General features: G+C 48.8%; 4 protein-coding genes, 1 long non-coding RNA gene and 1 pseudogene across 10 annotated transcripts; 5 read left to right on the forward strand and 1 right to left on the reverse strand.

The window, feature by feature from the left end:
* Positions 1-9,543: 9,543 nt before the first annotated feature.
* On the reverse strand, positions 9,544-11,223 carry LOC136470636 (uncharacterized). The gene is made up of 2 exons (XM_066468409.1): positions 10,420-11,223; positions 9,544-9,738 (listed from the first exon to the last, which is right to left on the reverse strand). The coding sequence occupies exons 1-2, from the start codon at positions 11,221-11,223 to the stop codon at positions 9,544-9,546; spliced, it is 999 nt and encodes a 332-aa protein (XP_066324506.1).
* Positions 11,224-15,272: 4,049 nt separating this feature from the next.
* Positions 15,273-20,378, forward strand: LOC136474951 (uncharacterized). Its single transcript, XR_010763057.1, has 3 exons — positions 15,273-15,570; positions 19,399-19,484; positions 20,042-20,378. It is a non-coding gene; the product is annotated as an uncharacterized lncRNA (long non-coding RNA).
* A 2,665-nt stretch (positions 20,379-23,043) lies between these two features.
* Positions 23,044-27,141, forward strand: LOC136474952 (probable fucosyltransferase 8). Its single transcript, XM_066472514.1, has 2 exons — positions 23,044-23,452; positions 25,398-27,141. The coding sequence occupies exons 1-2, from the start codon at positions 23,173-23,175 to the stop codon at positions 26,894-26,896; spliced, it is 1,779 nt and encodes a 592-aa protein (XP_066328611.1). The 5' UTR covers positions 23,044-23,172; the 3' UTR covers positions 26,897-27,141.
* Positions 27,142-27,487: 346 nt separating this feature from the next.
* On the forward strand, positions 27,488-31,033 carry LOC136474953 (probable fucosyltransferase 8; annotated as a pseudogene).
* Positions 31,034-33,495: 2,462 nt separating this feature from the next.
* On the forward strand, positions 33,496-49,936 carry LOC136478154 (galactoside 2-alpha-L-fucosyltransferase-like). Of its 6 annotated transcripts, XM_066476500.1 has the most exons (5): positions 33,926-34,061; positions 36,849-37,122; positions 37,414-37,596; positions 37,709-37,796; positions 48,285-49,936. In XM_066476500.1, exon 5 carries the CDS (start codon positions 48,299-48,301, stop codon positions 49,799-49,801), a length of 1,503 nt encoding a protein of 500 aa, XP_066332597.1. In that variant the 5' UTR covers positions 33,926-34,061; positions 36,849-37,122; positions 37,414-37,596; positions 37,709-37,796; positions 48,285-48,298; the 3' UTR covers positions 49,802-49,936. The 6 variants fall into 6 exon arrangements, with proteins under 6 accessions (XP_066332594.1, XP_066332596.1, XP_066332597.1 ...); XM_066476499.1 differs by lacking the exon at positions 36,849-37,122 and having other exon boundaries at positions 33,922-34,061; XM_066476497.1 differs by lacking the exons at positions 36,849-37,122; positions 37,414-37,596; positions 37,709-37,796 and having other exon boundaries at positions 33,496-34,061.
* Positions 49,937-51,561: 1,625 nt separating this feature from the next.
* Positions 51,562-53,697, forward strand: LOC136470637 (fucosyltransferase 2-like). Its single transcript, XM_066468410.1, has 2 exons — positions 51,562-51,859; positions 52,217-53,697. Exons 1-2 carry the CDS (start codon positions 51,562-51,564, stop codon positions 53,695-53,697), a joined length of 1,779 nt encoding a protein of 592 aa, XP_066324507.1.
* The last annotated feature ends 17,163 nt before the right edge of the window (positions 53,698-70,860 follow it).

A 70,860-nucleotide genomic window follows, 5' to 3' on the forward strand; every position in this document is an offset into this window, starting at 1 on the left:
CTATGAACAATTCGTAAAATAACTGCTTGCAATCTGTCTACCAGTATCTTGGTTATTATTTTGAGCGAAATGTTCATGAGTGATATGGGCCGAAAGTCATTAACCGTTTCTGGGCTGTCTTTCTTGGGTACCAATGTGATGTAAGAGGTGTTGATAGACTCTAAATTGATCCTTGCAGCATAGAAGTCTGCACATAGCGAATAGAAATCGCTCTTAACTAGCTGCCAACATTTTTTCAGGAAAAGCCCGTTGAAACCATCCGGTCCCGGCGCCTTGTCATTGGGCATATGCTTGATCACCATGTCAATCTCCTCATGACAAATTGGCATAGTGAGCACATTCAGGCCGTCAATCTGCGTGATCAGACTTGTTAGATCGAAAAGCATGACCGGTTCAGATGTTGTCCCCATGCGGATTCTGAATGCAGTCCACAAGAGCCCTGCCTTTCCTGCATGATCCTGAATCCAAACTCCTTGATCGTTCATAATCTGGGAGATGGCATTCCTTCTGTAAGAGATGGTTGCCATACCATGGAAAAACTTGGTGCATTCATCTCCTAGTTTTATTCTGTTGACTGTGTACCGATTCCTCCAATAGAGATTTTTGTAGTGAAGCCAGGTTTGGAGTTGCTTTTTGACGGCATTTCTAAGATTGATTTCTGGATTAAATAGGCCTCTTCTATCCTCCAGGCCATCCAGAAAACCTATGACACTATTGCAGTTACTAATTAAGAGTCGAAGGTTGGATATATCCTTGCTCCAATGCTTCAATCTTGCTCTGAGTGCTTTGAATTTTGAGGAAATATTCCTTGCTACATCATTTTGTCTAGGGGTGCTCATCCAACAATCCATCACTGTTTCTTGGAAGTAATTCTGCTGTACCCAGAAATTTTCAAACCGAAACAAGCTCGCTTTGGGTATACTTGTGCTGACAATCACCTTGCAGGGTATGTGGTCTGAGGTGATCTTAGCTAGGGGGAGGACTTCTGTATTGGGGAAGTCAATGGTCCAATTTGCCGAAGTAAAGAACCAATCTAGTTGTTCTAGAAGCGGATCAGACTGCATATTACTCCATGTGAAGGCACGCCCCTTCAGTGGCAACTCAACTAGACCCAGGTGACCAATAGCATCATTGAAGATGAGAGTGTCAGCAAGATTACCTCCTGGTCTATTGCGATTATTGAGAGATCTGTAAAAATTGAAATCACCCAAAAAAATCTAGTTGTCGGAGTCATTGATATAATGATCACGGAACCAATTGATAAAATCAGAGCGTGCAGGTTCATCACAAGGCCCATAGACTGTGGTTAGCTTCCATGTCTCTCTATTATGCACTGAAGTGAAACCCACAGTGATGCCAAAACTTTGTTTATCAAGAACCGTTCCTGAAAGCACATTGCTGTTCCATAGGACAAGAATGCCTCCCGAGGCTCCCACCGATGGGATGAAATCAAAACAATCAAAACGCCGCGGAGCAAATTTTTTGATATACAAAATATCAAAAACCTCACGTTTCGTTTCTTGCAGACATATAACAGAGCTTGCGCTTTCCTCAATCTTATTCCGAACTGCATCCCACTTTTCTGACGCGTTAATTCCCCGAATGTTCCAACATAATATCTGCCAATTTCGTGTATTCATTGCATAACAAGTGGGTTGGATAAAACCACCTAATTATGACTAGCATAATCAGGTACAAAAGAATGAAGATGGATGCATAACAGAAAAGGTTCAAAGGCCAGAAAGCATTTGAGCATAAGCTCAACAGCCAGAGAACATAAGTGTTCAGGAGCATGATCATCCCCCAGTACCACGATAGAAAAGAATTTGTAGGAAAAACGACATTGTCATATGAAAGGGAAAGATAAAAAGACCATTTAACAGGATGATAGATATAGCAAAAGCATGTAGGCCTCTCCAGCACTACAAGAAGGCTAGTTGGCGTGATCTTCATTGGGAACTTGGCCTATTGGCGCTTGCAGCAGCGCGTCTTCAGTGAGCTCGCCAGGAGCCACACCACAGTCGATACCCCAACCTTGCAGCACAAAAATGTCAACAGGAGCAACCTCTCCTGTTGATTCGTTAATCTGGACCACGGCTATTTTGCGTTTCTTCGATGGATTGGCAGATAGTCTGACAGGGCAGAATCCATCCAATTTAGCAGTGCGTCTGGAACTGCGTCTCACAGTACTCTGAACCAAAGGTGTGGAAGCACTACTTTCAGATATAGTAGTTGGGAGAGCGAGGGTCTTCTTCTCATTAGCTGCCTTGCTCTTTTGGCCCTGAGTGAGTGATGGGCTGGGCCTGATTTGCTCTGATTGAAATTCAAACTGAGGTGGGGGGCCCAAAAGGATCACAGGACCAGAGGGAACAATAGTTGCTCTAGCATTTGCTTCACGTCTGCTCTTAACTACTGCAGGCCAGAGCTGGAGAGCTAGCACATCGAAAACTGGCTTCCATGGGACGATCTCCATACCAGTAACAGCAGCAGGGGCTGGTTGGAGGAGGGCAGATTGCATTGCATTTCTATCAATGATAATGGGAGCAGATGAAGTTGAACCTCGGACAAAAACGTCATCTGGTAAATCCTTCCTCTTGAATATCAAAGCATTGGCACAACATTGTTGGGCAGCTGCAAAGCGGGCACGTTCTTCCAACGGCGCAGACGTGGCATCATTGGATGAAGAGCTACTTTCGTCAACAACACCTTCAAACAACTGATCCTGGTTAAGGGAATGCGAAGAGTCCGGGGAGCCAGTGCAGGAATCAAGGATATCAGAAGCCTTGCATATTGGGATCTTTGGAGTCCACACCAATCTGTGCTTGACTCGAGTCACATGGCTGTGTGGTAAAGTGCGATCATCATCCATAATTAGTTTTGGCTGCCACATAAAAATAGGAATTGAACTTGTGGAGCACATTTTCCGTGTGTGACCAAATTTTGAACACTTCCAGCATCGGATTTTCCCAGGGCATTTGGCGTTGAGGTGACCCAGACTGAAACAGCTAGAGCAGCGAGGCCCAGTAACAAGAGATTTAGAGTTTGAAATATGGGCCGAAGATTTCGCCCTGGCCGTAGCATTAGCGTCGGGAATTTCTCCAGGCCTCTGCATGCTGGGCGACCGTTGCATCTCGGATTTTAGAACACGATCCTGCTTGGCTCCAGGCTGAAAAGCATGAATGTGATCCATTCCATACTTAAGATCGGTGTTTCCAAAAACAAGATTGCCAGGAGAGGTGACAGCAAGAACAGAGAAAGCACCGAAGGATATCTTCTCCTTCACAGGGGAGGATTTGACGGGGGAGTGATGAACTAAGTTCTTGGCAAAAGAGACCTTCTTGTGAGATTTAGCAGCGTCCTTTTTGGAACTCTTAGAAAGAACTTTAGTCCACTCTTTTTCCTGTTCGATTTCCCAAGCACGTTTCTCACGCTCCCAGTGAGGAGTGCCATTGTTCCATAAATGAAAATAGCAATCAAAACTGGAACTAATAACACGACGGAGTTTGTAGATATGAAAGCCAACTTGTTTTGAAAACATCGAGAAACGAAAGTGGTTGTTACTCAAGAACTTGACGTGGAAATCCAAAGCCCGACCACCCAAACAAGATTGGAGTGCAAGGGAGACTGATTCTTCCATCAGACGAAAGAGGAAGCGCCGGAACGTGACGAGCAGAAAGAAAGAGCCATCAGGGATTGGGGATGGATGATGTACCGGCGATCTGAAGAGACGACGAACTTCATCTTGGAATTCCAGACCACGATCAAAGTCAAGCCGCTTGACCAGATCGGATGAGGAACCCATGGCCGGAGGAGCGTCAGGGGATCACCAGCAGGCACCATTGCCAGGAGACGAGGAGGTGGTGGTGGGGCGGCGAAGGGTGGGTGGGAGGGGTGGTCGCCGGGAGACTCTCATGGTTATGCTCAAGGTTTGATAAAATGGTTCTGCTTCTGTTTTTTGCTGCTGCGTTGATCTCCCTCCTTCTTGGTCTAGCAAATCATCGAATAGGTTGCATGCACGATCTGCAGGAGTCACTTCCGGCACCAAAACAGATCACCAGGGGGCAGGGGCCATGGCAGCGCGCTGGATGACCGCCGGCCAGTCCGGTCGAGTCGGGCTGCTGGTAGCTGGGTGCAGGAACCGCAGCCAGCAGCGTGCTGGTGGTGGGCGGCGGCGGCGAGGCGAGCGGCTGGGTGGAGCTGACGACTTTTGACTGAATTGTTGTAAGAGAAAAACTTATACCGCACCTGTCCATGTTGTTGGTGACCTTACATAAATTGGAATTGTTCACTGATTACGTACATTGCCTGTAAGCAGTATATATGTATTTATCTATTATGGAGTTTCAATGTAGAATGGTGGATTATTATGTACCTGTCGACATCATGTTTGGAGGCTTCATGGTCTAGTTCGCTACCAGGTGCTGGAGTCTGTAACACGAAAATTTTGTTGAGTGGACTACAGGTAAATAAGCTAGAATGGTGTTGCTAAATAAGCTGTAAAATCTGCTTACAGATTGTGCAGCGGCCTCAATTAGAAGTAGATCGGCCGAATGCTCTGGACTCTCAATGATTGGTGTTGGGCTTGTTGTGTGAGGTGGGTGATACGGAGATGTTGCCATGATATGCAGCGAAGGCCGCTTCGGTGGCCTGTCTAAAACTGCTTTGACTTGGTACTGCCTTTTTTTCATACTTTTGCACGATTCGTCGGTAAGATCAACTGATAACACATATGTCTTGTTAAGTATATTGCTCATTGCCTGAGGCAATCCTTCTTTTATATGCAATGGGTTCACCAATGCCTGGCAGTCTTTTTGAATTATTTTGCTTGCTTCATCATCATATGCAAAGAACCGTGCTTCATCTGTGTCATCTTTTGCAACAAATGATAATAGGTACCTGCACAAGTTATAAATAATGAAAGGTGTAGATACGTTGGAAAATATTCAGTTCATGTACGGATTGTAAATGGTATAAAACTACTAAAAAGTTACCTAGGAACTGTGGTTGTGCCTTCACACTTTGGGCATCTGTAGGTACCATCTAGCTGTTGATCAGCTCTTTTTTTGCATGGCTTGCAAGACATGTACCACCAGTTAGTAGTGTTTGTAATAGACACAATCGTTACTGCAACTTTATATGGTCCTGTTTCCTGCACCGCAGCAAGTAATTCAGAAGTTTTTACACTATAACCGGTCCTGGTTTGCTAACAAATTTGGAAAAAAAATTGATATGGCATTGGTGAAAGAGCTATAAAATCCGTCTGGAACATCTGTAATAAGATGCTGCTTAGGAGGATGAGTTTACAGGTTTCTGTTGTTTACCATGTCATCAAAGGGATCAATGTGGTTCAGGTCAGCTATAGTTTTTTCTGGTAGCTGAATGTCTTGGACCGAAACTTCAACTGCCTCTTCTTCTGGTGCAGGTTGTTCGATGTAGACTGGTGTATCCTTGAACCTGATGATAGAAAGCATATTAGCACAAACGTTCAGGCATCTTTGTCTGTCTGTGTCTTCTTTTTTTTGTTTGGGTTGACCTCCATGTGGCTATACCTGGAGTGATAAGCACGGGCGTCTGGAATGGTAGGGTTGAAATAGTAAGCGCAAGCTGAGCTTCCAGTTAGGCATGTTTGATCTGCAGTAGTAAGGAATAAAATGGCTTGTAGCGCATGTATCTTAAAGCTATGTTAGTCTCCAATGCATATGTAAATATATTCAGAAATGTTGAGACCAATCTGGAAAAGAAGGCTCTACCATTGTTTTTGAAATCTTCACGCGGTATGCAACCAACGACAAGGCAAACAATAAGATTACCAGCTATAGCATCGTATATGCTGTCGATACTGAAATTTGTGGCATGTTCACCCCATAGGGTAATCTTCATAACATTTTCACTGCATAAAAGTAGATTGTCAGGCAGTAGGACAGAAGCACTGTTATTTAAGTTATTGTCCGGGCAAGTGATACATACCCTAAATCCTTAATGTAGATTTCTCTGAGTGTTTTAGCCTTTTCCATGTTCTTAGGAACAAATGTGTGAGCTGCCTCATACTTAATGAGATATCCAAGGACATCTAGTAAAAAGATCGATGCAACTTTGTTAGTTAGCAGATTTATATAGCACGTCGAAGGTAAATCTATCTAGAAATGCTATTTGACAAAATAGCTCACCTGTCAGGTTGAAGACGACTCGCGCTGGTCTAATGGCTCGTAATGGAGTGATTCTATAAATGTACTCTGGAATTGAGTGTGGAGGATTCCGAACAAGCTCAACTATTGTGTAGTCTGTAATGTCTATCATGAGGTTCTTGTCAACTGCTCTGTAGCTTTTTTTAGCATTCTAGACGACAAATTTCTTAACAACATAAACTTTGCCAACATTGAAAAGATAGGCTTTGCCATCTATGAGGTCATCTGAAATTTTAGCATATATAGCATTTCCCTGTTATTGTAGGTATTAAGCTGATTAGATTGCATGTCAATGTGTAGGAAGAACTGTTTCTGCTGATTGTAAATATGCGATGCTTATGGTTAACACAAAGATAGTATTACTATTTTTTAAAGAACTGGTACCAGTACCTTTGCGTCCGCCACAACCATCCCAACGTACTGAGGTGGACCCTATCCATTGTTTTCATAGTGAATCCACTTCCTTATGACTCGAACAACAATGCCATGCGAGTGGCGTCCTTTTTCTAGTTTGTCAAGAAAGGCTGGTTCCTGCATGATGGACCTGGCACACACAGAGCAGCAATTTATAAAGTTATTTATGCGTACATATAGTTTGAGGAGAACCCAAATACATCGAGGTACAGTGGCGAAAGATGTAGAACCAGTTATGCAAATCATGAGCACCAAAAGTAACAATTTCATTGCCTGGCGTTTACATAGAGAGGTACATTTGCGCTGTCTACTATACACTAATGCATATGGTCAGTGCTGAGTAAGCCAAAGCACATAGGCATGGTTTTTGAAACAGAACACATATATGTACACTGGTCTATAACCTCATTTGTGTACTACATGAGATTATACCAGCAAATATTAGTAGGACCAAACGTGGGGTTATTGATGAGATGTAGCCATGAAGGCCATTTTAGCTACGAAGTAACTATAGAATGACCCTGCATTTAGCGGCTAAGCTAGATGTTGGAGAACTTCTTTGTATACAATGTTTCTTGTCTCATTGGAGGGATTGCCATCATCATCTTCTATGTAGATTCTGAGACCTTGTTTTGTCGTTACTCGCGAAACAGCTACATAGAGTTGACCATGTGTGAAGACCGGTTTTTGGAGGTAGATGCCAACAGTTGATAATGTTTGTCCCTGACTTTTATTGATTGTCATGGCATAGCAAACTCTTATAGGATATTGGCGTCGTTGCAGAACAAATGGCCACTTGTTACTTTTGAGAGACAGAGTTATGCGTGGAATTGCAAATGTTTGATTTGCATGGCGCCCACTCATAATTTTTGCCTCAATTGTCCATTCTCCTATAGAGGTTACAGTCAGCCTTGTACAATTGCAAAGGCCTGCTCTTTGATTGAGATTACGCAACAGCATTATAGGAACTCCTCGTTTGAGTACAATTCGATGCTGCGGGAAGTTATTACCATTAATTGAGTTAAGGAACTCAATAGGATATAGAAGATCATATGCCTCATGTTGAGCAGTGGCCTTGGCGATAGTATCCGAACTGAGATATTCCTTTTCTCTGCCCTGAACTAAGGGAACCATGTACTCATTTATTGTATGTGTGAGTTCATTTGTTGGAGCTAGTATGGCCCTTTACGAAAGGTACAGAGGGTCTCTGTACCTGGTCTCAAAGTTAGGATATACCGACTGCATAATGGCTGCAAGTTCATCCTCACCAGGCACTATGAGCAATTCTTTAGGTATTGTAATCCAGCTTGTTTCATCTTCTCCATCCTTTGAAAAGGAGGGTGCTTTACCTTCACCAATATCTAATATCCATCTACTGAACACAGCGACCTCCTGTTATTGGTGAGCATCATTCGGCGAACATACTAATCGCATGTTCTGATTTAAGCTGAGCACCTCTACATGAGCCCACAAGCGTGAGGTGATTATAGCAGCACTGATGACATCTTGTTTTGTACCTCCTTCAACCACAGGTAAGATCTGCCTGAGGTCCCCTCCCAGCACGACAACCTTACCACCAAATGGAATATCTACAGCCTCAGGGTTTTTTACTTTTTCTATGTCGCGTAATGTGTGGTCTAATGCTTCAAAACATTTTCTATTAGCCATAAGGGCTTCGTCCCAAATAATAAGGCTTGTAAGTTCAATAAGCTTTGAAAGCACGGTGCCCCTGCTAACATCACAGATCATATCATCCTCCACTTCGCAAGGTATTTTGAATCTTGAATGAGCAGTCCGTCCCCCTGGTAAGAGCAGCGCCGCTACCCCGGAAGATGCCACAATAAGAACAATCTTTTTGTGTCCTTTGAGATAGCCTACTATTCGATTCCATAAATATGTTTTACCAGTTCCCCCATATCCTGATACAAAAAAACCTGGGCTCGTTCTGTTGCACTCTGTGGACTATTTTATAGAAGGCATTTCTTTGATCTTCATTAAGGAAAGCAGTTGGATTGTTCATGTCAATCAATGGATCAGCAGGATATGATAGCTCTTCTTCGACAAGGCGATTGTTTTGAATAGGATATTCAGCATGTGTCTTTGGAGGTAAGTTGAAATCAGCTATGTTCCTGCCACTCTGAGAAAAAAGAGTGGAAAGTTCATCCAGAAGGTAATCCCTAGCTACTGAATCAGGCAACACATAGTTAGGATCACCAATCATATCTCTGTACTGGTAGACGATATCGTCGGCTAGATGGTGCCAAATTTTCTCGAAGAAAGAGTTTTCATCACCAACTTCGCAGAACAGCATCATTGTGACAAATAGGCTACGAAGCTGCGGTGAAGTAGCCTAAGCTGCTGCCTCATCGAAAGCGTTGTACCATTCTTGATCATCACCAAGAAGGCCACGGGACTTGCACGCCTCTTTGAATGTACGATGATATGTTCGGTTGTGGAATTTGAGATGTTCATAGCTTGTTGCACCCTTAACTGTTAGCAGCAACATGCGAAGATAGTACCGATCTCCAGCTAATGGGTGTACATAGTGAAGATGGCCTATCTTACCATGCTGGTTTTTCCGCTTTGTCCACCTTCTATCTCTTTGATCCCATATCCATTTCGAAGGAAACTCAGGATAGGTCAATGCTCTAGCTTCAGGAAAAAGCTCGTTGTAGACAAACCACTGAGTTAACATTGTTCTTTTTAAAAACTCGGTAGATACTAACCTATCCATCTTTGCTCTAGCACTAAAAGTTATGAAATTCTCGTTTGGAAGATGCACAGGCATTCTTTCTACTGCTGGATAGTGTCTATGAATATCATATCCAAACATTCTCCAACATGCATCCTGCTCACAGATATATCTACAATCAAGATATTCTTTTATCTCATTTATAGTTTTTGTTTCACCATCATACGGCGCCTGCTGGCCTCTCTTGACTCTCTATAGATAAGCCTTGCTACAATCAGCTCCTTTGGTTACATACTTGAAGAGGTACTTGATGAATGTAGTTTTATTGCACCACTCAACATTGATGTGTGCCTGATATTTTTTAAGGAGGAAGATGTTATATGGAACAACCCATCTGTTATCCATTTGGAGGCCTCCTTTGCAAACAAAGAGATTGTTCTCAGGTCTCTTGTACACAGCAAAGCCAATAGAATTAACTGTAGTTGCAGGCTGGTATGGTTTGGGAAAATGCTTGGAACACCTATTGTTCTTCATGCATGGACACCTAGGATTGGTTTGACTGCAGGGTCCATGTATCATGTGCTCTGCAACAAGAGCATAGCCTAGCGGATCATTTCTTGGATCAGGCACTTCTGCAGACACATATTTGTCTATCATTGCAGAAGTTGGATCAGATGTATCTCTTGAAGTCCAAAGGATTATGTGTGCATGTGGAAGTCCGCATTTCTAGAACTCTACAGTGTGGAGCACTACATTTTAATAGGAAATATTTAGGATGTGGAAGAGATAGTAGACAAATGGACATAGATAGAAAGGATGGTTTTGATGTCTGTAGATGACTATACCTGCGTTGCAAGGTCCAAAGGGTTTACCACATCTAATATCATGCAGAAGTTCTTCTAACTTGATGTTGAACACTCTGACAATTATATCATTCCTATCACCTAGTCTCTGTCTAGGCTCAAAGATAGCCTCAGAAATCTCTAACCATTTAGGATTACATGTAAATGTAACGAAGAAATCAGGGGGACCGTATTCTCGGCAGATAGATATACCATCATGATAATTTTGTATCATATAACGTCTACCGCCTGTATATGATGCCGGTAACACGGTCATTTTACCAACCTCACTTCCTTCTTGGGAACCTCTGCTAATAGCATCACAGATTCCTTGAATACTTTCCATCCTGATATCAGCCTGATGATCCACTATATATTTCAGTCTGTTTTCATCGACGCAGGCCCGGGCATCAACCTTGGCCTGAGTTGACAATGGGCCATAACATAAATAAGGATTGGGCTCATTTCTTCGATAGTGGAACATGTAGCAGTAGTAATCTTGCATGGTTAGCTTTACATGAGCATTCTGTGCTGATTGAGTGGCACCAGTGTATAAAACACCAGTCTGCCAACCATGTTCAGCATATGGAAACAACAGAGGATACTGAAGCGCCATGAAAGCAGGATGCAAAGCAGAGATTTGATCTAGATCTCCTGTCTGTTTCTGCACAATAATGTCCCGCTCAAATTCTTGACAGCTAAAATCACCAACCACAAGCATGGCCAATTGATCTGTAGTTGGTAAACTGTACTGAGACGGATCTCCTTTTTTTGGACCAACAATGTGAATGACAAAATCTTCAGCCTCATTGCCTGCTAATCTGTCCCTGGCCATTCTAAATTGCTTTGCAAACAAATTATGTTCATCCAACATATCAACCAAAGATTGTACAATAGTAGGATCTAGATCTGATGCTATTGTGTCTTCATGTTCTAATGAGGCAATTCTGTTCTCAACCTCGGCTGATGTATCATACACATATAGCTGAATAAATTTTGGAGGGCGACCATGTGGAGGTATCAAAGAGCCGATGCGGTGATGAATCTGTCCACAAATTTTAAAAACCGGAGGACCCCTGCCATCATTCATGGTTCGATCTATATTGGCTCCCATAGAGGTGAATGCAAAAAGACAATTGTAGCGTCTTATATTCTTCATAAACTTGTTAGAGACCGATCCTCCATCAAATCTTGCCAAAGACACTAAGGGTTTAGGCCTAGGAAGGAACGGAGGAATAATAATTCTGCCTCCTTTACAGCACTTGTTGTAAATAAGTGATCCAGAAGAGGTGCGTGCTTCTTTACCAACACTTTCAGCATTCCAGAAAATGGCTTTGCAGTTAGAACACTGCTGTGCAGGTGGTCCATGGTATGATCTCCCAGGATAAGAAACTGGTTTATGCATATGTAAGAGAGAGTTAAACATGGACGAGTTAGGTACCCGTAGGTAGGCCTGGTGATGATGGAAAAGATAGATGCAGCATACGAAGGTACGGCCTTTACCTTTAAGAGCCTCTACGAAATCATCATCGAACTGAGCACACTCTAAGCTAGCACTATATGCTGAGGCTGCACCTATACACAGGGTATAGGATTGAACGATATTGTAGGCCAGAGTCATGAAAACATCATTTGTTGTAAAACCTGCTGTAGTACCTCCCCAAACAAGACGATGCTGCTTTAGGAGCCTCCTCCTCTTCTGTCTACACTGCGTTGGATCAGGACTTTGAATGGGACATGACAAGTTATTTCCTGGTCGAAGGACAGAATAGATAAGAAGATTCATACAATATTCTTGCCTCATATGGGACTATACATAGTAGGCTACATACGTGGTTCTATACGGTGGGACCTCGCTGCGGCAGCAGCAGAGGCGCCTATATCCACCGAAGCATCCACTGAGTAATATAGGCAGCCACTGTTAGATAGCATAATACAGCAAAATAGTGAGGCCACTGAATATAGCAGCGGTCACTGAAAACATAGATATGTAAGCAAAATAGAGCACAGTTTACATACGTGGTTGCTGAGCAGGCATACCAGTCTGGTATTCCATAGACGATGAAGGTTGTGCGTCTTACCAGGGACATAAAACAATGAAACCATTTTTTTTTTGGAAAAAAATATTTGGAAAAAATAGTATGTGGTGTTTATGGGCCTCTAACATACATTGGATAACCCAGAATAACAGCGCACAAACAATCCGATAGTAGCAGAGAACTGCTATAACACATTCTTTGGTGCACCTTTTGTTTGCGTTGTACCTGATTCTATAACAGTTTAATGTACCGAGTACGATACGCATGAGTCTGTTAACATGCACTAGATAATCCAGAAAAACAGTACACAAACAAGCTGATAGTACCAAAGATCTGGCTTAATGGATTCCTTGACGTGCATTTTGTTGCTGTTCTAGCTAGTTCTATAAGAGCGTAATGTAGCGAATACGATCGGCATGAGTAATGGAGAAGGCAAAACATTAATATATGAAACAGGCAAGTTCAGGCACAGGCACAAATATAGATGTATAGGCAGTTCGTGTTCATGCAGTAAGAGCGGTCGAAGCACGATAGGAGCCAAAACGACTATATAAAGAGGAAAACTGGAAGCGGGATGTACAGTGTGGAAGAAACCCAAAACAATTACATGAAGATGAGAAGTACAATATGGATGTATAAACAGTCCGATGCTGAATGAGGTGTAACTGAAGTCACCTCATTTAACATTCTTATAATTAATGGTGCGATGCGTACAATGAAAGCAGAAAAGAATACATAGGAATTGTAACCCTACAAACATGCCGACACTCAATCACGCGACAGCACGATAAGTTCATCTAACACCTGCTGCGCGAACGCTATAACAGCCGACAACGGTCTAACATCGTGGCTGGGCGCTGCCACGACCAATCTAGCAAGCTGAGCTCCTCTATTTGCAATGCAGAATAAATGACGAGCTAGATCCCTATATAATTGAAGCCCATGAACACTATAATCAAGAATAACAAATCCATATATCCCCTGTAGAACTATAAGAGCCTGCAATGCTGCTACTTCGTAGGCCACGGCAGGATCCACAGCAGGCTCAGCCCAGAAAAAGAGTGTTGTTGAGGGTCCCTGGACCATACCGGTGGTCAATTCAACCTCTATACCGTATATATCTTTCCCATCCTGTACCATCTCATGTATATAGGATACATAAGGTAGGCAGCACCGGCAAGCAACTTCTTGCAACATAGCTACGTAGGACAAATTGATAAAAAACATATCTAACACACCGAGCGAAATTAGCAGTCCAAATCTGGGCACACTTTTTTGGTTGCTGCCTCTGTCTGCCAGGCACAAATATGTAGGGCCGTTTAAAAACAGAAGATAATTTGAAAATCAGTTTGCAAGACCCTTTTTTTGGCAAATAAAAGACAACAACCGATCTTCAAACAGTTCCGACAACCGTACGCGTCCTTTGAACGATTTTGCAAACGGGCCAGAAGAGCAAAGGAATATCAGTTTCATAACATAGCACAAACAATGAGAAAACAAAGAAACATATACACTGAACAAAGCATGTAATACCTGGAAGCTAAGATAGTCCAATAAGAGCGTATCTCAGCTAGGCAGATATCCAATTGAGCACCAGGAACAACAACGACAGCAATGTTCGGCCAACGACACCTTTGAACAACAATGATGCGAACCTGCGTCAAAGAGTTTTGAGACCAAGCCATCAGAACCAGGCAAATCAACAGATCCATCTATAAGCAAACATAGCAGAACAGATATACACAAGCCGCATTAGGCTAGAGGGGATCGAGTGCGACAGAGGCGAGAACGTACGCACGAAATTAGGCAAGCTCAGCGAAGCAGGCGAGGTAGGAGCAAACAGCGGCGTTGTCCCTGAGCGCGTCCACCTTTCCCCCCTTTCCAACCCCTCTCCCCCCTGCTTCCCCCTCCCGTCGAAAACCCCCCCCCCCCCCCCCCCCGAATCTGCCAGACGCGGCGCACCCGGAGGAAGAACGCGAGCAGGAAGACCGGCGCAGATAGGAGGTGCGAAGCGAAATCTTAGGAAGAACAAAGACGAAGAAGAAGACCTCCGCCGGAGCAGACAGGAGGCGCGACGGCAAACCCTAGGAAGAACAAAGAGGAAGACGAAGAGCTCCGACGAGGACGGCGACAACAGAGGAGCGGGCCGTGGAGGAAGAAGTAGGAGAAAAAGAGCGAGGAAAGCGGTCGGGCCGAGAAGGACGAGGACCGACCCTGCAGCTCGAAGACAGCCGAAAACTCAGGGGAAGAAACCCGATCGAGGAGAAACCGATGCGCTTCACAATGGAGCTCAAGGACATCAGAAGCTAATGGATTCTTAGGAACCCGTGGTAAGAAGCTGGAAACGAAGAGGTAAAGCAAAAACCAAAGCTGATTAACAAAATCATGAGCCTTGAGACCGCGATCGCACGGTCGAAAACATTTTCACCGACGTGGACGGTGGTTCCTTCGGGAAACCACCGCGGGCTTGTTTAGGTAAATAAGAGTTTTATTTAGAGTATTAAGGATCTGATAAATCTATTTAGATTAGGATTCATATTCTATATTGCTTTAGACGCGAACTATATTAACAGGGACGTGTTATATATATATAAGTCCGGCCACAGGAAACTCCCCGTTACTTCGTAGCTAGAGGGAGACGGAAAAAATGAACGAAAGAAAAACGGAATTTCTATTCATTAGTCGGCTGTTTTATTCTTCCTCGTCGGTCGGAATTTTTTTCTGGGCTGGTTTGTTTCTGTGGGTTCTTGTTCAGCCCGTTTATTGATTTCGTCAAGACGAAGCTTTTATGTTTTCTCTATCGGGTCTAAGGCCCGTTTAGTTTCTAAGCCAAAAACCAAAAATTTTCAAGATTTTTTGTCACATCAAATCTTACGACACATGTATGAAGTACTAAATATAGACGAATAAAAAACTAATTATATAGTTAGCCGAGAAATCGTGAGACGAATCTTTTAAGCCTAAATAATTCATAGAATAATTTTTGCTAAATAAAAACGAAAATACTATAGTAGCCAAAGCCAAAAATTTTCGGAACTCAACGGGCCTGAATGCACGCTCGATTATCCGATACGCAGTTATCTTTTCGAACTCCGCGCCTAACCTTTCCTCTCTCTCTCTTCCTCTGAAATATCCTCCGCACTCCTCCCCCCCTTGCGCTTCCTGTTCATCTTCCAGAAGCCGGGGGAGGCGCTGCTTTGGCGGCAGCCGCAGGAGTGCCTAGTTTAGCGCTTCTCCCCTATCCCCTGAATCGAGTTTTGGTTTTCATTTTCACCGTTTGTGTTTTGGTCTCTGTCGATTCATCGCTTCCCCTAAACCGTCCGGTGGAAGATCTCGTTCGCCTGGTCCATCCCGGCTGGTGGGGAGAGCTCGTTCGTGCTTCTGTTTTCTCTGCGCAGGTACTCTTCCCCTACCCGAATCCTATCTGCTTGTAGTTTGCTTCCGTTCGTTTCTGAATCCCTCCCCTGAAATATGCAAAAAAAACTGATTCTCAGATCCCTAATCTGTGTGCTATGATCTAAGTTAGCTTGGATCTGTAGTGTTTTTAGTGTTCACGGTGGTTTGGATTTTGTTTCGGTATTCTAGTTTCAGTTTTAGTTACTGAACCCATCCAGTTTTTGTTACTGAATCCATCCTGATTCAGTTGTTCAGGTTATTGAGTTTCAGTTGTTGCTTGTGCGCTCGGCATCTGCGCTGCTATCCGATCCATTGCATTGCATTGCATGGATCCTGTTTATTTTTAATTTTCGTGAACGAGCTTGCTGTGACTGTACGTGTGTGAGAGGAAGAATAAATAAACAAGGAGAGGAGATCATCGGTCATCAGCTTCAGTACGAGTGGTGTGCTTTGTGTCTGTGTGTGTGTGAGATTAGCTACCTATGCATTATATTGACAAATAATTATTGTTGCTATACTGCTGCTAAATATTGAGAACCATGATGAGTATTGCTTTTATCATTCATTTCATTGGAATATTGGATCAAATTTTGTGCTTATGGCTTATATAGTAGCATTTAGCAATACAAGGGGATATCCCTTGGTGTATGCTTTTCGCGGACGATGTAGTGCTAGTTGATGAAAGCCGGACAGGAGTGAATCAGAAACAGTAGTGCTAGTTGATGAAAGCCGGACAGGAGTGAATCAGAAACTGGAGTTATGGCGGGAGACTTAGGAGTCCAAAGGTTTTAGACTCAATAGAACTAAAACTGAGTATATGAGATGTGACTTCGGCACTACTACTCGGGAGGAGGAAGATATTAGTTTGGAAGGTCAAGTAGTGCCTAGGAAGGATACATTTCGATATTTAGGATCAATGCTACAGAGAAACAGGGATATTGATGAAGATGATATTGATGAAGATGTTAGCCATAGAATCAAAGCAGGGTGGATGAAGTGGCGCCAAGCATCTGGTGTCCTATGTGACAAAAGGGTACCACAGAAGCTAAAAGGCAAGTTTTATAGAACGGCGATTAGACCTGCTATGTTGTATGGTGCAGAATGTTGGCCTATGAAAAGACGACATGTTCAACAGATAAGTGTCGCGGAAATGCGTATGTTGCGTTGGATTTGAGGTCATACAAGAAGGGATCGAGTTCGGAACGATGATATACGTGATAGATTGGGGGTAGCACAAATTGAAGAAAAGCTTGTCCAACACCGGTTGAGATGGTTTGGACATGTCCAACGGAGACCTCCAGAGGCACCGGTGCGTAGTGGAATCCTAAGCCAGGACAGTAACGTGAAGAGAGGCAGAGGAAGACCGAAGTTGATTTGGGTAGAGGCAATAAAAGGAGACTTGAAAGGATGGAATATACCCAAAGACTTAGCCTTAGATAGGAGTGCTTGGAAAACAGCTATTCACGTGCCTGAACCTTGATTGCTTCTGCTGGGTTTCAACTCTAGCCTACCCTAACTTGTTTGGGACCTAAAGGCTTTGTTGTTGTTGTTGTTGTTGTTGGCAACTGATACTACTATTTCGTATGTTATCTATTTTTGGAGGCGCCACTGCATCATATATATTTTATTCAGCAGCAGTTTGACTCTGTTCTTTTTTATTTTGTCCCTAGTCCACAGTGGCATGTTGCCTCTCTCTGTCTAGTTTCATTGCGAGAAATTAGCCATGTTTTGCTCCCACAAGCAGAAATTTTGTTTAGGTTGTGTACATAAGTACATTAGGATGACAGTGGTTCGGTGAGTTAGAGAAAATTCATAGTAGTATCTGACTGAGCCGAGTGTGGTTTCATTCCCTGTGCAATGTAACTTTCATGATACAACAATCTACATTTATAATTCATTGCATGCTTGCCTGTTGTGCTTTGTTTTTTATGGTTGTTAGTTCCTTCTATTATTTTCCTTTTAGCTTCAGTTTCATGCATGCTCGGCCCATTAGCGGATGGGTAGCTGTAGCTCAGTTGCAGATCCATGTCTCACTGGTTTGTACCTGAGCCTTACCCACAATGTGGGTTCGAAGCAGCCTCTCCGCAGATTTTGTAGGGGAAAGGCTTGTCTCGGTTTATCCCTTCCCCAGACCCCACTCATGTGGGAGCCTCCGGCACTGGGTCTGCCCTTTTTTTTAATTTTTTTTTTTCAGTTTTAGTTTAGGTTTCAGGGTACCTAGTGATGGCATCCATTGTCAAAGGATTAGAACATTTCCTTTAGCCTGTGTGCTTGCTTGCCGTTTTTATTTTTCTCGATGGATCTAGCAACGGCATCCCATACCCCATGTGCTCAGGCTTTTTTCACCTCGTCTCAGGAGAAATGGTCTGATTAGATCTGTGTGCACACGTTCCTTGCTACCCTTGTTTGGTGACATGCTTATCGCCGTACTAAATCTACTTGCATGCTAGGTGGCATAGTGTAGATGTTTTAGTTCAGGTTTCAGGGTACCTAGACTTTAGTTTCAGTTTAGTTATCGCTTCAGTTTTTAGTTTACTTTTGTTTTATTTTAGTTTAGCATTTCATTGTTTGTTCAGGTTTCAGAGTATGTAGAATTTTGGTTCAGGTTATATATTCAGTATAAGTTCCTGTATTTTCTCTCAATCTTCAGTTTCCATGAAAATTTTTTAGTTATAATGTATCAGTTTTAAATTTTCTTTGGAACTCAGTTTTTAGTGGTTCAGTGATTTACAGAAAATTCGTAGTAGTAGCAACTCTTTTGGTTCAGTCTTGTAGAATCTATGTTCAAGTTTTGGTTAAGATCAGTGTAGCCTATTTTCATTCAAAGTTCAGTTTTCAGTCTTACTTTAGAGTAGAATTTACTTTTGTGCAGAGTCTGTCAGCTTTTCTTCACTGGCTTTGTGTAGCTAATGCAGACTCTGATCGAATAGATAAGCACTATCACTCACATTAACACATTTCAGGAATGTCTTGTTCTGAAAATCTCAGTTCTAGAACCACAAAAGGTGAGCTAGATTTTCTTTTTTTAGTAGTGAATAGTGATGGACAATTGTTTCCTGGAGAGTTCAACAAAAGCCACTTGAAGTTTGACTTCCTGTTCCTGATAAGTGATAGCAACCAGTCGGATAGAACATATCAAGATAACTGAAATTTCAGGGCTCATATTGTGCAACCTAATGCAAAACTTTATTTGGTTTTGCTTGCATACAAGTATAAAGATCTGGAGTTTTTTTTCTGTTTGAGTTTTGACACTATATGGCTTTCCAAAAGCTTAACTGGTCCCAGAACTATTTTTTCATTAATTTGCAAATAGAGTTGCACTACAATTTTGCAAATGTCTATCTGGATGAAAAAGTATGGCTTGTCGAACTGCAGTTTTGGTTTTCCCTCTGTCCATAACTGAATTCTTTTGACATAGATAGCTTTGTTCAGGTTGACCATGACTCTTTTTTTTTGACATTGAGTCTGTTCTGCTGTGTTGCAACAACTCAATGTTAACTTTTGTTGTATTGGCCTTTCCCTTTGAGAAAATTGATCACAGTTTTTTTTCTAATGGGAAAATTACGGACTTCCGGCCTTTGATTTGAGAAAGGGAGAATGTGAGAAGCATGAGAGATCAGATTGCCTGCATCTCATTTCACAAATTCTCATTTAAGTTTTGGTTTAGTTTTGTAGAATGTAGGTTCAGTAATATTTTACATACGCCAGCTGTAGCTTGCTGCTACTTTCTGGAAGATAGTCGGGCTGCAATTTCCTTTCTGAAGTTTCCTATTCTGCTTCCCTCTCTTTTCAGTTATGCAGCTTGTTTCCTGTCTCCATCTGTTATGCAGGTACCCCAGATAGCAGTAGCAGCAAGCTAGCAACCAGCAGCATATAACAAGTGTTGGTCATCAGCTTTGCTTTGGAAAACTAGGAGGTCTTAATTCTTTTTGCAAACTCCTCAACTTTTAATTTATGATTGCTGGGATGTTCTTCTTTAATTATCAGTAGTGCTATGGTAAAATTCACCAAGTTGCTGTTTATTTTGTTTTACTCAGTGTCTATGGTAACATAAGATTTTGTCTAACGATAGTTTTGTATAGATCATCTGCCCATAGGCTGCCATGGTATTAGTAACTTGGTTGTAATAACTACACTTTCCTTCCCATTAGTTCACTATCAGTAGTAATAGGAGTAGAGGACATGGGGTGATTTGTGGTGATTCTGTGAGGTAGTTTTTATACATTCCAGGATTCTCTGCTTCATACATATGAGTGATATCTCAACTGAACTTTCACTATTTGGATAGCGGCCAGTACTTCTTTCGAATAGAATTCTATAGCGTGTTGTGAAAACTGTAAATAACTTACACTGATTGGAGAGTTAGCCATATTTTCTCTAGGCCTAGCATGAGACCATCTTCTTCTACGGTAACATAAAAAAAAATCAGTGTCTGTATTCTCCTAATAAAGTCTAATATATCAATTTCTGCAGGTACTGACACAGAAAAGCTTGGCCTTATCCAAGTGGCAAGCCTTATAGAGTCATCGGCAAAGAAGGGGACTACAGAGCTCAATCTCCAGGATAAGCTGGTGGACCAAGTTGAGTGGCTCCCTGTCTCGCTTGGAAAACTACTGGATGTCACTGAGCTTGATCTATCTAAGAATAGGATCATGGCACTCCCATCAACAATTGGTAGCCTTAGATACTTGACAAAGCTTCGATTCACATGTTGTGCCACCGACCTGTGTTCGTACGTACCGGCTACATGTGCATGTGTCCTGTTCCGACTAGTTGAAAACAATCGACAGAAACACCAACCCGTTTTCGTACGTACCGGCTACATGTGTACGTGTCCTACTCCGACTGGTTGAAAACAATCGACTGAAACACAAACAAAAATCAGTCGATTGTTGAGTAGTCACTTAAAAAAATGGCTCTTTATTATTAGGGATAGATACGAGAAGCATAACCTCTGTTCGTTCCTCTTCTTCGGAAGAAACTTGGGGAAAATACGATGGAAACAAGTCGACCATCATACACAGGTGCAGGTACGGCCCAATACAGCAGTGGGCCACCACAGAAGTGCCCCGCACGATCCCATCATCTCATGTTTATATTGGGCTTTTTATACACGGGCTTGGGCCTGCGAGCACGCGCCGCGACGCCGGGTGGTCATGGCGCCCCCGCCGCCACAGAGGTTCTTGGTCCTGGCCCCCTTGCCGCGCGGCAAGGGTTCCGGCGTTCCGCCTCCTCCCATGCACTGATGCACCCGTGGTTGACGGTTCCGTCTTCCGTGCTTCCAGCGGTCCGGCCAAGTTTCTGCCATGTTCGAACCAGTAACCACCGACACCGACGCGCGCGGCGAAAGGGCTATCCATCCCTTCACCTGTTCTCTCTGTCCTACACACAGTGGAAGTTGCCAGGCGCCAAGCGGCAAGCCATGTGGCAGTCGGCACCTTGGGCAGCGACATGATGCGGTCCTGTCACGCTCCCTGTAGCCAGACAGTAAAATTGGTGGGGGTCAAAGTCGTTGGTCTCAGTGTCTCACAGATAGCTCCACTTCCAGGTCCAGGCGTCCAGGCGGCGTTGCAATGCGTTCTTGCAATTATGCTCGCTCACCGACGAGACAGACACGATGATGAAACCACGCGGCAGCAGCATCTGATGGTGCGTGATCGCGTACAAGCTGAACTAATTATGCGTAGCTGCGCTTATGTTGACGGACATCGGCCCTTCCGTCTTTTTCAGTTTATTTTATTTTTATTTTTCTCTCACAAAAAATTAGGCAGAACAATATATTTTTATTCAATGAAACGAACGGGGCCATTCTTCGTTAGTGTACTCTGCAAGTTTGGAAAATAGCGATGCAGCGCTGACCAGTGCACATGGTTCCTTGGATTCGTCGGGAAAAATCCTTCAGCGGCAAGCGGTAAGTGTACTGCCTCGAAACAAGCAGAGTGAATCTAGCAATGTTGTCAGTTTGTCACATGGACTCATGGACACATGGCAGATTGATCACATAGCTTCAGCTTCTGGAGACAGTCTCCGCACTTCTGTACTGCATTTGTGATTGTGCAATGGCCGTCTGATGGACACCTCACGCTGAGTGAAAATGACACAACTAAGCCGCGAAGCATAGTGCAGCCCCAGCTCACAGCTGCCCCGTACCTACACAACAAGTCGCCTATGTGGCTATGTGCAGCCTGAGACCCTGAGTCCCTGATGGTGATGGCGACGGACGAGTTTTATGACGTTGAAGTATTCAAGAAGTATATATACACACGAATACGGTCACTTTGTCAAGAATGGCTGAAAGGAAGTATACATACGTACTGCACCACTAGAATAGGGTTGATTCTGTCATTTTCGCAGCTCGTTAGCGTTGAAGGATTCAGATGTCCACTCCACCTACCCACCACCATTGAACTAAGCTCCAATAATAGAGTCGATGCTAGCTGATCTGCGATTTAGGAGCCCATGAAAACGAAGTAAACCTCTATGGAAGAATCAAATCACATGTCCTTGCGAAGCCGTCCTGTCCCGATGAACCCAATCTCACAAAAACTAGTGACGAGATAGAAGTGCAGGACGTCACGAACTACCAAAACCATGTGGGGGACTGGGGGTAGCGGAGGAAGAAACCCCCAGCGCGCGCATGGCAGCATGGCCTTGATCGGAGTTCGGAGAACGGAGATGGAGCTAACAATTCCTGCAAAGGAGAAAGGACAGTGCGGGCAATTTGACAGTTGTGACTTGTGACCCTGCAACCTGCAGAAGCGTACAGCATAGCATGTGTACACATGCCCTTCCTTCAGAGTTCAGAGTCCCAAATGCGGCATCGTGCTGCACATTTCCTGCTTTCTACAAAGTCAGGGAGTGTCCGTTCCAAAAAAAAAATGAATAAGAAGAAAGATCCAAATACCATACCTTTTTTTGACAAGAATTTCAGTACGGATAGTTCGATTACCGCCCATGTTTGTAAGCAGGGATGACTCAGATGTGTTACTTCAGAATAAAATACAGAGTCAAAAGATGAACATTGGAGGACGAGAATATTAGTACTTAGAAAGTTACAGTTAGGCTAGAAAGAGCAAACACTTTTCTATGGAACCGGCGGAAGCAATAAAAATTTGTTCCTCGATCGTTCCCATCACAGTGACCCACAAACTAACTAATTCAACGATAAGCAAACCTAACACTCCCGCGCGAGTACACACAGCAGTTAAGTACTCGCAAATGCGAATTAGCGAATAGAATAAGTGGTGTGCGTTGCAGAATCCAACGAGTTACGGAATAGTGCTCCCGATGTATGATCGTTGATCGGGCACACGTCGGCGTCACGCCCGGGGGGCCTACCAGCGTCCTGTTCGTTTGGATTTGTTTAACTTATAATTCATAGCTGTCGACTAGTTTGATATGAGAGAAAAATATTATTGTCATGACTTATAAGTACGACCCAGCAAACAGGCTGTAGGTTGACCTGCTCCAAGCCTCCAACTCCAAGCCTCCAAGGAGGAGGAGAGAAGCCGGCACAAGCAAGCCGTCAACACACGGATCAAAACGAGAGTTTTTAGTTAACAAGAGGCAGCAGTCGGAGCAGGCCACGGAGTTGGGAGAGGGAGATGGACGTGAAGCGGTCGCGGAGCCCTCGGGCTCCGGCCGAGGACGACAAGAAGCGTGCCGGCGGGTGGCGCGGCTCCGGCGTCCGCCCGGAGATGGTGCTCGTCGGCTTCCTCCTCACGCTGCCCCTCCTCTTCCTCGTCTTCGGCGGCCGCTGGGGCAGCAGCTCCTTCCCTTCGTCGTCCTCGTCGTCGTCTGCTACCTCCTCTCCGCCGGTCGTCTCCAAGCCCGTCGCCCGCCACGTGGACGCCGGCGACCGCGGCGCGACACCTCAGGGCCAAAGTAAGCTTCTTGCGTCCTGTCCTCTGCACTCCGTTTTGGCCTGTGAATTTCGGGGATCACGTCGCACGTTGGCTCGTTGACCGGAGGCCGTGCGTGGGAACTGGGAATTCTCGCGTTTCCCGCCCCCGATTCTCAGACGGGGTTGGCCGTTGGCCTATGAACGGGGAGACGCTGTCGTATGCAATTCTCCCCGCCTTTCTGTTCGTCAATGGCCAAGCGCGAATTGGCGTTTTGTCAGGAGGTAGCTCAGCGTCCGATTCTAGAAGACGTCATCGTTGATTCGTTCGTGGTACTTTGTATGGTACGCTGGCATTATGGCCAATTGGCCATGGCGGAGCACACCGCGCATTAATCAGATCACATGAATTCTGCGTCCGGAGTTGTGATCGAATCGCTGATCTGCCCACTTCATGAACGAGCAGTTTTTTTGGGGGCCAGGATCGAAAATTCAGATCCGACTTTGCTGCGTGCAGCAACACTGCAACAGAGGCGATCCTGTTTGTTGTGTCAGCGACTCAGCGTGTGGGAGGCGTCGCGATGCCATCACGCCGGTGCATGATGCATCACTGGCTCACTGCCCGGATCTTGTCCTGCCTGGCTGCCTCGCTAGTCGTCACAGTTCCTTCCAAAGGCTTCTGCGCGTGTTCTGCTCTTCTAGATGGGCCCAGGTTTTGCTTGAGTGGTCCCTGGATTTAGGACACCAAACTGTTAAAAAAGTAGCCTTAACCAAGGCCTTATTATGGTAATGTACTGTTTTTTAAAGAAAATACTAAGTACTACTGTATCCAAGTCCAAATAAAGTGTCGCTGCCCACTGTTAGGAAGTGATGAATTGCACTTTATTGCCTGCCGCATTTTGTTGCTACCGTATTTAGTAGAGAATGAGACTTTTTTTTTTGCTACCATATTTAGTTGAGAATGATACATGAGTGCTTGTGTTTCTCTCTTTCTTCTTTTTACTAATCACAAAACAGACGTAGACACAGTACATCCTACCCTTACAGAAACAACTTTGAATGACTCAGCCGACACATCTTAAGGTGGATGAATGGCAAATTTGGTTTGCTTGTCAGCTTTTCTTGCCTAGCCAAGGTGAGCCTTGCCAGCGGAAGCAAGACAAATCCACTCACCCAGGCTAGAAAGGGAAATCCTCACTTGCACAAATAATAAGGCAGGTGAGGAAGGGATCCAAACACATCTCACCTATGGTTTATCGAGGCAAGGTGAACACTAGTTCAGAGTTTCTATAGACATCTTGTTGCTGACAAGCACGTTGCCTACCACTAAAAGATCGATGTTGTTAAATCCTAGAATAAAGAAACGTGATCATTCGTGTAGAATCGAGCTCCATCAACCCATACAGCTGATCTAAAAAGATGCTAGGGGCTTTAGTTTATGCATTCTTAGATTTTGAAGTGAATGGTTTTGGCTTTGTTCTCAAGTCTGATTTCTTGTTGACTATAAGCTCAATGGCCCTGTTTCTGGCCAGAATATGAAGCATCTAGCCCATTGCTTTCAGGAAAAGAAAGATATGTGGGCCTTTCTTATGTGGTTGTGAAGAATGAAACGATTGATCATAAGACAACACCATATATGTAGTCATTCAAATAGAGAAAGTAACATTTAAATTTCCAGAATCCGTGCTGCTGCGTATGCCTTTTTTTTTACCGCATTTTAGTCCATATATATCCACTAGTACTTTTCTGATTACCGTCATAAAGATTATCAAAGTTGGTTGCAAAAATAAAATTATAGAGTTAAAAAAAAGTGATGGCATGTAGCCCCAAAGACCCACTTGTGAGCCTCACATTGGGCCAAAATCTTCAATTTACACATGTTTGCAATAAATTTCCATTTTCCCTTCATTCTTCGACTCATTTTTTTGAAACATCATTCTTCGACTCATCTCTGATAACCCATTCATTCACTTAAATTATTCTCTGCAGAACCTGTTGCTCTGAAAAACGTCTCTGCATCGACGGCAACATCTGTGTCCCAGGATAAGCTTCTGGGCGGATTACTGTCCGCGGCATTCGACGAATCCTCCTGCCAGAGCCGCTACAAATCGAATCTGTACCGGAAGCCATCCCCTTTCCCGCTGTCCCCCTACCTGGCGCAGAAGCTGAGGAAGTACGAGGCGTACCACAAGAAGTGCGGCCTGGGGACGAAGCGCTACCGGCGGGCCGTGAAGCAGCTCAAGGCCGGGCGCAACGCCGACAACTCAGAGTGCAAGTACGTGGTGTGGTTCCCCTGCAATGGCCTGGGCAACCGCATGCTCACCATCGCCTCCACCTTCCTCTACGCGCTGCTCACCGACCGGGTGCTGCTCCTGCACGTCTCGGCGGAGCAGGAGGGCCTCTTCTGCGAGCCGTTCCCGGGCAGCTCGTGGGTGCTCCCGCGCAACTTCCCGCAGAACAACCCGCACAAGCTCCACATCGGCGCGCCGGAGAGCTACGCCAACATGCTCAAGAGCAACGTCGTCCGCAACGACGTCGACCCCGCCAGCGTGCCGGCGTCGTCGCTGCCTGCGTACGTGTACCTCCACGTGGAGCAGTTCCAGCTGAAGCTGTCGGACAACGTCTTCTGCGACGAGGACCAGGTGATGCTCGGCAAGTTCAACTGGATGATCCTCAAGTCCGACAGCTACTTCGCGCCGGCGCTGTTCCTGACGCCGATGTTCGAGGCGGAGCTCGCCAAGATGTTCCCGCAGAAGGAGGCCGTGTTCCATCACCTGGGACGGTACCTCTTCCACCCGACAAACCGTGTCTGGGGGATCATCAGGAGATACTATGAGGCGTATCTTGCCAGAGTGGACGAGAAGATCGGGTTCCAGATCCGGATCTTCCCGGAGAAGCCGATCAAGTTCGAGAACATGTACGACCAGCTGATGCGGTGCGTCAGGGAGCAGCGGCTGCTGCCGGAGCTCGGCACCGCCGAGCTGCCGCCGACGAACGCGACGGCCGACGCCGGGAACGGCAACGGGAAGGTGAGGGCGGTGCTGATCGCGTCGCTCTACTCGGGGTACTACGAGAAGATCCGCGGCATGTACTACGAGAGCCCCACCAAGAACGGGGAGATCGTGGCGGTGTTCCAGCCGAGCCACGAGGAGCAGCAGCAGTACACGTCGAACGAGCACAACCAGAAGGCGCTGGCCGAGATCTACCTGCTCAGCTACTGCGACAAGATCACGATGAGCGCCTGGTCCACCTTCGGGTACGTCGCGTACAGCTTCGCCGGCGTGAAGCCGTGGATCCTGCTCCGGCCGGACTGGAACAGGGAGACCTCCGACGTCGCGTGCGTCCGGTCCACGTCCGTGGAGCCGTGCCTGCACTCGCCGCCGATCCTCGGGTGCAGGGCCAAGAGGGACGTCGACGTGGCCGCCGTCAAGCCGTACGTCCGGCACTGCGAGGACGTCGGCTTCGGCCTCAAGTTGTTCGATAGCTAACTCTTTGAGTGGACGGACAGCTCGACGATCCAATTCCTCTTTCTAATGCACTGCGTACCTGGCCTGTGGAGTAATTTTAGGCATTTCGAGATTCGTTGTATTCGTTTACCTACCTGTAGTCCTGTACAAGTGCAACTAAAGTTGCAAAAATGGCTTTCAGTACTGTATTAAAATTCGTTCTTCAGAAGACAAATCGCATATATACACTACATAGACGGCTAGAGATGCTTCCTCCTACCTGAATTTCATTGTCATACAGATACTCACTGGAATGCAAACTGATGACGACAATGACATACGGTTATTTATTAATCCCGTTCCGCGGAGGTTCATGCGTTCCATCAGCGACCTGCCCGACCGCTTACTGCGCCCACGGCATACGTATAGGAATTAACGGCAACTCAACGGGGAATGCCAGGTGTCCATGTATACTTGTATACTGCCATGCGTCGTGCGACTCCACCAGTTGGGAGTATCCACGTGCAACGGATCCCCGGCGCGTCACATGCCTCGTCGCGCCGGGACCGGGAGCGGAGGTGACGAAACGCGCGTCACACCGTGAGGCTGGCCAAGCAAGCGCTCCCCTAGTTGTGTCATGTGTGTTGTATATGGACGGTCGGTTAGCTTGCGCAGCTGCGCGGCCGTGCTTAAACCTTGCTGGCGGGCGGATCGCTGCATCGTGCAGACATGACGCGAAGTCGTTGACTGCAGCTTGGCGATCGGCGAGGGCGCGAACGCCGCGGGGAGCGCACAAGGTGGCGATCGGCGGCGGGGAGCTCGGCTTCTGGAGGAATGGAGACGGAAGCTACAAGGCCTGGCGGTGGCGTGGGTGGCGCGCGCCGGGCCGGACGGAGGTGGTCGTCGTCGGGTGCTTGGCCACCTTGACCTTGCTCGTGCTGGTGCTCGGCGTCGGCGGCCGCGGAAGCCTGTCCGCGTTCTCGCCGCCGGAGACTACTGAGTTCGTGCAAAAGCCAGGTAACCAACTAACCATGCTAATCCGATGAGCATGTTCGCTCTTCATGAAGTGCGTGACACTCACGCATATGTCGGAACTCGCACAAATGACATTACGGTAAAGGATCATCATATGGAAGTAATTTCCGACGCAGCATGGTAATCGAACTGTTTGACAAATGAGACAAATCGAATGCAACAAATCCAGTGATCCATCACGATTTCGTGGCTTCTCTTTCGTGTATAACATATAGATACGTATTACATACTCTTGATCACCATCAAGACAACAACCTTCCCTACCCGTCTTATAGGTAGCTACAGTAATTATGAGTCGACATTCTCTTCTCTTTCTGCATGGAGAAGGATATTAGCATCTGCACGTGAAGTGAATTGTGAGATTTATTTCATTTGTATCTAATAATACTAATTTGATTTCTTTTAGACAAAGAAAACTTTATTTAAATTAGAGTTCCTAAAGACAATACACACAACTATTATAAATAAAAAGAAATAAGAAAATAAAGATGGAAGAAGAATATCTAGTATGATTAAAGCAACATAAAATTTCAGATTCAAAATACAACTGAAAACCACCATTCAACATGCTTTCCAGTCACAGAGAAAAGCTTGACGCGATTACTCTGTTCCCTTGTAATGCCCTTGTTCCAAACTGAAAGTCGTTTTAGTTTTTCTAGGTACATGGTAAAAATTGTGTATCTAGAAAAGCCAGGACAGACTTACAATTTGGAATGGAGAGAGTACTATGAAGCGAAATGGTCAAAGCCCATGAAACTCCACTATGCTTCTACAAAAGAAGGTGGTGAATAGTGCATCTAAAGCACCTTACATGCCTTCGAAGTTCAACTATCCTCAGCTAATAAACTGGTAAGAAATAACTATCAAACACAGACTATAACAAATACCATAGACTAGAAGTCCAACATTCCCTTGAGTGGTAATTGGGCGTCTTATTTCAAAAAGCTCCCATCAAATTGGAGCATCTCTTCTCCTTCTGAACAATAAAGTAACAACCCACATTAGACCTTGGGACTAAGCATGTGATCTTCCAAGACGACGCTTCCAGGTAAGAGCACGACGCTATTGACGCTGTTGTCGCCTGTCTTGCATAGAAAAAGTTTTCACCTTTAAAATCTCAACGCCTAGGGTAGTCAATTGATACTTGGTATGACTCCTCTCAAAGTGCTCTTCCGAAGGACCAAGGAAGTGATAATTTCAGTATCCATGCGTCCAAATTTATTTCTAGACCTTCGGGGACGAGTGGAATACGAAATGCTCTCCTTGTTGGCATTGGCAGTATATTGAACTCTCTGATTATAACGCTGCTCTGCTTTTGCACAAAGATGGGTGGACAAATGTTAGCAGTTTGTTTGATAGAGTGAAATAAAATTGATGTGGCATTATTATTTTTAATCGGATTTTTTAATCCATTTTCTAAAGAAAATAATTTTTGAAAAGGAACCGCTGCCGCATGGGAGTACAGCTCACAATCCGTATAAAAGTTAAGATCCTGGCGCCTTTGAATCACCAACGTTGTGCTACATGAGCTGTAATCTTGTACATGCATTTACGGAATGAACACATTTTTGTAGGCTTTTTTAGATCAGCCCATTTCTGTAGCGTAAGCCGTTCAAATAAATAATACTACGATGCAATTATCTTTGGGTGACACTAATCAAACTCATATATTGTATCATTCTCAAAAAAACTCATTTGTACCGTGCAGTTTCCGCAGCGTCACGTGTCCATGCTGATGCAGAGGCTGCAGGATTGAACGCCAAGCCCGCGCCGCCGACTCGGCGCGACCAATACCGCCTCATCGGCGGGCTCCTCTCGCCGGCCTTCGACGAGCAGTCGTGCCGTTCCCGGTACGCGTCGCCTCGCTACCGCCGTCCGTCCCCGTTCCGCCCATCCACCTACCTCCTGCGGTCCGGCCGCAACGCCGCGCGCTCCGAGTGCCAGTACGTCGTCTGGACGCCGTTCAACGGCCTGGGCAACCGCATGCTCTCGCTCGGCTCCACGTTCCTCTACGCGCTCCTCACCGACCGCGTCCTGCTCGTGCACGCGTCCCAGGAATTCGACGGCCTCTTCTGCGAGCCCTTCCCCGGCAGCTCCTGGACGATCCCCGCCGACTTCCCGATCACCGACTTCGCCGGCATTTTCACTATGTGGCCGCCGACGAGCTACAAGAACATGCGCGAGGCGGGGGCCGTAAGCGGTGACCACCGCAACGTCTCCGCCGAGACGCTGCCCGCGTACGTGTTTCTGGACCTCATCCAGTCGTTCACCGACGTCGCCTTCTGCGAGGCCGACCAGCTCGTGCTCACCAAGTTCAACTGGATGGTGATCAAGTCCGACATGTACTTCGCGGCCATGTTCTTCCTCATGCCGGCCTACGAGCACGAGCTCCAGCGGCTGTTCCCGGAGAAGGAGGCCGTGTTCCACCACCTCGCCCGGTACCTCTTCCACCCGTCCAACGACGTGTGGGGCATCGTGCGCACGTACTACGAGGCCTACCTTGCCAGGGCCGACGAGCGCGTCGGCCTCCAGGTGCGCGTCTTCCCGGAGATGCCCGTGCCATTCGACAACATGTACGGGCAGATTGTCCGGTGCTCGGACCAGGAGGGCTTGCTGCCGAAGGTTGTACAGAAGGACGGCGAGGCGAACTACTCCTCTCCGGGCGTGGCGCCGGAGAGTAGGACGAAGCTCACCTCGGTACTGGTGACGTCGCTCCTCTCCGACTACTACGAGCGCATCCAGGGCGTCTACTACGCGAACCCGACGGAGACCAGGGAGTACGTGGAGGTGCACCAACCGAGCCACGAGAGGGAGCAGCGCACGGAGGCGCGCGGCCACAACCAGAGGGCCCTGGCGGAGATATATCTGCTGAGCTTCTGCGATCGCATCGTGACGAGCGCGGTGTCGACGTTCGGGTACATCGCGCACGGGCTCGCCGGCGTGCGGCCCTGGGTGCTGCTGCGACCATCGTCCCCTGAAACGCATGCTGATCCGGCGTGCGTTCAGTCGAAGACGGTCGAGCCCTGTCTTCAGGCGCTGCCTTGACAAATGTGCGGAGCAGCAGAGGGGACTGACATTGGAGCTCTGGTGCCTTATGCCCAACACTGTGAGGACGAGCACAAAGGTCTCAAGTTGTTCCCTTAAGCCTTAGCGTTTGTTGCAGTCTGTGTAAATAAATGCATACTTCGTGTGTGCGTGGTTTGCTGTCAAAAGAACAAACTTATATCACCACAGATAGATAGGGCGCCTAAAAGGACTTTTTTTTTCTTCTCAAATACGCAAAAGATTTACGTATCATTGTAATTAAGAAGAAGAGTTTAATTGTACAAACTACACGCTTCTGATGAGCGCGCTAGGTGGTCTTACAGCTATAACTGGACATTCTTAGCAGACTATTTCAAACTTCGATATTACATACTAAATGGTATACAACCGAACTACGAGCACCGCAGCAACATACGGAGCTGGGCGTCTCCGCTGCGGGCCTAAAAGGAGTTTTACAAGTGTGTGTGTTCTGCGGATAAAAGGACCCGTTTGGATACAGGTCAACACTTGCTGGCCAAATTCTTGCCGTTGACCATGTGTAAAGAGAGCGTTTAGATTAAAGACACAGTTTGGCAAGCACTGTTTTTACGTTCGTTCACTTTGCTAGACTATCCAGTTCGATGACTTGTACAATGCCTCGGCACTTGTTACTGGCTGGACTGCTAAAATATATGATCATGGACACATAATCCTTACAGCCACCAGATTCGGCCTAATTAAACTCCAAATGAAAAAGTCAGAGCCTCTGAAAGGTTTGCTGCTGTTGTGGGTGCGTGGCCGCGACCATGTTATGGTGTGCCCGGTTAGTGCTGGTGGCCTTGCCCAGCTTTGTATCGGGCTAACAACTAAGATGCCTCCGAGCACCACGTTTCCACCCAAGGGGCAATTGGATCCTCCTCTTGCGCCCTCTCCTTGTGCATTCCTTGCTGGTTCTGTTGTCGAGGAGTGCACATGCTTAGTGATGACAGAAACATCCAAAGGCTTATGGACCCTTCATTTTCGCCTAGCACCGATCGTTCACGCTTAGGACAAGTACATTGATGTGCCTCACCAATCTTATTGGTAATATTTGTATATCTAGGTTTAGACACGAATACCAAGATAAAGCTAAAATGACAAAACTGCCCCTACAATGTTTGCTCGGTGAACATTTAGTCCAGCTGCTGCTCTCCTGCCTCGCCCTGCGTGCTGGCCTGCTGGGCAGCCCCTAGAGACTGGAGATAGGCACGAGACGAGGAGCTTCTGGAGAGCCTCCGGAGAGATCGAGACGAGGAGCTGCCGTTTCCATTTTTTTTTCTTTTTTATGTTGACATGAATTAATTTTTTATTGCCTTGGTCTTAGCTGTTGCTGGTACAATGTGATGTGATAGTTCATAATGACCTTTTATTATGGGAAATTTTTTAAACCGGAAACGTACATTTATTCCCGAGGGAGTAAAGTGCTATTGAAAAGATGGAGATGCCACATGTAAAGGGAGTGATAGAAGATACCTAAAATAAATAACGAACTTGCATCAGATCAATTAAAATCAAATTATTTATAATTTTGCGAATCATCCATGCATCTGTGTGGAGTATCCACACTTTTATAGATATTCAACAAATTTCTGGATTGCCTACATTTTTTAAGACGTTCAAGCAAATTATCTCCAAATTTGCAGATATTCAGCAAATACATACAAAACTCGAATGTAAACTATGCGTAGCTCAAATCAAACTTCCAGAGGAAGACACGTTAGCATGTCTTCGGGGGGTTTCTAGTTGCGCGTAGCGCCTTGTCGATCACTTTGATTGTTGGATTGCACTTGCATCGTGTGTCTGACTAAGTGAACACAAGCTAAGTGGAACCGTATTTTAGAAAAAAAAAATGTTTTAGTGAGGTTGCATGTGCGGATGTAAATAAACTAAGATACTATTTGGTTATCTACATGAGCGAATAAGGTATATCTAGCATGTGAGACTAACGTGTGGGCCAACCACCCTCATCGTATATCCACCGAGCCCGACCGAGAGTGAAGCTCACTGTGACACATCATTTAAAATGCCTATGAGCCATGAAATTAAATACCTATGAAATCCTAGAATGAAACTTTATATTAAGAGCGAGTATTCCATCCGTATTTCATCTTATTATATATGATCTATCAGTTTGAAAAAAAAACAATGTTATGAAACTCCTACTGAGACTTAAAAATTAATCCAAAGTAAATACACATCGATCTTACCTAGCTCTAGTAGCATTTACTACCTTTTGTATTTCCAGAATATAATTATTACACTTTGAACAACTCTTGATGATAGGGATACATATGTGAGTTTTCTAGTATCAATCTTTCCAACAAAATCCAAGTGCAAATTATTTTGACGAGGAGGGAGTACTTCTTCAGAGTTGCTCTTACTTACTACGCTAATATGTATATTGCATTTATTAAAAAAAATTCCAATATACTTCCTAAAAAAAACTTCGAATATACCACGTGAAATAAAGATTTCTTTCCAAGTTTGCCACGTGAACTCGATAGTTGTGTTCCGTGTTCCATACCATCAATCAAACCGTATGACGCCACACACACCCCGAACCATGCAATCGACATGAACCCACGTCTTGGGCTCTTGGGCCGTCGAGGGCCATTTATGTCCAACCATGGAAGTCCTGCAAAACTTCTCCCACGCGGTGGACGGCTGTACTACTTTGACCACTCCGTCTCCGACTAGGAGAGAGCGCAAAGGCGCAAAGCACAAGACCGAGGACCGACGGAGCGAGCCAGCGAGCATACTTTTATATGAGACGCGTACGGGGACGGTCGCTTAGCTCATGGAGTCATGGTGATGGGGAGGCCAAGCAACAGCTACGGGAGCGGGGGCGACGAGGAGCGGCTGCCCCTCCGCGGCGTGCTGGAGACGCAGCAGCGGGCGCCGGGGCCGCCGCCGCCGGCCCACCACGCCGCGGAGCAGCTGAAGGAGGCGAGGCGCGGGGGCAGCAGGCTCTGGCGCGCGTCCGTGCGCGCCGGGCTGCTGCTCTGCCTGCTGACCGTCCCGGTAGTCCTGCTGCTGCTGCGGTGGCAGGCCGACTCCTCGCCGCAGTGGGTCTTCGACTTCGAGGCCCCCGAGGAAGACGACGACCAAGGTACGCTGCGCATCTACTCCCGCCTCCTGTGTGTATATACGATTCATACCATACGTCTTTGTTTCTGCTCTACGCAAGAACTGTGCCAGACGATTAGTCCGTACCAGCTCTCGTCGTCGCCGCCTCGCCGGTTAATGGATGATAATCCATAGCTAAACACCTGAGCCGACTCATGGATGTAAGCAATGGACACGCAGAGGCAGAATTCGCACTCGTGCGACAGCTGTTTGCTTTTGCGATTCCGATTCCGAAGAGACAGCGCCACAGCGTTAGAGAGCGGTAGGAGGCACGATGCTTGGTCGTCTTCACCTGCCAGCTGCCACCGATAGGGAATAGACAGGGAATCAAAGCTGGAATGGATCGAGCTTTGAAGGGAGTAGGCAGGAAATCAAAGCTGGAATGGATCGAGCTTTGAAGCTTTCTTTGGAGAGTCCGTCGTTGGAGGGGTGTTGCGAGGAGATTGGATCGAACCACCTTTGCCGTCTCCGGGCTTATTTTATTCGGGAGTAGCTCGTACCAATCCTGGTGGAGTGGTGGTGTTTGGCAGCACCCATCAGTAGCAGCAGTATATATTACTTTATTATGGGTCGTGAGCTTTTTTTTTTTCAAAAATAATTTATGGCGCATGGTAGTACTAGTTGAAACGGTTTTCAGAGGCGATCTCATGCGCAAATGTATTAGCGACGATGATTAGCCATCGGCCGAGTAAAGTTCAACGCGATGCCCGCAGAAAATCCGAACGGGGACGGCCGGACCGCCCAGGCAGTAGCTTCCATGTACTTTGCCGGCGGCCCAGTGCATCTACGTGAGGTGGGCCCCACGGCATGAAGCTCGTGGTGGATGCCAGATCAAACAAAGCTGACGCTTCCCTCTTTCCTATCGTGGGCAAAAGGACGATAGCCGCGTTCCCGCGTGGAACATTCACGGAAGCGCCATGAAAGGTTATAAGTATTCCCCCCATTTCAAATTAAATCAACTTATAGGGCCTATGGATTGTAGTCCAATATTTCAAATTTAATCAACTTAGGTCCATCCAACTCTTTGGATTATAGAAAAAAGAGTACTCTAGAAAAAACATAGGATCCTCGCTCCTATGAATTGAGTTACTGTAGCATCTTTTGTTCACATAAATTGTTTGCAGAAAAAAACATAGGAAACTTTCCCTTAGTATTCGGTTTCAATGGAAAATCATGGAAAAATATCAACTCAAACCTTATTGTTTCTTGTTCATGTGTTTTACCTATTTATGCATTTTTTCAGTCATGTGTTTCATAAAGGGCCATAGAGTTGTCCTAAATCAAGGTATTTTATGTCTCATCAGCATCAATATTTATGACACTGAATTAGTATCACTAGATACATCATAAAACATATTTTTAATAGTATATCTATTCGATTTCATGATGCTATTACCTTTTTCTATAAAGTTGATCAAATTTAAGATAGTTAGACTTAGGATAATTCTAGGAAATGGAGATAGTAGACTTTATGCGGAGGTGGAAGAGAGAAAAGAAGTAGGTTGTACATTTATAGCTATCCGATGCATGAGCTCTAAAAAAACCTTGAGAGAAGAAAGTATAACATGTATTTGTTAATGTAAACACAATGCTTTTTAAAACAGAAAAGTAACAAATTTTCTAAGTGCTAGAATGATTAGGTTTTGGTCGAAAATTTGAATGATTGAATTCTAAATATTAAGTTTTTCTAAACAGAAGAGTAGTAAATTTCTTTTAGACCCGTTTACCCAGTCTTTAGCTGAGGCCACCCGACAAGTCTCCTTTATTATGAAGGTCCACCCAATTGATAGGCAAAGGGTTGGATTCAAAATTGAGCTGAGGCCTCACGTGTTTTGCGTGCGAAGAAATGTGTTTGGCTAAATTTCGCCATGTCAAAATTAGGGTAACCAATTTGATAGCCCTGATTTGAACTTACCTTGGGCACCTGAGTTCGTTGTTGTGGCCAAAATTGAACAAAGGTGCTAAAGCAGCTAAATCCCACGTTTTCTTTAAATTAAACTGTTTTTTTAATTCTTATACTGTGAAATTTCCATGTTCTAAACGGTCCTAAAATTTAGGTTCAACTAAAAGTTGGACACACATCTCACATGTCACACCCAAGATAGAGGATGATCCCCATTCATAGTGTATATATAGATGTCTATGTTAGGAACATAGTACCTCTGAAACGTAGATCAGGGGATAAACATCTTACTTAGATGGAGAAATTGATTCCTCTACTTCGCCCTGGCGTAGTTACGCCACAACCGCGTGGACGCCGGTGTCGTGGGAGCTCGGCGCGATGGAGTCCAGCGTAGTGGTGGCGATGCAGAGGCGACAGTGACGCGAGGTGCCGCGGTCCAGTGGTGACGACGAAGTCAGTGGGTTTTGCCGTCACTGGCAGTACCCTCTTTAGATCGGGTTAGGTTTTAGCTGTTGGTGGATCACGGCGGCTCAGGTCAATCTCGTAGTTAGAGCCCTAGTCCCCACCTCTCTTTATAGTGTTGTACGACAGGGGTCCACCAACCATGGAGTGGTTGGACGCCCCCGATCAGGACATTGATCCAAGGGCTCAATTGACCGTTGGGCCAATTGGTGAAGATCAAACTAACATTCTCCCCCTTGATCTCACCATCTTTCAATTTCATATCATTTACTTTTGTTCATTTCATTATAGATTAGCGCATAGAGCATGTTTCATCATTACGGTCAATTGTCGATAGATTTAACAACTACAACACACCACTCTGTTCTGAAATAGATACTTAACGTTGGGTCTTCTTTTGTCCAGGAATTATAGGCTTTTCCTTAAACCCATGCCGGCTACATGTTCTCTGAACACGTTGGATGATAAGCCTTTTGTAAGCGGATCCGCGAGTATCTTTTTGGTACTTATATGCTTAAGACTTATGACATGATCCCGGGCTTTATCTTTCACGACATAATACTTTATGTCAATGTATTTGGCAGCATCACTTGATTTATTGTTGTGAACATACTGTACTGCCGGATATCGCAGTATAACTTAAGTGGACTATAGATGTCGTCAACCACGTTCAAACCGGGTATGAACTTCTTTAGCTAGTTTACCTGCCCCATTGCCTCATAACATGCTACAAACTCGATATACATTGTGGATGATGTAGTGATGGTTTGCTTTGAGCTTTTCCATGAAACAGCTCCCCCTGCGAGAGTGAATACATATCCAGACGTGGATTTTCTATCATCTTCCGCATAATTAGAATCTGATCCCACTATATGGAGTGAATTTAATTTTCTATACGTCATCATGAGGCTTTTCGTTCATTGCAAAAAACGCAAGACTTCCTTTACTAATTTCTAGTGTTCTGTTCTAGGATTGCTCTGGAATCTACCAAGTAACCCGGTAACAAATGTCAAGTCAGGGCGTGTACATATTTGAGCATATTGCAAGCTTCCGACAACTGAAGCATATGGAACCGTTTTTATTTGATCGATCTCATATTGATTCCTGGGGCATTAAAAATCTTCATATATGTCGTTCTTGACTATAGGAGCAGGTGAGGGGCTACATTTGTGCATATTGAATTTTTTTGAGATTTTTTCTATGTATACCTTTTGTGATAGTCCTAATACCCTTTTACTTCTATCTCGGTGAATCTCGATCCCTAGAACGAACGAAGCTCCACCAAGATCTTTCATATCAAATTTTGAGGACAAAAACTTCTTTGTCTCCAGCAGTAGACAGACATCACTACTAGTAAGTAAGATATCATTCACATACAGGACAAGGAAGATAAATTTTTCATTCTTAAACTTTGCATAGACACAATTGTCCTCTATATTCTCTTTAAACCTAAAATTCTTTATTGTCTGATCAAACTTCAAGTACCACTGTCTTGAAGCTTGTTTTAATCCATAAATTAATTTCTTTAGGCGGCATCCCATTCGTTCTTTTTCTTTCATGACAAAATCTTTTGGTTGTGCCATGTAAATATTTTCCTACAAGTCTCTGTTGAGAAATACCGTCTTTACATCCATCTGATGTAATTCTAAATCGTAATGTATCACTAATGTCATTATGATTGTAAAGGAATCCTTACATGAGACTGAAAAAAATGTCTCATTGTAATCAATCCCTTCTCTTTGCGTAAAACCTTTTGCCACAAGTCACGCTTTATATCTCTCTATTTTTTTAGAGTCAAGTTTTGTTTTGTACACCCATTTATAGCCTACTGTTTTGTCTCTTTTAGGAATTATTTTCAAATCCCAAATTTTATTGGCATTCATAGATTTCATTTCATCTTCTATGGCCTCAAGCCACTTTGATGAATGATCACTTCTCATGGCTTCTTCAAATAAGGTGAGATCATCCTTTATTTGAAATTCCTCAGTGTTGTATACTTCATATTCAACAGCAATAGCTGATTTTCTAACTCTTTGAGACCTTCTAGGGGCCTCCACATTTGGCACATCTTCTGTTTGAGACTGTTGTTGCTCCCTTTCATGTGTGGCAATAGGTTCTACAGTATCCTAAAGAATATGTTTCTCATCGTCATTCATTGTTGCCACAGGCGGAATAACAACAGGTGCTAGCACTATAGTATTTTGCATTGTCGATGCAGCGACAGTAGGTAGTGAGAAAAATGGCTCATGAAACATCGGAGTGGGCACATACACTTGCTTTTCTTCAAGGTCAATTTTTTGAGCTACCATGCTCCTCCTTATCATTTTATCCTCTAGGAAGACAACGTGTCTTGTTTCCACAAACTTTGTATGTCTGTCTGGACAGTAGAAACGAAAACCTTTTGATTTTTCTAGGTAGCCAATGAAATGACAACTTACTATTTTGGGATCTAGCTTCTCAATGTTTGGGTTAAATACTTTAGCTCCAGCAGGACTCCCTCACACATATAAGTGGTTTAGTGAGGGTACTCTTTCTGTCCACAACTTATACGGTGTTTTGGGTACCGACTTACTTGGTACTCTATTGAGAATATGAATGACGGTTTTTAACGCCTCTATCCACAAGCTTAACGGTAAGGTGGAGTAACTTATCATACTGCGCATTATATCCATCAGGATACGATTACGTCTTTTAGCTACTCCATTCTACTGAGGTTCGCTCGGTGTAGAATACTGGGCTCCTATGTCATTCTTCTGTAAGAACCTTGCAAAAGGTCCAGGAACTTGGCCATATGGGGTATGCCGACCGTAGTACTCCCTCCACGGTCGGATCTGACTATCTTAATTTTTAAATTGTGTTTGTTTTCAACTTCTGCCTTAAATATCTTAAATCTATCCAATGCTTCTGTTCTTTCTTTGATTGGATAAATGTAGCCATAACGGGAGTAATCATCTGTGAATGTTATGAACGAATCATAACCATTCACACTCTTTACATGAAACAAACCACATATATCTGTGTGAATAATCTGTAAAAAATTATGCGCTTTGTTTGACATTTTCTTAATTTTCTTTACATACTTTCCTTTTATGTACTCTCTGCATTGTTCTAAATCTGAGAACTCTAATAGAGGAAGAATATCATTCTTAACTAGTCTTTTTATTTTTCTCATCAAAATATGGCTTAAATGACAGTGCCATAATTTTGACGACGCATCGTGAGCTCTCTTTCATTTTCTATTTACATCCGCAGACAATGATACATTCTCATTGTCGCAAGCAACGTTCTCATCATCGCATACAACATTCACATTGCACACACATAGCTATGAGCCTCTAAGTCCCACTTCTCGAGCTGTATGTTATAGTTGACAACAAAAGTGTCAAATTCCTTTGGCAAGGAAGTAAAAATTAGATGAATCAGGAACTCTTCCTTGAGAGCTAGATCCATTGATTTTAGCTTGGATGCCAAATTGCTCATTCTTAGTATATGCTCTCTTATGCCACCATTTCCAGAGTACCTCTCTGTCATCAGCTGCTTTATCATCTAGGCAGCATGTCTTTGAAGAGCCAGTGAACTGACTTTTTATTTTATCGAGGTACTCGGTGACTGTGTCATACTCTGGGATTGAGCCCACAATTACAGGCTCAATCGTGTTCTTTATCACAGCCAAATATTTTTTATTGGTAGTGACCCACTTCTTATGCTCAAGATCATGGGACATCTTTTAGGATTCAAAATCCCTCTCTAGTTGCTCAAGCGGCATCATCCTCATTTGTCTCCCTCACTGGTGCCACAGGCTTAGTTGGACACGGTGAGGTGACTACCCAGTCCACCTCAGTCAAGATGAAAGTCAGGTCAATCTTTTTCTTTCACTCTGTGTAGTTGTCACCTTTGAGAGTGAGAACCTCTTTGATACAGCCCATCAAGTTGTATTCGCCTGACACCATAATTCATAGAGTGAGAACATAAATAATAACAAAAATTACATGCCTTGATTCCAATGTTGATCAAAATTAAAACATACAATTGTTTATACATTAAATCTACATTACCGTTGGGTAGAAATAGAATTAATGCATAAAATCATTAAAATTATGATATTGTTATTAACAACATTGGTCAGAAAATAACATCATAATCATGTCAAAATCTATTTTCCTCCAATTAAATATCATGTTGGTTCAAAATAATCAGAGAATAAACAATTTCTTTAGCAGTGGAAAATATAAAAATTCATTATCTATTTTTCAGAAGCAATAAACTTTTCTCAAATATTCTCTGAAAATTATCCCGTTGGTTCAAATTTTAACAGAGACATTAAACGAGACAAAATTCGTCGAAATCTACTTCGGAAAATTGTCAAAACTGCTTCTGAAACTGAATAAAAACTTAAAACATTAGCTACTGTTCATTTGGCCCAAACGAGAAAATTCAGCTTGCGGCCTGTCTCGTCAGCGCGTGCGCACTTGCGGCCCAGCGCGCAAAAGCACGGCCCAGCAGCCTGCTTCACTCGGTGCCCGCCCACTCCCCCGCGCCTAGGCCGCAACCTGGGCCTGGGGCGAGAATCTGCTACCCTGCTTGGGCCTAATGCTGGTCTAGACGATCTCGGCCGTTGGTTTCCATCCGACGGTTAGGCGTCAATATCGCGAGATCAAAAACCCCGGGCGCGGCTCATCCCCAAAACCCTAGACTCATTTTCCTCATTTCCTTTCTCTCTCCTCCTCAGCGCCGCAGTTGGAAGAGAGAAGGAGCAGCGCAGCAGTGTCGCTGTCGGTCCTCTTCGGCTCCCTCGCAGCCCCGTTTGCCGGTGAGTGCGTTCACCCGAGGGTGAGCGCGCCACCGTCGAGCGGCGCTTTGGGTGATCCTTTCGCCGACAGTGCAACCTCGAAGACCCAGAGACCCGGCGCGAGCCCAAAGGCTAGCCAATCTAGGGTTGCCTCGTCGGCGATCTTCCCGGAGTGAATCCACTGACGGAGATGGAGAAAGGTCAATTTCCCCACCCCTTCTACTTTTTAACTTCCCCTCTTTCTAGGGTTGGGGTTTCGGTCTTGCTAGCGGCGGCCGTCGGTCTAGCTCCGATGAGCCGCCTCCCATGCCCTTTTCCCTTCTTCTCTTTTGGATCTTCTTTCTTTTCTTCTCGGAGTTGAACCGATTTGGGGTTAGGGTTAGGGTTCGGGTTACCGTTCATCTTCCTCGATAGGTTAGGGTTCGGTTGAACCCTCTGCATTTCTGTTTCTTCCCCCCGATTAGGGTTAGGGTTTCAATCCGAACCAGATCGAACTCTCTGTTACTCTTCGATTTTTTTAATTCTCTACCCCATACTAGATCTACACATTGTTAACCCGGCTCTGGTACCATTGTTAGGAACACAGTACCTCTGAAACATAGATCAGGGGATAAACATCTTACTTAGAGAAACTGATTCCTTTACTTCGCCCTGGCGCAGTTGCGCCGTAGCCGCGTGGACGCCGATGTCGTGGGAGCTCGGCGCGATGGAGTCCAGCGTAGTGGTGGCGATGCAGAGGTGTAGGGTCGAGATGGCGACTAGAGGGGGGTGAATAGTCGTTACTAAAACTTAATCGCGTCGGCTAACAAAAACAAGTACGGAATTAAAACTATCAGTATAGCCAAGACTACACCCCTTTATTTATGTTCTCTAGCACATCGCTAAGATCCTAATTAAGCAACAAAGGTGCCGGGCTAGCTAGAGCTCATCTAACCAATTCTAGGAATAAGGTCACACAAACTTGTGCCACTAGTACTTCAAGCAATGAGGGAGCTCCTACTCATGCTAGTAAGCAAAAGCACAAAGCCAACTAAGCTCACTAGCAATGCTCAATAACAAGGCAACAAATGCCAAATTATAGAGCGCAAATACTTAGCTACATAAACTAAGCAATGTGACTAACAAGGTTACACAAACCAAATTAGCCACGTAAGGGAGCTACTTTTATGCTACACAAGCAAGAAGGTAACTAGTGAGCTACACACGCTAACTAATTACCAGAGCAACTACACAAGCACAATGTATATAAAAGTAATGTCAAGCTTGTGTAAAGGGATTGCACACCAACAAGAAGAACAAGATTAACATGGTGATTTTCTCCCGAGGTTCACGTGCTTGCTAACACGCTACGTCCCCGTTGTGTCGACCGCTCACTTGGTGGTTCGGCGGCTAATTGGCATCACCCGCCAAGCCCGCACGTCGGGCACCGCAAGAACCTACCCCAAAAGTAAGGGGAGCTCAATGACACGCTCAACTAGAGTTGCACTTCGTGGCTCTCGCGGGGCGAGCACAATGCCCCTCATAAAGCTCTTCTCCGGAGCACCGCACAAGCTTCTTGCGGGCTTCAACGGAGACCACCATCAAGCTGTCTAGGAGGTGGCAACCTTCAAGAGTAACAGGCATCATCGGCTTGCAACTCGATCACCTAGTACCACTTGATACAACCTCACGATGCAATCGTACTAGAATCGCTCTTTCACACAATCGGATGATCATTATCAAACATATGTGTGATGAAGGGCTCCTAAGCACTCACAAGCATGGACATAAAGTCTCCCGAGGTGCTCAGCGTCAGCCATGGTCGAGACCCACTTCTATTTATAGCCCCACGGGCTAAACTAGGCGTTACCCCTTCACTGGGCAAAACTCGGGACGACCGGACGCTCCGGTCGTATTGACCGGACGCAGGACCTCAGCGTCCGATCAATGGATGCTCGCCACATGTCGCTTCCGTTCAAACTTAGTCGCTCGATCTCAACGGTCAAGTGATGACCGGACGCAGTTGCTCAAAATGACCGAACGTAGGACCCCAGCGTCCGATCATTTCTAGTAAGGTTCCAGTCGTGACCGGACGCGTCCGGTCGGTCACGATCGGACGCAGCATCAGCGTTCGGTCCTTCTTCAACTTTTCTACGTCGCCTATGTTATCGTACGTCAGCCTGATCGGACGCACCCTGCCAGCGTCCTGTCGAAGACCGACGCCTGCACGCTCTCTGCTGCCACTGACCGGACGCGGGACCCCAGCGTCCGGTCACCACGTGACCAGTGTCTGATCCACTCTGTGAGACCCTATCTTTTCTATATAGGGCGTCAGTGGTACCGTCGGACTATCCGCACTCTACGGGCAGACACTCCGCCGGTGGAGTTTCGAACCCTTGCCTCCATTCCTTCACCGAGTTGATCCACATCAACTCTAACTTCTCCTTTGCAAATATGTCAACACCACCAAGTGTACACTTCCATGTGTACGTGTGTTAGCATTTTCACAATTATTTTTCAAAGGATTAGCCACTCAACTTGCCACGACACTCAATTCTAGCGATAATGCAAAGTTAGATCACTCGAGTGGCACTAGATGATCGATATGCAAACAAGTTTGCCTCTCTTGATAGTACGACCATCTATCCTAAACCCGGTCATAAACTTCTCTACACACCTATGACCGGTGAAATGAAATGCCCTAGGTTATACCTTTGCCTTGCGCATTCCATTCCATCTTCTCCAATGTCGATGCAAAAAGATGCACCAACATGATCAACAATGATATGATCCACTTCATATCATCACGTGATCATATTGGTTCATCGATAGTGACTTCACTTGCTTTTCATCGTTGTCTTCGTCCATCGGCGCCAAGTCTTGCTTAAGCTTCACCGTCACGCGGTCCATCGCTCCAAAGCCTCCGACTTGCCCTTCACGCTTGCAATCGGTCCATCAAGCCAAGTTATGTCTTGATCTTCGCCATCTTGATCACATGACTCAATGTCATGTCTTATTTACAATGAGCTCCTTCATCATCATATGTGTGAGCTTTGCAACATCTCTAAGCCATTTTCACATTTATGGCATATGTTGCTCACACACATGTACCTGTGGACTAATCACCTGTGTACCATAAAAAACACAATTAGTTAACCTAGGTTGTCACTCAATTACCAAAATCACATATAGACCTTTCAAGAGGCGATGGTGACGCGTGGTGCTGCGATCCGATGGTGACGGCGAAGTCAGTGGGTCTTCCCGTCGTTGACAGCACCCTCTTTAGACCGGGTTAGGTTTTAGCTGTTGGTGGGTCACGGCGGCTCAGGTCAACCTCGTAGTTAGAGCCCTGGTCCCCATCTCTCTTTATAGTGCTGTGCGACAGGGGCCCACCAACCATAGAGTGGTTGGACGCCCCGATCAGAACGTTGATCCAAGGGCCTGTGCCAATTGATGGAGATCAAACTAACAGTCTATTGTATCAACAATCGTACTACAAACTCAATCTAAAAAGATCATAGAAAAATATATGAAAAATAACAAATTTAATGTGCATATGTACCAGAAAACAAAACCATAGGAGTATTGTTAGCTAATGTGTATGCACATTAATTTTGTCATCTAGTGCACATGGATTTTATTATTTTTATATAAATTTTTAGAAAATGATTTGCATCTTAACTTTTGATGTAGTGTGATCATAAATAAAATAATACTTGTAAGTATATGTTTTAATAGTGCCTTCACGGTTATTATACAAGTACAATGATTGAGAGATTTGCACTTGCACCAAATATTTACCCTCACACGTAATGAGGGTACCTTCCCCTTCTCATCTTCAATCAGCCCTTGTTTAGTTCTACCCTAACTTTCAAAAAGTTGTTACAGTATCTGTCACATCGAATGTTTGTGGCCCGTGCATGGAGCATTAAATGTAGACGAAAAGAAAAACTAATTGCACAGTTTGGTGGGAAATTGCGAGACGAATGTTTTGAGCCTAATTAGTCCATGTTTGAACACTATTTGCCAAATAAAAACGAACGTGCTACAGTGCCCCAAAATCCAAATTCCTCCAGCTAAACAAGGGCTCAATGGCTTTGGCAGAGAGCCTACCTTCCCTGTCATTGTTGCTGGGCTGCCCGATTTCTGCAACTGGGGGCGGCTAGCCCCGGCAGGGCAAGTGGTCAACGCCTACCGACGCTACGGCCTAGTACGCCGCAGTGCTCACCCCACTAGCCTTGCCTCGCTGTCGCTTGCCACCTTGTCCCCTCGGGAGCTCAGCCACGTACTGAACGCCCCATCTTTTTCCTTGTAATTGACAATACAGCTTTGAATCCTAAATCACCGCCGTTTAGAACTTTGAGTATTCTACAATGTGTGGCATAGTAAAACCTAGATTGATTTGATTTAGGATGATTATAGAAATCGGTTTATTTTGGCATAGAGCGAGCACATTTTGCATTATTATAAATCCCGTCCATCATGCGCCAATCCGCCCAGTCGAGAAAAGGACACCAACCTTGCATCGATTGCATCGTCGTGTTCTTAGTTTCCTCCGCCAAATTAGCTGATCTGCTCGTTCCTGGCCGCTCCAAAGTACTCGTATTAGCCTTGCTAGGCGTGCGTGGTGCGGCTATTTAGTGACCGGGTCACGAGTGCTCCATCAGCTCCACGGAGCCCCCGAAACCGGCTGTAGCATTTATCGATCGCTGCTGCACGCAATGGCCTCGCAACGGTCGCTGGTGCGCGTGCTCGTGCTCTGCCTTCTCTGCGGCGCTTGTGCAGCGGCGAAACCTCTCCGTCAGCATGGACGAACTGCTCAGGTCCAAGCAGGCTCACCTCGACTGCCCTCCCTGGAAGAAGTCAGGTACGGACCACGATGGAACCATCATGCACCTGAAACTACTGTCAGCCTGTTCGCTTGTCGTAAACGATTGTAAATTTTCAGTCAAAACAGTATTTTTCTCTCACACCAAACCAGTCAGCCACAATCCTCGTTTCAACCCAGCCGAACAGTCCCTATATACCCCACCCCAGCGCAAGAATCACAAACGCCTTAAAAGCTTGCAGCACAGTTGCAGCATGTTAGTGCTACTACACATGCTACCCGTCAGGGTCAGGCCAAGCTGGAAACGGCTATTCTAGTCCGGTTATATTATGGAGCTTCAACGGGAGCTCAGCCACAGTCCCATGGCCATGGGGAGGAAGGATGGGCGATGGGCGATGGGCGATGGGCGATGGCCTGACTCGTTTGACTGATTCTGCCTTGCTCTCTTGCTGTCCCCAAAAGACCAAAAACCGACAGCGATGCTCGGTTGCACTTGCACGCACGCGCCTAGGGAAAGCAGAGCCCATGTCCACGGGGATGACGATGAGCAGAGACTGGGCCTTGGTAGGCGGGAAGCAGAGTGCAGACTGCAGAGAGCGGTGGTGGAGGCGAAGAATCCGCCCAAACTCTTTACCCAACGCGCTGGCCGTGCTTGTTCAGCTTTCGCATGCCTCCCATGGGTCTCTTTGAATGTGCAATCCTTACGGTACGTCTGTAGGGAGCAGGAGGATTTACAGACTTTGGAGAATCTACGGTCCTTTTCGGGAGGACTGTTTGTGTCGTGTGATTCTTAATAGATTCTTCAGCATGTTTAACGTTTTTCCTTTTTAATTTATATATATACAACTGTTCTGAATAGCAAGAGTAACTCTTTTTTTAAAAAAAAATAGTGGAACTTTAGGGATACTGTTCTCAAAGAGATAGGAAGGGAATCTATTCATTATGATCTTAATAAACTCATGCTGCCCTAAAAGTTCACCATACTCTCTCCGTTCCAAATTAGGTGATATTTTTTTACTTCTAGACTTCTTGTTTGATCGTTTGTCTTATTCAAACTTTTTGTATAAATATTATTTATTTTGTTATGACTTATTCTATCATTATAGATTACTTTAATAATGACTTATTTATTTTATTATTTATACATAAAAATTGAATAAGACAAACGGTCAAACAAGAAGTTTAAAAGTCAGAAACGGCACTCATCTTGGGACGAAGGGAGTATGTGGTCCTCATCTAATCATAGTTGTCCCTGTATGGAGTGTGAGTCATTTTTTTTAGAATATCACCGGGGGATAAACTATTCCCACCTAAATATCATTACCACATACATTTTAAGTTAAAGTATAATTTTCTTGTCCATAGACAGTAAATAGCATCTTCACACGAATGTTGAAATGATTTAGCTATGCGAAGAACTGTAGCTGTTCAGCTAGAATCAAGTTTACTGCTTTGTTACTCCAGTCAAAGAAAAGGTTCACACTTCGCACGTTGTGTATTCTAAGAAAAAAACTTAAGTAAAAAAAATTAGTTTTGAGAGATTTGTTTGTATCTCAAGGGTGGATGGCATAGAGAAACTGGCACACTTGGTGATACAAACAAGACCATGCGATAGGTGGATGCATATCCAGCCAAAGGTTTTACAGTGTGCAATACTGCTCCCAGCACGAGGGAACAGCAAAGGACTGGGTCCTTCCCTTCTCCTAGTCGGCTAGTCCCTTTCGCAGAAAGGGCAGGTTTATGATGAACGGGCCTGTTCGGCAGGACTGAAAAATAAGCCAAAATAATGTTCCGGCTGATTGTTGTGAGGGAAAAATACCGTTCTGTCTTAAAACACTGTGCAGGTGAATAGTGTTTTTGTGAGTGAGCTGGCCAGCCCAGCTCCAGCTGGCCAGCCAGCCGACTCCAAGTGCAAGGGGGATGCATAATTTCTTTCAACTTGCAAGCAATTTTAATTGCGAAAAGAAGAAACAACCTACCAGCCGTTGAAAACAGTAGGTGTGCACATTTAATCCATGGAAATGGACTGTCCATTGTTGCATGCTTCATGGTTATATTCATTGAATAGCCACTCTTTCTGTTAGTCCTTCCTAGCACCGTGTTTTTCTATATCATATTGACTACTTGTTGTAGTGCTCCACTTCTCCTCTGGCATTGGCAGCACCCATGTGCCAAGACCATGTTCTTCCATGATAGTGAACTACAATGTGCAGTTGACTGACCCAAAACTCTTTATATTCTTCAGATATACAAGATGATATGTCCGATGATCTATCTCCATCGCCACAAATAGCGTACGACCGACTTCTGGGTGGCCTTCTGGTTGAGGGTTTTGATGAGAAATCATGTAGAAGCAGGTATCAGTTTGCACGCTATCACAATTCACCAAGCATACCATCTCCATACCTCATAGAGAGGTTAAGGAAACAAGAAGCTTTGCAGAAAAAGTGTGGTCCAGGCACCAAAGCATACAAGGAAGCCTCAAAGCAGCTGAAGTCCGGTCAAAGCGTCAATGTGACAGATTGCAACTATCTGTTCCTGATTATTCACGCTGGCTTAGGGAACCGGATGCTTGAGATCACTTCAGCATTCCTTTATGCGCTACTTACAAACCGGATTTTGCTCGTGGACCGTTATAAGGAGATTGCAGACCTTTTCTGTGAACCCTTTCCTGAAACATCGTGGTTGGTTCCTTCAGATTTCCCTCTGAACAATGACGAGTTCAGTCAGAGTAGTCCTGAGAGCTATGGCAACTTGCTGCAGAATAAAGTTTTCGGTGAAAATACAGATCGATCTTTGGCTGGTAATAGACCTCCCTATGTGTATCTCCACCTTGATGGCATCTATGGTTTCCATGACAAACTTTTCTTCTGTGAAGACAACCAACAGTTCCTGCAAGGGTTTTCATGGTTGATCATGAGAACAGACATGTACTTTGTGCCATCCCTATTTCTCATTCCAGCTTTCCAAGATGAACTCAGCAGGCTATTTCCTGAGAAAGACACTGTTTTCCATCACTTGGCACGCTATCTTTTTCATCCGACAAATAATGTTTGGTATTCGGTTACAAAATACTTCCGGTCCTACCTGGCCAAAGCTGAAAAAAGAGTGGGAATTCAGATCAGAATATATGAAACCAAAGGTATCTTACAAAGAAATGGTCCGTTCCCACACATTTTGAATCAGATCCTCTCATGTGCTCAAAATGAAAAGCTGCTTCCAGAAGTTAGTATGGCAGAGGGAGCAGCAGCTGAGACTCAGAATAACCAAACAGCAGCTGGGACTCAGAATAACCGAACGATTGCTGTTCTAACGACTTCTTTGAGCTCTTGGTACAGTGATCAGATTCAGAAGAAGTACGATGAGCAACCAGCTGTTGATGGCATAACTGTCAAAGTGTTCCAGCCGAGCAACGAGGAGTACCAGAGGTCAAGGAACAAGAAGCACAACATGAAGGCACTTGCTGAGATCTATCTACTGAGCATGAGCGACGTACTGATCACCAGTGGCTTTTCCACGTTTGGGTACGCTGCTCAGGGGCTCGCCGGCCTGAAGCCATGGATCATGTTTAGGTCGGAGAACCACGTGATACCAGACCCACCGTGCGGCCGTGCCATGTCCATTGAGCCGTGCTTCCATCAAGCTCCCTCCTACGACTGCAAGGCGAAGAAGGACGCTGATTTGGGCAAGGTAGTGCCTTACGTGAGGCACTGCGAGGACGTGAGCTGGGGGCTGAAGATTGTAAATCAAACTCATCTGTAGCCGTAATTTTGTCAGGACTCACGACAGACTTGCTCGCTAACTAGGGCATAATTCTTTTTTTTTTGGCAAAAGAAACCATACAAAATGTATTCTTTCCCTCCTGTATTTGATCCAAGTGTAGATAGTTGATAAACAGATCCATTAATCTGTTCATTCTCTGATTTCAAAAAGAAGAGAAACATGTTTACTGTCTGAAGTCTGATCATCGCTCAATTGCCCAATTTCGTTGGCATGTCGTGGTAACCTTCCGTGAGTCCATGACTAAAACCCTCTTGCAGTTCACTTGTGATTTTTTAGAGTCTATAGCATATGATACAGGACACTCGTAATTCCATCTATTAAGCTAGGAAAATGTGTCGAGAGAACAGAGAAATCAGAAAGATTAAAGGCAACGCACGGAGCCATTGAGGGATGAGACGCAGATGTGTGAGATCTGTTCCCAAATCCCTAATGCAGAGACGCCCTTGAGTGAGTAGTACGGACTACGGAGCAGGAGATGTGTGAGGACGGCGGTGGCGGCCGGAGGCGGGCACGGCGCGCCCGGAAGCAGTGGGCTTACGGAGTTTCGGGTACTCGGGGAGCCCAGCCATGACCACCATATTGGGCCTGAGTACATGAAGGTTGGGCTTTTAAAATGTGGCCCATATCCATATGCCAAGGTCACAAAAGCATGGGCTTCTTTTGAGACTGCAAGCATAGGCTGTGAACGGGAGGCCACTTTGTCCTGGTGTGTTTATCTCCTTGTGTTAGCTTAAGCAAGCAGTTTATAGCAGCCTGGACTATGTTGGGCCCGAGATCTCCTAGCACTGGTGAGTCACCGATCTTCTCGCACACGTACTACGACTAGAGGTAGAAGAGAGAGAAAGAACAAAGTGCACACACACAACACAAGTATCAGTGTTGGCCAGAGCTTTTACAGAAGAGATGGTAAAGCTGAACTCGCTCTCTTCACTGAGTTGCAGTGGAAAGCTATATATACAACTCTACCCATCTAATCCCAGTACACAGATATGCCAGACTGCATACTGCTACAGTGACTAGATGTGACAGCAGGGCTGACTTTGGCGTCTGTCCCTGTTATGGCTACAGTGGTAAGGGAGCCTTTCAGCACCTTCCCCTGCCACGGCTACAGTGCAACAGCAGGCAGCCCTTTCAACGTCTGTCCCTGCCGCGCGAACGAATAGAGCAGCACATTACTTTACACACTATGCACGCTGTGGAGTGTCGGTGAGATCTGTTCAGAGTTAAGAGGTCCGGGGCAAACTTCTCTTCACCCCACACAAAAAAAAATGACCTTGCCCAACAATGCTGTGCTGTAAAAAATGTTTTAAGTTTCAGTTCGTTTACCAAGCTTTCCACAATGGCCAAACTCCATAGGTCAGAAAGGACACCTCGAGATGCCCATCAGCTGGGCTACTCGAACCGGGCAGTACTTAAATAACTACTGGTCATGCTAGTCAACTGGTTAGTTTATGACACTATGACGATCTACGAACAGTGGAGATGCTCTTCTTCAGTAATTAACCCTGTCCCCTGTTGATAGCGGCAGTAGCGCAGTGCAGCACCCAGCTGAAGTGTAGCCTACGATTAGTCGCAAATCCAATGCGTATCGATCGACTAAAAGAAATAGTGCAACTACTGTAGTCTCCCGCTCCAAAATAGCAGTGTCCAATCTAACGCACACCGCGCCATAGTTTTCAACTCCTCCTAGCCTGTGGATTCGCGTTGCATCTCGAGCTAGCAGAGACAGGAGACAGAAAATGCAGCAACGCAAGGCCAAGGTCGTCTGGGGCGGCGTCGAGAGCGCGGCGGCGCAGGAGATCCCGGCGATGGCGATGGCACGCAACGGCAGCTGGCCTGAGGCCGAAGGCGCTCCAGAGCACTCACCAGTGCCGCGGAAGAAGAGGCTGGCCCTGGACGAGAAGCGCTGGAACACGGTGGTCAACGTCATGCTTATCGCCTTCGTCATGGCCGTGCCGCCGGTCATCGTTGTCTACGCTGGGGGCGGCATCGCGCCATCGGTCTGGATCGCGGCCGCCAAGGCCCAGCTGCGGCGAGGTGAGTTCCATACTTCCATGTTGCTGTTTATTTCTCGTGGTAGCTACATATGGATTTGGGTGCTACACACAAGCTTCAGCAGATCACAATGCCAGTGCTTAGAAGCATAGTGCTGAATATTCGCAGCAGTTCTGCATTTTCTGTGACCTGTCCGATTGGGTAATCTGAACTAAAATCTGAGCATCTTACTTTTCTTCGCTGAACTCTCATCTGCAATTCCTTTACATCCTTCTCTGTTGGCAGCGTCTTTCAGCCCTCCCTTTGGTAGGACTTCCAATATCTGCCTATCTGGAAATGTAGGAGTCATCAATCTGAACTATGAAGTCAAACCTGATAAACTCCGTCTGCTCCGTGCAGGTTCCGGCGATGGCTCCTTCCCGTACGCAAGTCCACCTGACAAACTTCTCGGTGGCCTCCTGCCTGATGGACTCGACGAGAGATCATGCCGCAGCAGGTACGAGTCTTCCATGTACAGCCGGAAACCGGCACGGCGACCTTCTCCGCACCTCATAGCAAAGCTGCGGACACACGAAGAGCTGCAGAGACGGTGCGGGCCGAACACCGACGCGTACAGCCGCGCCGTCCAGCAACTGAGGGCCGGCAAGAGCGTCGACTCGCCCGAGTGCAAGTACGTGGTCTCCATCTCGCACCGCGGCCTCGGCAACCGCATCCTGGCCGCCGCGTCGGCGTTCCTCTACGCGGTGCTCACGGACCGCGCCCTCCTCGTGGACCCGAGCAACGAGATGGACGAGCTCTTCTGCGAGCCGTTCCCCGGCACGACGTGGCTGCTCCCTCGGCGGGACTTTCCCCTGGCGAGCTACACCAACTTCAGCATCGACACCGCCGAGAGCTACGGCAACATGCTGAAGAACAAGGTGCTCAGCGCCGACGTGCCGACGACGGCGACGCAGCTGCCGGCGTTCGTATACCTCCACCTCGACCACGACTACGGCGACGAGGACAAGATGTTCTTCTGCGACGACGACCAGCGGCTGCTGTCGAACGTGCAGTGGCTGGTCATGAGGACCGACATGTACACCGTGACGGGGCTGTTCCTGGTCACGGCGTTCCAGGAGGAGCTCGACATGCTGTTCCCGGAGCGCGACGCCGTGTTCCACCACCTGGCGCGGTACCTGTTCCACCCACCCAACCACGTCTGGGGCCTCGTCACGCGGTACTACCGCGCGTACCTCGCGCGGGCGGAGCTCCGGCTCGGCGTCCAGCTGCGCTACTTCGATTCCTGGGCGCAGCAGTCGCCGATCGTCCTCCGGCAAATCACGTCGTGCCTGTGGAGGGAGAAGCTGCTCCCGGAGGTTCTTGACACGGAAGAGCACTCCATGCCGATGCCGGGCGGCGGCGCCAGAACCACAGCCGTTCTGGTCACCTCTCTCCAGTCGTGGTACTACGAGCGTATCAAGGGAATGTACTGGGATCACGCGACGGCGACCGGCGAGGACGTGGGCGTGCACCAGCCGAGCCACGAGGGGCACCAGGAGTACGGCAAGAAGTCCCACGACGAAAGGGCCTGGGCGGAGATGTACCTGCTGAGCCTGTGCGACGTGCTGGTGACCAGCGGCTGGTCCACGTTCGGGTACGTGGCGCAGGGGCTCGGCGGCATGACGCCGTGGGTGTTGCACAGGCCCACGAACGTCACGTCGCCGCCGGACCCGCCGTGCTTCCGGGACATGTCCATGGAACCGTGCTTCCACGCGCCGCACGCCTACGACTGCAAGCTGAAGCGTGGAGCCGATACAGGGAAAATGGTGCCCCACGTCAGGAACTGCGAGGATGTGAGCTGGGGACTGAAACTTGTCGATACAAAGTTGTACAAGGCTTGAAATTTCAGAACAGATTTTGGGTGGACCAGGTGCTGACAAGTGGCAGGATTCTCTGCTGATTGTTTGAGACATGCGCAATCGGGGTTGCGAACTTATCAGTCTCGCTTATCTTATCAGACATGGTGCAGTGTTTTTCTCTCCCAACAAATCAACGAACAATATTTTTCAGCTTAGCTTTTCAACGAAACGAACAGGACCAGGTATTGTTTGGCTCTACATCAATCCACGTCAATCACTTAAATCTCAATCCATATGAATTAAGGTGGATTGAAGTGTAGCTAAACAAGTTCTAAGGTATGGCTTCATCCCAGGTTCTCGAATTGCAACCAAGCTGGAAGAAAAAAAAGGACAATATTAAGATTCATGTGTTGTCTTGTAACATTAATAGAATCTTTACATGATCCTAGGTACCTGCGAAGGGTAAGTGAAACGTACGATCCAAGATATTCTCGAAGGGAAATTCACAGATTACATCATAATGTGAGAGTCCAGGAAGACCAAACTATCACATTATCATTATTCATTTGATACCGCAGTTCATACATCGCAAAATTACAAGTTTACAAGGTAATACAACACTTGGTGACACATTTATGTACAACGCATACTAGCGGAAACACACGCAGAACAGCATCAGAGTAGACGTAGCGCGTTGGCAGGTGAAGGCTCCTCCTTCACGGGCAATCATCAGAGTCGACATAGAATGTCAGCGGGCGTAGACTTCATCTCCTCAACCAACTTGAGCGCAGGAATGAGACCACATATTCCTTCTAATCTCCGTTGTCATTGTCATGGAAGACACCCGAACCTACCAAAAATCTTTCAGTACGATTTGTACTGACCACTGGCTCCCACCCTATGCTTTGCGTTTGCTTTGTGGTAAATAGAATGCAAGAGTAAAAGAAAATGCCTATTTATGGCTGTAGTTTTCCTATGCAAGTTCATCAATATTTTATAATAGTTCATCAAGCTTTAACCCATCTCATCCACAGGTTCACCCATCCCATCACACACATCTCATCACACTCGGCGACAAGGACGACTCCCTCTCATACCTTGCCTCAACGGCCAAAGCCGAAAACCAATACCAAACCCAGGGGAGAAAAAGAAAGGACACCTCTCACTAATCAAGGGAAGCGTAGGTCATAGGAATGTCCATATTCGAGGACTCGGCTATACGTATAGATCGATCAACTCTGCAGAGCTTGTTGTCGGATACCGTGAGAAGGGGTACCCTAAGCAAGACCCAAAAAACGACTGCTTAGACTTCGTAAAGATCGAAACCAGCTAAACGCTGCTGGCCTCGGCCGATTCTCCGCCAAAGGCCTCGGCCGGGCCACCGACCCTCTGTCTCGCGCGAGGCGGGCTCGGCAGCACTCCGCTACCTCTTCCTTCTCCCGTCCCTCTGACAAAACGTCGTGTCACATCAACTCAGCCGGCTGCTGTCCCTGACAACAGCCGCACGCCCGGCACGGTACAGCAGAATGGCCGATGGGACAGGAGGCAGGACTGGGCAGGGGTTACCCGCCACTGTACTAACCACCGTAACGCCCATACCTCACTATGCTGCCAACTCCTGCACCGAGGACAATGCAGCGTGGGGAGCCACATCTGGGCTACTGTGGCCTCGGAATCAGTACCCAGGGCCAATAACTCCCCCCAAGGCCTCGACAGTTTGCTTCACGAGCTCGGCAGCCTGAGGGTCCATGACCACCGAGCCCCCCACGATGGCTCGGCCTCGGCATCGGCAGAGCCTGCTGCTCCCTACGACGTCATTTCACGACAACCAGCACGTCGCCCGCCATGTCCTGCATCAAGCCGTACTGGAGCCCCACGACGCACAAGACCGAGTATGACCAGCGTGTCACTTCCGCACGTCCCATCAGGGCGCTCAACCACTCCAACAAACCACACGACGGCACAGTACAGCGAAGTGGCAGACCAGACGTCCGTCACGTCAGCACCCTGCCATCCACGACGGGACTGGGCAGGGGTTACCGGCTACTGTGCTGCCTAAACTCCTGCACCGAGGACGAACACGACGTGGGGAGTCAGAACCGGGTTCCTGTGACCTCGGGACCAGCGAACCGACCGCTCCGCCCCGCTCGAGACCCCCGATAGGCCTCGGACGAACTAACCGAGTTCCGCCTCGCCCGAGGCTCCCGGTAGGGCCTCGGGCGAACTGGCCATGTTCCGCCTCGCCCGAGGCTGGGCTCGTCCCGCAACCTCGTCGCCTCCGTCTCAAAAGTCACTCTGGCAGGCTATCGCATCCAATTAATGCGCCCAGCTGCCCCCACTACGTAAGCCACGATCGGCAGTACGCCGCGACAGGAGCGACAGGACAACGGTCAAATCGCCTTTTTACCATCCCTTACTGACAATGCATGGTACCGTATCCTGTAGACGCACGTTCCGCACTGTTCCGCCTAAATCAACTATCGACGATGGCCGCCCAGGCCTCACATTGCCACCTGCTAAAGGCCTCGGCACAGCAGGCCTCAGCACAGTAGGTCTCGGCCTCAGCACGGCAGGTCTCGGCACAGCCTACTACAGCAGCCACCAGACCTCGGCACTTCACCAAGTCAACAAAAGTACAGGAGCGCAGCATGTCGTCAGCCTTGAAGACCATACCGACTAGACATCGACGGGAACTCCCACGACGCCATACTGCTCCAGGAAGCGGAATACGTCAGCAAATAGTAGCCTTCTCATGTACCTCTCGCTTCCTCCTTGTAACTATAAAAGGAGGTAGTCAGGGCCATTTCTAGGGGAGAGGAGGGCGAACAAGACGAACACACCGATAGAACCACGCACCTTCCACGCTGCTTGGGAGCAACGTCTCAAGCAGCCCGCACCACCCTCGCCGAGACCTGGGGCTAGCTCCCTCTCTCACCTAGCTTGTAACCCCCTACTACGAGCACTCAGGTGCAAGGAATACAAGATCGATCTCTCAGACTGGACGTAGGGCCTCGATTGCCCGAACCAGTATAAACCTTGTGTCTCTTTGCATCACCATCCGGGATTAGGGGCACGCAGCACAAATTCACTCGTTGGTTGAGGGACCCCCGGTTCCAAAACACCGACAGTTGGCGCGCCAGGTAGGGGCCTCTGCGTGTCAGCTTCGTCATCCTAGCAAGTTCCGGATGGCAGACCACATACGACCATTGCGTCTCGGCACCATAGTTTGGTTCGGGAGCCTAGAGTTCATGTCTCTAGGGCATGAGTACGACATGGTGCTCCTCACTCCTCGAACCCCACCGTCCGACGACGAAGTCGCGCCCCGGCAGCCCAGGCGCAGGCGGCGCCCGGGCGGCCGCTCTCGCCACGCTCGCCAGGCACGGCGCGAGCAAGGCCACCCCGACGCTACGCGAGCCCGGGGCGGCACGCCACTCCCCGCCGATATCCTACGACCAGCTGTTGGTACGGGGTCCCTGGCTGGGGACCTGTCTGACCTGAGCCTGGACAAGGGAAAATCGCCTGGGGGCTTACGGCGATGCCCAGTCATCTAACCCCGCTCCGCCACTCCCTGAAGAGCCGACCCCTGGCGGGGCAGAATCTGGAGACGGCCCCGTTCCCATACCCCTTTGGGTTGAGAAATGCCGCCACCTCTTACGCTTACGCTTACGCTGCCGCTCACGAGCACCCCTCGGAACGCCGCCAGCGCTTCGCTCTCGACCTGAGCACCCACTCCGACCCCTCGGACGAGGACGAGGCGTGGCCCGGGGTGGATTTCTCCGAACTCCACAACCCTGGGGCTTTGCGCCAATTCTTGGCCGCAAGCGACTACTGCCTCGGCTATTCCGACTCCGACGACGAAGGGACTTACGATCCGTCCCGTGAGTGCTTCCACGTCGGGCTCGGGATGCCAACGGCGGGCGAAGAGGAAGAGAGGACAGGCAACCATTCACCGCCCCGGGCGGGGGCGGGTGATGCCACACCTCCGCGTCTCGTAGCCCCGGCAGCACGGAACGAGAATCCCGTTCGCAGGGGGCATCGTCGCCCAGACCTGGAGCAGCTCCGCCAGCTTCAGGCCAAGGTCGAACAGGACCAACTCCTTCTGCAACAGCTCCGGGACGCTCTCGAGCAGGAGCAGCAAGGGCGCGGTGAGGGCGGAGGAGCCCGAGGGAGTCTGCGGACACCACGCGGCGCCTCGGACGCTCGTGGGTAACGCCTTCCACCAAGGTTTCTATTGGCCAACAGCGGTGGCCGACGCCACAAAGCTAGTACGCACCTGCGAGGGATGCCAGTACTATGTGCGACAGACGCACCTCCCGGCCCAAGCCCTCCAAACCATCCCCATCACATGGCCATTCGCTGTGTGGGGACTGGACATGGTTGGGCCTCTGCAGAAGGCACCCGGGGGCTATACCCATCTGCTGGTAGCTATCGACAAATTCTCCAAATAGATCGAGGCTCGTCCGATCGCTCAGATCAAATCCGAGCAAGCGGTGCTGTTCTTTACGGATATCATCCACAGGTTCGGGGTTCCTAACACCATCATCACTGACAATGGGACACAATTCACCGGTCGCAAGTTCCTAACGTTCTGCGACGACCACCACGTCCGGGTGGCCTGGTCGGCCGTAGGGCACCCAAGGACGAATGGCCAAGTAGAACGTGCCAACGGCATGATCCTACAAGGCCTTAAGCCAAGAATATTCAACCAGTTGAAGAAGTTTGGCAAGAAATGGCTTGCCGAACTCCCGTCAGTTATCTGGAGCCTAAGAAATACCCCAAGCCGAGCCACGGGATTCACACCGTTCTTCCTGGTCTATGGAGCCGAGGCCATCCTCCCCACTGACTTAGAATACGGCTCCCCGAGGCTACAGGCGTACAACGAGCAAAGCAACCGCACTGCCCGCGAAGACGCCCTCGACCAACTGGAGGAAGCCCGAGACGTCGCGCTGCTACACTCAGCCAGGTACCAACAAGCCCTACGACGCTACCAAGCCCGGCGCGTCCAAAGCCGGGACCTGAAGGTGGGCGACCTGGTGCTGAGACTGAGGCAGAGCAACAAGGGCCGCCACAAGCTGACCCCACCCTGGGAAGGGCCGTATATCGTCGCTCAAGTGCTGAAGCCCGGGACCTACAAGTTAGCCAACGAGAAGGGCGAAATCTTCACCAACGCTTGGAACATAGAACAGCTACGTCGTTTCTACCCTTAAATTTCCAAACGTTGTTTACATTGTTCCTCGAAATACAATAAAGAAGCGTTCTTTAGTTGTTATAATCTTTCGAGGAACCCCCTTATAGACAAATCGATTGTATAGAACCTAAGGACCGAAAGATCGTCTCAAAGGCGAAAAGGCCGGCCGAGCCGTGAGAACGGCCTATGCCTCTGGGCTACGGCAGCTCCCTCACCACCGTTTCGCCCAAAGGACAGCTTAGGCTCCGAGGAAGTTCTTTGCAGAGAGGTTGTCTATCGATAGGGGCTCGACGTCACTATAACGCAATAAGGGAGACTCGGCTCTGCCTCTGCAAAGTCGAGCCTCCCTCGGGGGCTAAAAAGGGGGAACCCCCCTAAGTCCCGGACACCCTTTCTTAACCGTTTTCCGAAAATTTCCACGCCAAACTCTCTCGCACTCCGACGGGACCTTCGCAAGAAACCCAGAGACCAAAAGCTTGTCTGGAGGCCAAAGGGCCGGCCGAGTCGTGAGAACGGCCTACGCCTCTGGGCTACGGCAGCTCCCTCACCACCCTTCGCCGAAGGACGGCTTAGGTTCCGAGGGATTTCTTCGCGATCGAGACAGAGGGCACGGACTTAGAAATAGAATGGAAAACGGTTAAGAAACACACATACGCAAATATCTTTAAGGGCCTCGACGGCCACAAAAAACGTCACGATTCGGCAACTAACCCAATCCGGTTACATGGCCCCTTTTGGCCCAGGTCAAAGCTCAAGGATCGGCGGCTGGCGCGGGAGGGACCACCTCTTCTTCAAATAGCTTGGCCAACGCAGTGCCAGGCGCCTCGGCCGCCTCCAACAGCCTCACGACCTCTGCATCAGCCTCCTCGTCATCTTCTGGCAACACATAGCCGTCGCTGACAGCCTCGAGGTTGATGGCGTAGTGCGAGGAGATGACGGCCAGGGCGCGCTTGACACCCGTGTGCAACGCCCCTCGGAGTCTCTCGCGGACGTGGCCGCTCAACGCGATCAGGCGGCTCCCAAGGGAGCTAGCTGATTGGACCTCCTCGACGTCCAGAGCCTCGCAGGCGGACCGGACAGCGCTGCGCAGCGCCTCGTGCTCCCGGACCTCGACATCCAGCGCTGCTTGCGCCGCGACGGAGGCCTCAGCCGCCTGGGAGGCTTCTTTCTCCAGACCTACGTCGCAACAAGGGGACAGGAGTCAAGCGCGAACCAGGACAAGAAGAGCAAATAGAGCGAGGAACATGGTTCAGCGGAACTTACCCTCGGCCTTGCTCTTCCAGGCTGAGACCTCGACCCGAGAGGCCTCGGCCGCCTTGGTAGCCTCTGCCAAGGCGACTTTCGTCGCCTGATGCTCGCTCTGCTCCGCACCCAGCTGCCCGGCTGTTTCCTTAGCAGAGGCCGTCGCTTCTTGGGCCCGAAGCCTGAAGGAGTCTCGCTCCTCCTCCAGTTCCTTGATCTTGGCCACCAGAGGGGCGGACTGCTCCTTAGCCGTGGCCAACTCGGCCTGAATGTCAGCACAACGAAGGCGGAGGTCCTCCACTTCCGCACTCCGTGCCGACAATAGCCCCTGGGCATCGGCAAGCAGGCCCTTTTGGCGCCGGAGCTGGTCCCAGATATCCCTCTCATTTCGCAGGAACACCGATTTCCCAAGGGATCGGGTCTCGAGCTCCTAAGGAGGCAAAACAAAAAACACACGTCAAACACTGCGAGGGGGCTCGGAGAGAAAACAACGCGGCACGAGAGGGGAAAGTACTTACCCGCGTGACACCGGGCAAGTCCTGACCCATAATAGTCATCGCTGTCTGCAGCGACCGCACTGCCAGTTGGCGGTACTGCTCGAGGGTGTCCCCAATGCCCCCCCTCTGCGGTATCTTCAAGGGCGAACACGGGCTCCCCCTCGGGGTCAGCCCGGTTCCGCCAGAAAACACGCGGGAAGTTCCACCCGCGAGGCTCGGGCCGTAGCCGGACAAGAGCCGAACTCCCCTCGGCGGGATCTGGGACTGGTTGCTCCGCGGTACTGGCCGCCTCGACGTCCGCCGCCTCCTTCCCTCGGGAGGAATCATCAGACGAGATTGTCTGAACCAGGGGCGGCGCCAAAACTTGCTCCGTCTCCACTCCATCGCCTCGGCCTCGACGGACCCGGGGGCTCTGGCCTCCGCCATCTCTACCTCGATGGCCCCGGCATCCACCGCCCTGACGTTGGAGGCCTCGGGGGCTCCGGCCTCGCCCTCAATGGCCTCGGCAATAGCAGACGCCTCAGCCTCCTTTCCTGGGCAGCCGCCTCCCCCGAAACGGCCTCGCCCGACGCCGCGCCGCGTCGCACGCCAGCCTGCGCCTCCGCTGCCTGATGGGCGGAGGAGCTAACGTTCACCTTGAGCGCCTTACGGGGCGCCAAGGGAGGGTCTCCCACCAGAAGCGTCTGGCTGGAAGAAAAGACACTCCCAAGGTCAGCATGCAACCAAGGGGCAAACAAGAAGCGGACTCCACCAGGGAAGACGCTTACCGCGAACGGGGATGCAACCGCTTCGACACCGCCTGCCTCCTCTGCAACAGCGGCGGTGGTGGCAGCAGCGCGGCCTCGGTATCCACCAGCGCCAGCTGGCCTCCGTCGGACCCCGGCACCTCCTCGACCCTTTGCGGAGATAATGGGGTCGCCCCCACCGTCACCCGCTCCACCTCCACCGTCGAACCCATCGGGCCTGACGGCACGCTCCTCCGACACCCGCGCCTCGGGTGTGTCGGCCTCGGCCCCGGGACGGGCCGCCACTGGCCCCGGGACGCCTCCTCCTCCTCCTAGGGGCGTCAGGCTCCTTGCCGGCGCCCCGGGAACCATCTCCCTGATGTCGGGGAGGTGTTCCAGGCAGGCCGACCCCACCTCGCGCCCGCCGCCGTCGCTCGAAGAATCCGACACCGACGACGAGGGAGACGGCTCCAACGGGAGACCATCGAGACTCTGACGCCGGCGACGGGCGTCCAGCTTTTCGCGCGCAAGGAGCTTCTTCGTGCGCTTCGCCTCCTTGGCATCTTTCTTCTTCTTCGCCTCCTCGGCAGCGCGCCCTGTTCACGGATCGCCGCCGGGCGTCCTCGGGAACGGGCGGCGGGGAGCCTCGCACGTCTCTCATCCCCTGTGGGAACGACGAAGTAAGACGACAGACAAAAAAGGCGAAAAACAAGAAGGCAGCGAGAGCCTCGGCAACATCCAACTTACCAGCGAGACATACCCCCGCGACGGGCGCATCGGGAACGGCGTCAAGTCATCGAGCCTCGGCTTCCCGTCTACCGCCTCTCTCACCCGACGCAGGGTCTCGTCGTCGGTAAGAGCGAAGGCGGACATCTTGACACCGGCGATCGAATCACCCGGGGTCATCTCGAACAGCCGCCGCCGCCGGGCCATCAGAGGCAACACCCTCCGGCGGTGAAAAGCCGCCACAACCACGGCCGCCGAAAGGCCGTGGTCACGCAGCTTCCCCAAGGCCCTCAGGAGCGGTTCCAGCCTAGGCTGATCGGCCTTGACGACGCCGTATCCCCATTTTTCCGGTTGGCTCTCCACAACCCGCCCGGTATAAGGGGGAAGTCCTCCGCCGTCGTTGCGGAGGTAGAACCAGCCGTCATACCAACGACGGTTGGACGTTGACAGCTGGGCCGGGATGTAGAGGGACTGCCGGTCTTGGCGCACGTGAAGGGTGCAGCCGCCGGCCCTCTGCGCCTTCCGAGCCCCCCTCGTCCCCCCCGGCTTGGAGGTGAACGTCGCTCGGAACAAATGGAGCCACAACTCCCAGTGGGGAGCGATCCCCAGGTACCCCTCACAGACGGCGACGAAGATGGCCGCCTGCGCGATGGAGTTGGGGCTGAAATTGTGCAGCTCCACGCCATAGTAGTGCGGGAGTGCCCGCATGAAGCTATCCGCCGGCGACCCGAAGCCTCGCTCGTGGAAGACGACGAAGCTCACCACGTAACCGTCGCGCGGCCTCGGCTCCGACTCGTCCCCCGGAGCAATCCACTCCGGCTCGTCGGGGTCGGTGATCGGGCGAAGAAGACCGGCCTCCACGAGCGACTGCAGCTTCTCCTCGGTGACGTCGGACCGCTCCCAGGGATCCGCCGGGAGGATGACGGGACCACCAGCCATTGCGCGGCGGAGGACGCTGCTACGGCGGTAATCTCTCTCCCTCTCTCTTTCGATCTCTCGCCCTCGCCCTTCTCTTCCCCGGCGCTCTATGCTCTCAGCAACGGCACGGAGGCAGCAAAAGCGAACGCGGAAAAGGTAAGGAGGGAGAGGGCGAGGCTGTTTGCGTATTTATGCAGGGACGAGTCGAAACCGCCGGGCGACGAAATCGGGGAAGTTTCCCCCAGAAAATCCGGCGCGGTTACCCAGATCCGGTCTTACCGCCCACGCCCACTCCCTCCTCATTAATTGCGCGTGCAGTTACGTCCCGTCGACTGACGCCACGTCGCGCCCAACCGCAGCAGCAGCAGGCGCCGTTTCACCTCCCCGAAAAAGCTGCCTCAAAAGGCGCGCCTGCCGTTGCTAACCGCAGGGGAGAGAGGTAACCTCCACCCGATTCCTTTCAGGCAAAGGAACTGGGCACCGAGCCCGTTACGGTCCAGGGGTTCGAAGGCTGGGCCCCCAGGGGTTTCGACAGCCGCCCCAGGGCAAAAGAGTCAGGGACGACTACGGGCGAGCCTATACGAGGCCGAGGCCCAAGCAAGCGAAACGCTTGGGACGCCCTGTGTCGTGTCCGAGACCGGCAGGGAGGTCTCCTGAATGGGATCCCACCGTAGGGAGGCACCGAGCCACCGAGGCCCAGCGAACGGCCTCGGCACCCACTAGAGAAACCCTCCGGTACTCTTGGAGCGCGTCTCCGGACCGCTAGCCGACCCCCAGCGAACGGGGTACGGGCCTCCACTCGGACTTACCCGATAACAGCTCACCGGAAATGCCGTCGCTCGCGCCCACCGAGGGTAGCGTGGCATCTTCCACCCCTCCTTCCGAGCGAAAAGGAAGCGCGAGGGTCGAACGAAAAGTCAGGAGAATCCCTGACGGCCCTCTTGCTCCGCGCAGAGGCTAAGGGACTCTTCCTGCAAAACATTGCCGAGGCCCAGCGACTTGGGCTCGCACACGAGGGGGCTCGGCAATACAAACCCTCCTTCCGAGCGAAAAGGAAGCGCGAGGGTCGTTCAAAAAGCCGGAAGAACTCCTGACGGTCCTCTCGCTCCGTGCAGAGGATAGGGAGTTCCTTCCGCAAAGAGACGCCGAGACCCCGCGACCTAGGATCGCACCCGAGGGGGCCTCGGCCGACAGACCCTCACGCGCGAGGGGCGAACCAAAAGCCAGGGGGACCTCTGACCGCTCTCTCGCTCCGTGCGAAGAGACTCGGGGGCTCCTCCTGCAACTTTGCCGAGACCCAGCGGCTCAGGCTCGCACGCGAGTGGGCTCGGCAAACAGCCCCCCGTCCGAGCGAAAAGGACGTGCGGGAGACGGACAAAAAAGCCGGGAAGACCCCTGACCGCCCTCTCGCTCCGTGCGGAGGCTCGGGGGCTCTTCCTGCACCCGAGATAAAGACAAGCGAACCAAGCCCGTTACGGTCCAGGGGTTCGAAGGCTGGGCCCCCAGGGGTTTCGACAGCCGCCCCAGGGCAAAAGAGTCAGGGACGACTACGGGCGAGCCTATACGAGGCCGAGGCCCAAGCAAGCGAAACGCTTGGGACGCCCTGTGTCGTGTCCGAGACCGGCAGGGAGGTCTCTGAATGGGATCCCACCGTAGGGAGGCACCGAGCCACCGAGGCCCAGCGAACGGCCTCGGCACCCACTAGAGAAACCCTCCGGTACTCTTGGAGCGCGTCTCCGGACCGCTAGCCGACCCCCAGCGAACGGGGTACGGGCCTCCACTCGGACTTACCCGATAACAGCTCACCGGAAATGCCGTCGCTCGCGCCCACCGAGGGTAGCGTGGCATCTTCCACCCCTCCTTCCGAGCGAAAAGGAAGCGCGAGGGTCGAACAAAAAGTCAGGAGAATCCCTGACGGCCCTCTTGCTCCGCGCAGAGGCTAAGGGACTCTTCCTGCAAAACATTGCCGAGGCCCAGCGACTTGGGCTCGCACACGAGGGGTCTCGGCAATACAAACCCTCCTTCCGAGCGAAAAGGAAGCGCGAGGGTCGTTCAAAAAGCCGGAAGAACTCCTGACGGTCCCTCTCGCTCCGTGCAGAGGCTAGGGAGCTCCTTCGCAAAGACGCCGAGACCCCGCGACCTAGGCTCGCACCCGAGGGGCTCGGCAGTCAGACCCTCACGCGCGAGGGGCGAACCAAAAGCCAGGGGGACCTCTGACCGCTCTCTCGCCCATGCAAGAGACTCGGGGGCTCCTCCTGCAACTTTGCCGAGACCCAGCGGCTCAGGCTCGCACGCGAGTGGGCTCGGCAAACAGCCCCCCGTCCGAGCGAAAAGGACGTGCGGGAGACGGACAAAAAAGTCGGAGGACCCCTGACGGCCCTCTCGCTCCAGGCGGAGGCTAAGGGGCTCTTTCCGCAACATCGTCGAGACCCCGCGATCCGAACTCGCGCCCACGGGCCCGACAAACACGATGAAAACGCCTCACTCGAAAGAGAAAAAAGCCCCTGAAGAAGTGAAATCACTCCTCCAGGGCCTCGGGGGCTACACCCGGCGGGTGCGCTCGCGCGCACCCACCGAAACCTCGAGTACGAAACACCATCCCGACAGGAACTATCAAGGGCCGATTCTCGTCAGAACCTCAGGGGGAGTGCCTCCACTCCCCCCAAGGCTCGGGGGCTACTGTCGGATACCGTGAGAAGGGGTACCCTAAGCAAGATCCAAAAAACGACTGCTTAGACTTCGTAAAAATCGAAACCAGCTAAACGCTGCTGGCCTCGGCCGATTCTCCGACTCGCCCGAGGCCCCATCACCGAGGTCTGCAAATTCTCCGACTCGCCCGAGGCCCCCTCGCCGCTGACCTCGGGCGACCCCCTACCAAAGGCCTCGGCCGGGCCACCGATCCTCCGTCTCGCGCGAGGCGGGCTCGGCAGCACTCCGCTACCTCTTCCTTCTCCCGTCCCTCTGGCAAAACGTCGTGTCACATCAACTCAGCCGACTGCTGTCCCCGACAACAGCCGCACGCCCGGCACAGTACAGCAGAATGGCCGATGGGACAGGAGGCAGGACTGGGCAGGGGTTACCCGCCACTGTACTAACCACCGTGACGCCCATGCCTCACTATGCTGCCAACTCCTGCACCGAGGACAATGCAGCGTGGGGAGCCACATCTGGGCTACTGTGGCCTCGGAATCAGTACCCAGGGCCAATAACTCCCCCCAAGGCCTCGACAGTTTGCTTCACGAGCTCGGCAGCCTGAGGGTCCATGACCACCGAGCCCCCCACGATGGCTCGGCCTCGGCATCGGCAGAGCTGCTGCTCCCTACGACGTCATTACACGACAACCAGCACGTCGCCCGCCATGTCCTGCATCAAGCCGTACTGGAGCCCCACGACGCACAAGACCGAGTATGACCAGCGTGTCACTTCCGCACGTCCCATCAGGGCGCTCAACCACTCCGACAAACCACACGACGGCACAGTACAGCGAAGTGGCAGACCAGACGTCCGTCACGTCAGCACCCTGCCATCCACGACGGGACTGTGCAGGGGTTACCGGCTACTGTGCTGCCTAAACTCCTGCACCGAGGACGAACACGACGTGGGGAGTCAGAACCGGGTTCCTGTGACCTCGGGACCAGCGAACCGACCGCTCCGCCCCGCTCGAGACCCCCGATAGGCCTCGGACGAACTAACCGAGTTCCGCCTCGCCCGAGGCTCCCGGTAGGGCCTCGGGCGAACTGGCCATGCTCCGCCTCGCCCGAGGCTGGGCTCGTCCCGCAACCTCGTCGCCTCCGCCTCAAAAGTCACTCTGGCAGGCTATCGCATCCAATTAATGCGCCCAGCTGCCCCCACTACGTAAGCCACGATCGGCAGTACGCCGCGACAGGAGCGACAGGACAACGGTCAAATCGCCTTTTTACCATCCCTTACTGACAATACATGGTACCGTATCCTGTAGACGCACGTTCCGCACTGTTCCGCCTAAATCAACTATCGACGATGGCCGCCCAGCCTCACATTGCCACCTGCTAAAGGCCTCGGCACAGCAGGCCTCAGCACAGTAGGTCTCGGCCTCAGCACGGCAGGTCTCGGCACAGCCTACTACAGCAGCCACCAGACCTCGGCGCTTCACCAAGTCAACAGAAGTACAGGAGCGCAGCATGTCGCCAGCCTTGAAGACCATACCTGACTAGACATCGACGGGAACTCCCACGACGCCGTGCTGCTCCAGGGAGCGGAATACGTCACCAAATAGTAACCTTCTCATGTACTTCTGGCTTCCTCCTTGTGGCTATAAAAGGAGGTAGCCGGTGCCATTCGTAAAGGGGAGAGGAGGGGCGAACAAAAGACGAACACACCGATAGAGCCACGCACTTCCACGCTGCTTGGGAGCAACGTCTCAAGCAGCCCACACCACCCTCGCCGAGACCTGGGGCTAGCTCCCTCTCTCACCTAGCTTGTAACCCCTACTACGAGCACTCAGGTGCAAGGAATACAAGATCGATCTCTCAGACTGGACGTAGGGCCTCGGTTGCCCGAACCAGTATAAACCTTGTGTCTCTTTGCATCACCATCCGGGATTAGGGGCACGCAGCACAAATTCACTCGTTGGTTGAGGGACCCCCGGTTCCAAAACACCGACACTTGTACACCTAGAACCACAAGATCGCCATCATCGGTGGTGCCCCGTCTAAGCTGATACCGGGTTACCTTCCAACCGGTGCGATGCGACCCTACCACTTAGCCCTAGGCCACCCCGGAGTCCACCGGCACGCTGAGATTGTGAGACATAGTACCAGGCTCCCAGAGGTCACTACGCTGTCTTAGGAGGGTGTGGGTCCCATGCCCATACCTCCCTACACTATCTGCTATCAACCTAGTAGTACTGGCACCGTCCTACCTGGTCAACATCCGTCCCCCGCCCATTCAGGAACGAGTGGTGTGCACGTAGGGTCCTATGATCTGGTTCTCTCGACATACCGGTCCTTAGGGGGACCAGACATGACATCTTCTCAAAGGGGATAACCAACACCCCGTGTCTCGACGGCACCTCCATCCCGAAGAGTCACCTCCTCGGAATATACTCCTCACACATGTACCCTACCATAGGTACCTCTCGTAGGGAATGCCCATGTCGCATCCCCCTGGCAAGACTTATCCAAAGACTCATCGTAGGATCCTGTCCTGATCAACTCAACCCTCACCACACACCCAAGACACAGGCCAAGATCTCCCCAAGTTATCACCAGTTTTAGCGTCACCATGTGCCTTAGCCACTCACAAACAATCCTCCACCAAGCATCACATCACATATATAATTCATAGTAGAATCAGTAGTAAGTAGTAAGCGAGCATCTAGCCTATCAGCGGGTGTGCAGGGGTAAAGGTCGCGTCAAGGTAAAGGCTTTTAGGCAAATCTACCATGCAACCTATCATAGTTCAATTGCATAAAATAAAGTACTAGCAGCTATAGTATTGTGTGCCTAATAGGATTCTACGAGGTTAGGTGGGACGTGGCACCTGTTGACTGATCATATCTCTGAGATCCTTAGTGTACTCATAGTCGTTCCCCTCCAAGTCCTGCTGTCATTCACGTGTCCTTCCTCCAATGGGTTCCGATCCGATCAACGTCATTTCCCGGTGCAACTGCCTTGCTCATACGACAAACAAAGCAAGGAGCAATCAACCAATAACCAAGAAAGACTACGAGTAAAGAGGCAATAAAGCACGGGAAGAACAACTACACTGAAGGAACACCAAAGGGAAAATGACTTAGCCCTCTCGGCGGATGTCTGATCCCTGGGCCAAAAGAAACAGAAGTGGTTGTTTGCTAAGCACAAGCTTAAGTCTTAGCCTAGCCAGTACTTCCCGGGTCGATCATGTGCGGCTTCAATAAAAATGGCATAGACCCTAGCTCATCTTAAGCGAACACCATGGCTCTTGGTCTTATGATCCGGGCGTCATGGAGATCAATGGGAATCGAAAAGAGTGGCTAAGGGGGAAATGAAGCAGTTCCGGTCTCTCTCAATCCATACGCTATTATAATTGACGAGAACCAAGAGAGGGTGGAACGGGGGAGAGAAGAGAAGGGAGGTGGTCTACTTCTTCCAATTACACGCCATGGCAGAGACGGGGCATTGAAAGGAGCGACACACAAGAGAACACGAGTGCCCAAACTACTTGTAGGGTACCACGACCTAGGTGCACTAAATGCACCAAGACATCCCTAGGGTTCTTAGCGGTGCGGTTGTCACCGCAAGAACCAAAGAAATGCTACGGTCTGAATAGGTACAAGCATACAAGGGCTTAGGCATGACAGAACCAAAAGAGGGGAACATGGGATCCAGCTTCCTTGATCCACTCACCATAGCAACGACGGGAATCGAAGAAATGGAATCAAGAGAGCAATAAAGACCAAACAAGCGAAGGGCTCAATCCACATCTTACTGGATCAACGAGGATTGAGAACAGGAGAGGAGAGAAGAATGGAATCCACATTCTTTCAACCAACTCGTCATGGAACGGACAAAGGTTGAAAGGAAGGAGGCATGGTCCCACGATCCAAACCCACTCATAGGGCACCACAACCATGCAACTAAATCAGCACAAGGTTATCCCTAAGGTCCGTAGTAATGCGATTGTCACTGCTAGACCGAAGGAACGCTATGGTTAATGTGGTACAAGCATACGAGGTGATTAGGAAGAACAAGAGAGCAAATGAGATCAAAAGAGAACAAGAGAGCAAAAGGGGTAGAGCTCGATGATCATAGCGAGATAACTCGTGGTCATGAGCTTTACCCACATGAGTTGGCTTCTGTAAGTTCCACGATGGCCGTCCCCTAGTTCATCCCATATAGACTAGGCCATGATGGACTCATCATGCGTGGGTAGTAAGCGCACCAATGTCGAGCCCAAGGTGGCCATGTCCTAGGGCCATAGGAGGGGCCAACGATCACGGCACTACAAAAGTCAACTAAAAATGAGGGGTCATGTTACGCTCGGCATCACAGCCATGGTAGGACAAACCCACGACCTAAACGTTCAAACGAGGTACAATCTCTCGACCAGCTTGAAGGCTCGGTCCACAAATAGCAACACAAACACACAAAGAACCAACAACACAAATGACAACCAGAGTAGCACATTTCCATAGCACAAGAGGTAGAGACCGTAGCATAAGACATAGACCGGCACGAATGAAAGCTCTAGTTTGGTTTTGGTGAATTGATGAAACCCTAAGTGCTAACCTAGTTTATCAAGTGATCATGAGATAGATAGCACATTCCAAGTGGTGAAGCAAATGAAGATCATGACATGATGATGGTGATGCCATGGTGATGATCAAGCGCTTGGACTTGAAAAGAAGAAAGAGAAAAATAAAAGGCTCAAGGCAAATATATAAATTATAGGAGCCATTTTGTTTTGGTGATTGAGACACTTAGTGAGTGTGATCACATTTAGGATCGATAGCCATACAATTAAGAGGGGTAAAACTCGTATCGAAATGCGGTTATCAAAGTGCCACTGGATGCTCTAACTCATTACATATGCATTTAGGATCTAGTGGAGTGCTAACACTCTTAAAATGTTTATGAAAATATGCTAACACATGTGCACAGGGTGATACACTTGGTGGTTGGCACATTTGAGCAAGGGTGAAGGAGATAGAGTTGAAAAGAAGTTAGTCACGCTGGTCACATAGTGACTGGACGCTGGTCTCGGTAGGACCGGCGCGTCCGGTTAGTTCCAGCAGAAAACACGCAGACGTCGGTCTTCGACCGGACGCTGGCGATGAAAATGACCGAATGCTGGTTGGGTGCGTTCGGTCGCACCAGTGTGGCACACATAGAGGAGACATTGACTGATCGGACGTTGGGTGAGTCTAATCGAGCATGGTCATGATTTCTCG

The sequence above is a fragment of the Miscanthus floridulus genome, chromosome 8, assembly GCF_019320115.1.
Source record: "Miscanthus floridulus cultivar M001 chromosome 8, ASM1932011v1, whole genome shotgun sequence".
Classification (NCBI taxonomy): Eukaryota; Viridiplantae; Streptophyta; class Magnoliopsida; order Poales; family Poaceae; genus Miscanthus; species Miscanthus floridulus.

Excerpts from the sequence above, each read along its gene's own strand:
- LOC136474952 (XM_066472514.1), top strand. The coding sequence starts at position 23,173 with ATGGACGTGAAGCGGTCGCGGAGCCCTCGGGCTCCGGCCGAGGACGAC. Across the intron at positions 23,453-25,397 it reads CGCGACACCTCAGGGCCAAA|AACCTGTTGCTCTGAAAAAC; the intron begins GTAAGCTTCTTG and ends TATTCTCTGCAG.
- LOC136478154 (XM_066476497.1), top strand. The coding sequence starts at position 33,758 with ATGGTGATGGGGAGGCCAAGCAACAGCTACGGGAGCGGGGGCGACGAG. Across the intron at positions 34,062-48,284 it reads CGAGGAAGACGACGACCAAG|ATATACAAGATGATATGTCC; the intron begins GTACGCTGCGCA and ends TATATTCTTCAG.
- LOC136470636 (XM_066468409.1), bottom strand. The coding sequence starts at position 11,223 with ATGAATGATGGCAGGGGTCCTCCGGTTTTTAAAATTTGTGGACAGATT. Across the intron at positions 9,739-10,419 it reads GTTCCCAAGAAGGAAGTGAG|AGACCTGAGAACAATCTCTT; the intron begins GTTGGTAAAATG and ends GCTGTGTACAAG.
- LOC136470637 (XM_066468410.1), top strand. The coding sequence starts at position 51,562 with ATGCAGCAACGCAAGGCCAAGGTCGTCTGGGGCGGCGTCGAGAGCGCG. Across the intron at positions 51,860-52,216 it reads CAAGGCCCAGCTGCGGCGAG|GTTCCGGCGATGGCTCCTTC; the intron begins GTGAGTTCCATA and ends TGCTCCGTGCAG.